The 56,211-nt window shown below is 35.9% G+C and overlaps 4 protein-coding genes across 4 annotated transcripts in view; 3 read left to right on the forward strand and 1 right to left on the reverse strand.

The window, feature by feature from the left end:
• Nucleotides 1-8,009: 8,009 nt before the first annotated feature.
• Nucleotides 8,010-27,203, forward strand: LOC125239247 (zinc finger protein 624-like). The gene is made up of 12 exons (XM_048146780.1): nt 8,010-8,246; nt 8,909-9,025; nt 10,278-10,689; nt 11,354-11,721; nt 13,506-13,591; nt 15,635-15,760; nt 17,320-17,421; nt 21,968-22,070; nt 23,592-23,701; nt 24,163-24,274; nt 24,891-24,995; nt 26,328-27,203. The coding sequence occupies exons 1-12, from the start codon at nt 8,133-8,135 to the stop codon at nt 26,643-26,645; spliced, it is 2,073 nt and encodes a 690-aa protein (XP_048002737.1). The 5' UTR covers nt 8,010-8,132; the 3' UTR covers nt 26,646-27,203.
• Nucleotides 27,204-36,407: 9,204 nt separating this feature from the next.
• On the forward strand, nt 36,408-43,424 carry LOC125239318. Its single transcript, XM_048146862.1, has 4 exons — nt 36,408-36,521; nt 40,593-40,626; nt 41,589-41,627; nt 43,041-43,424. The coding sequence occupies exons 1-4, from the start codon at nt 36,480-36,482 to the stop codon at nt 43,289-43,291; spliced, it is 366 nt and encodes a 121-aa protein (XP_048002819.1). The 5' UTR covers nt 36,408-36,479; the 3' UTR covers nt 43,292-43,424.
• An 849-nt stretch (nt 43,425-44,273) lies between these two features.
• Nucleotides 44,274-50,407, forward strand: LOC125239317. Its single transcript, XM_048146861.1, has 8 exons — nt 44,274-44,409; nt 44,926-44,985; nt 46,080-46,128; nt 48,415-48,462; nt 49,003-49,098; nt 49,616-49,663; nt 49,914-50,009; nt 50,361-50,407. Exons 2-8 carry the CDS (start codon nt 44,944-44,946, stop codon nt 50,405-50,407), a joined length of 426 nt encoding a protein of 141 aa, XP_048002818.1. The 5' UTR covers nt 44,274-44,409; nt 44,926-44,943.
• A 5,157-nt stretch (nt 50,408-55,564) lies between these two features.
• The window catches only part of LOC125239511 (proline-rich protein 36-like), a gene marked incomplete at its 5' end in the record, with an annotated part of 4,820 nt that continues 4,173 nt past the window's right edge, over nt 55,565-56,211 (reverse strand). Inside the window, one exon of the mRNA XM_048147125.1 lies at nt 55,565-55,708. Coding sequence (XP_048003082.1) covers nt 55,565-55,708 — 144 coding nt within the window. The remainder of the gene's footprint in view (nt 55,709-56,211) is intronic.

The following is a 56,211-nucleotide window of genomic DNA, read 5'->3' on the forward strand; positions in this document are numbered from 1 at the left end:
GTGATATTATGATATTTAATATAATAAAAAAAATGTCATTTGTTCTTATAATAAATTAAAAACACTCAAAAATATTTGGGGAAAATATGATTTTTGCCGCTTCCACGCTGCGAAACAGCGCCGTCTAGTTGTATCCATAAATAACCCATACGTTTCAGGGGCACACTTTTTTGTATGATATTGTCAGTCCCGGTATGTGTTGTCCTTGGTAGTATCATTCGCAGACGTCACTGCATGATAAATAAGTTTCCAAAATGAGCTTATAAACTCAAATAAAATGTTAAAGCGCTCTGTGTTGATAGATGTTGAACTGATATTATTTGTGACATGTTCCTTCGCTACAACTCTTTAGGTCAAAGCAAAGGCCGATACCCTTAACCCTTAAACGCATGGTATCGTATAGGTTTCCTACTTACAAGGTTAAATTTATTATTCTCCATTACCTAGGTTGTCTGGAAGAGATCGCTCTTTAGCGATAAGACCGCCTCTTGTTTTACCTCTTAAGTTGTTGTGTATACTTACTACATTGTTTCCTGTATTGAGGTGTGCAATAAAGAGTATTTGTATTGTATTGTTTCACTTGCAAAATGACTTAAGAACAATTGAAATTGACGTCAATTTTACACTTTGATACAGTACTACAATGAGGAGGCACACTGATATTTTATCCCGCCGGGCGGCGCCTGTGCAACTAGGCTCTTGCAGTACTGATAATTTACACTAGTTGACTCGTGGTTGTCGCTAGATGTCACTACAAATAACTCGCATTTACTGATGTATGGAGTTACAACTCTTCCCTTACTTATTCCTCTATAGTGCAATGGACTAATAACGTGGCGCCATCTGTCATAACCTTTGTGTGTCTCCTCATTGTCGCCAATCTGGCAGGCAATTATGGTCGCCCGATAAATGATAAAATATCTGGCCGTCCCTATCGCACTTACTAATAATGCGATAGGGACGGCCCGATATTTTATCGTCTATCGCGCGACCATGCTACCCGTGCTGATGTTCAATTGTGTCGTTTCGACAGTATCGGTTTTGATACCATGTGCATCTAAGGGTTAGAACTGTTTTGTAAGATAATATGACACCTGGCATATAATGCCATATATTTAAAAAGTCTTCTGGTATAGATTGGCCTTTCGTCTTCTTGTATGTTGTTAGCTAAATACTTAGGTAACTATAAGTAATGTTAATTCATGTTTATGTTATATACCGGGTGGGCCCCGGAACAAAACCAAAAAATAAACTGTAGACTGTACTCCTCAGACTGACTAACATTTGTTCGGAGACTGAAAAATAACTTGATTTTGATTTTTATCACCCTTGAAAGTTTTTCCTAAGAGGCAAAGACATATGTAACTCCGTATAGACGGATAATGTCTAAGAAAAAACGTACCTCAAAGCCCGAGAGGAAAAGGTACGGTGGCCTAGATGGTTACACCTTTGGGGAACGCTCGGCTAGATGGCGTTTATATTAATATTTTACGTTTTAAGCTATATGGCCAAATTGTTAAAACTGAGGTTCAAAAGTTTAAAACCTGTGTCGAGAGATGGCAGTCTATGCACTGTGATTACAGATTTTACTTTGACAGTAAGTCTATAATACTCGATCCTCTTTGCTAAGAGGTAACGTAATGAGAATTCTGATAAGTCTAAAGTGTGACAGACAACGTTTTTTTTATTTTGTATAAAAGTTTAAGATTTAATAATTTTTAAAATCGCTGAATAAATGTTGGTCAGTTTAAGGAGTATAGCCTACAGTTTATTTTTTTGATTTGTTACAGGCCCCACCCTGTATAAGGGTGCAGTGAAAATAATATGTGAATATGACTGCTGTCAAAGACGTAACAGTAGCTTCAGACTAAGCTAACTATGCACGGTTTTGTATTGTCAATGTGGAAATGTCATTAATGCCAGATTTCTATGAAATATGACTTTAAAGACACCCCTTCACTTTTTTCTGCGCAAATCGGTGGAAAGTTAGCTAGTTATATTTTTGTCTTATGTTACCATAGTGACATAAATATCCATACACTATATTATATGTAAAACTAAAAATCTAAAAATTGTATGAATAAATAATAGAAATAGTCGTATATATCCATGTTTTCAAATAATCATTTTCTAGATAGTAAAAAAGTATAGTACATAAATATCTTTGATTAGTTATAGATTTATACTTATTCTTTAAAATTCTCAGCCAAAAATCTATGTATATTTTCTTAACTTTAGAATTATAGGTTTTGAACTATTTTATGTGTCATAGTACAATAATGTACATAATTCAAATTGCCATCTTTTTTTATAGCAATTGGTGTACTTGGCGAAAATTTTTCGCATTTATTGAATTTTTTTTGTAACCGACATATATTTTTTTTGCCAAAAATATATAATTTGCAAAACATGATACTTATTTAAGCAATTTGTTGTTTCGATAAAGTAAAACACTATTGAAAGTGATAATTTGCGATATATTTTCGTCGATCCTTAAGAAAATCGTAAAAATTAGAAAGAGATAGTGTGTACACAACCTCTTCTAATTGAATGCTTAGCTTTTTCCTTAAGTCTGATCCTACCAAAGCTTCTTTTTAATAAACCACAAGACTGTTGCATACATACTGCCTTGAACAGTTTTTTATGTAAATACGATTTTTAATCTAAATTATAGTATAGACAATACTTTGATGTTATATATAAATAGGTGTAATCGATACTATAACACAGTATAAGGACGACCCAGTAGTGAATCTCCCGCGGTCGGTGTTTGGGTCTCTCGCACGCGCCGCGACCTTGGCCGTACCGTTCCCAAATGTGCTCTCTGCACCTCGCGAGCGCAGAGCGCTGCTCAAGGACAATCCGCGCGACGCTAAATTTTGTTGGAAGAGTTACTACTGGTTTCATACTGTGACTATAATCTCATATACTCAGCATTTTTATTTTATGGACATACCATATTAAAATAAAACAAAGTTAAAAAAACATGACAAATATATTTTTAAAGTTCAAGCTTTCTTCTTTTCAGCTTTTGTAGGATATTTAAATTAATGATTATACACACCAAATGCACAAATTCATGACATTTTAGCGTAGTTATTATTTTTTAAATACTACTTATACATATGCTTTTTCTTAATTCAAAGTTACGATAAAATGTATTTCGTAATCTTGTTTGACTTTGTTAGCGCAAAGGCTCTTAAGCCAAATTAACTATGAAGACTGTTACATTTTAGGTTTACATAATCTCAGGTCTCTTGTTAGAGGCATTGGTCCCACCGCGAGCTAGTAAGCTATGAGCTATCGGCTATAAAAACGAACAAAAGATAAGCACTCCCGTGCAAATAAAAGAGACACGGCGATATTGATAGCTCACCGCTTGGCGAGTCACTATAAACATCGCCGTGTCTCTTTTATTTACGCGGGAGTGATTATTTTTTGTTCGTTTTTATAGCCGATAGCTCTTAGCTTACTAGCTCGCGGTGGAGCCAGTGCCAGAGTCGGTCCAAGTTGACTCTACAACAAATTTGATAACACAGCAAATCCATACTAATATTATAAATGAGAAAGTGTGTGTGTCTGTTTGTTTGTACTTCTTTCACGGCAAAACGAAGCGACGATTTGACGTGATTTTTTAATTGGAGATAGTTGAAGGGATGGAAAGTGACATAGGATACTTTTTGTCTCTTTCTATCGCGAGCGAAGCCGCGGGCAAAAGCTAATAAGTGATAAAAGTCAGAAATTTGTGAAATTATGATGTTAAAAATAAGTCTCTCGTTGAGCTGACTCATGTATTCCAAAGTTTCATATGATTTGTGCTGTTACAAACAAATGTTTTGTCCGGTCAAAAACTAAAAATTTGTAAAAACCTTTTCGAACAAATGTAAATGTTGTTTGACGACCGGTCTGGCCTATCGGGTAGTGACTCTGCCTGCTAAGCCGCGGTCCTAGGTTCGAATCTCGGTACGGGCATTTATTTGTGTGATGAGCACAGATATTTGTTCCTGAGTCCTGGATGTCTTCTATGTATATAAGTATTTATATATTATACATATATCGTTGTCTGGGTACCCACATCACAAGCCTTCTTGAGCTTACCGTGGGAGTCAGTCAATCTGTTTAAGAAGTCCTATAATATTTATTTATTTAAATGTCATTATTGTTCTTCATCATATGTGCACAAATTAAACTGTTCCGCCTGAGTGACGCCATACAAAATTTAGTTGATCTATGTTAGTTTAAGTTAGCGAGCTTTTTCTGTTAGTTTCGAAAACGGAATTTTCTTCACACAATTTCGAAACTTGAATAAAAATCCTACTATTTTCTGCCGAAACCTTTGAAGTTTTCGATCACTATATTTTTTATTAAATATATTTTTTTAAGTACCAATTTTTTGTAATTACCATGTTTTTGGTAGCTAAATAAGCTGAGTTAAGCCAAATTAAACACGTATTCTTATTAATATTAGGTTTGTATGTCTCAAGTTAAGAAGTCTAATGTTAATTATCAAATCATATCCAAATGTTTTATTGGATACACTGTATCATATTCAAGGCTTGCAAGGAATCGGTTTATTTTTTACCGGTTAAAACCGGTTTATTTCGATTTTACTCCGAACTTTTTAAAGAACGCGAACGTTATGAGAACTATTATACCGATATAAACCGGTTTATTCGACGAGCGGCGACCTAATTATACCTGCGTTCACGCAGCGAGTTTTTTGTTTGGTTAGAACAGTATTCCCTACCATGCTGCGAAATAAACCGGTTTATTTTGTTCTAAACCGGTTAATCGAACGAAACCTTTATGAAAGAGTTCTCCTAAAAACCGGTTTAAAAATAGCGGTTTTTCGAGCGAAAACGAAATTTAAAGGTTTGTCCGCAAGTACGTGATAACGATTTGAAAATTTAACCGGTATCCGAGCCCAGGCAGGCAATTATGGTCGCGCGATAAGTGATAAAATAGCAGGCCGTCCCTATCGCACTATTTGTAAGTGCGATAGGGACGGCCTGATATTTTATCGTCTATCGCGCGACCATGCTTCCCGTGCTAATCATATTATACATTTTATTTTACGTGATATTTTACTGCCCTGTCCGTATTTTTTTACAATTAATATATTCCCAAAACTTGTTTTTGAATCTTTGCTCCTTAAGGTGACAGGCTTATTCTCCTACCAATTCTAATAGTTTTATTACTTTATAAGAATTTATTTTTCTCCTCACTAGCTCGGAAACACGTGTTTTGTCCTTTAATACCAGCGGGTAGAAACGCATTTTATCCACTAGTGGGTAAAGTAATTTGACCTTGAATAAAGTCAAATTAACTGCTTTAAAATTGATAAAAGTAGTGAATCTAGTAATAAAGATGATTTACCACCTGTGGAACTACTGAAAGCGGTGATAAACGCATTTTTTGCGTTGTAGTTTCCTCGCTATAGTGAGGAGAAAAGTTTTGTGTTACACTCGGGTGCAAATGTATTTTACTTCTCGTGTGTTACAAAACTCGCAAGCTCAGGATTCTATTCTCGAACCACTCGCTTCGCTCGTGGACTGAACTTTAGAATCCTTTCACTTGCTCGTTTTTCATTTCCACACTCGGCGTTAAAATACAACTTTGCCCCCTTGTATAACAAATAACTATTAAATACTAACTAGAACAACTAATATACATATTGGCAATAGGTTCCAATCTCAGCGTGTACAAAGCCGAGGGCCTACCTATTTATCCTGGGTTGATAATTACCCCATGGACATACATGGGCTAAGGCTAACTGTATCCTTGTCGGTCGGAATTTGAAGTTTATTGTTAAGTGTATAAGGGTCGTAATGGCGGATTTAGTATGTCATTTATGATTTAAATAAGTCAGTTTTGAATCTCCGTATGATACTGTGTATCCAATAATTGTATTCAATAGCAATGCATGTGTAGATAGTGTACCAAAGTATATTACTAGCGTAATTATGTATTAGTAAGGTATATGAACCAGAAATAAATTATTTTAAAGTGTATTATTTGTGTTTATTTTCATTATGACGTCATATTATGCTAACATAGCCGGGTCATTACTATCTTGGCACGTTACCATGGTAACGAATAACAATGACCATAAACAATCTGTTCTATCACATGCTTTTTTAGGATTCCGTAGTCAACGAGGAACCCTTATAGTTTCGCCATGTCTGTCCGTCCGTCCGTCCGCGGATAATCTCTAGAAAGCTGAAATTTGGTACCAATATGTTTATCGATCACGCTAACAAAGTGGTAAAATATGTGGTGATTTTGACGTGATAACGTCTAATAACTCGTTACTACGGGCAGCATGCACGAAAAAGATGACGTCATTGTCCCGTTTCCCAATATAGCTTAAGCGCCATCTATTGGCGCGCGTTGGAACTAAGCGGCTGATCGATGCGCTCGGTATGGTTGTAGCGTGTGGCCTGAGTAAAGCACCACAGCTGCGACAGATGGCGCGCCCGTGTTTATTATTTTTGAGTGTTTGTAATTTAAAAACATGAAAGATTGCATTAAAATAAGCATCTTTTATAGAATGAAGTTGTTTGAAAAACCTACTTATTTAGGAGTTAGAGCAGTACGAAGTTGCGAATTTTCCCATAGTATTTTTACTAAGGCGCCAGAGACTTAATAAATTTACGATGATTTTTTTTACCAATATAACCTATGTTAATATTGATAAATCATATAGAACACGTTTAAATAAGGATGTTTTGTTATATAAACTTTTTCTTCTCCATTAATATTTACTGAGATATTAGGGTTCTAAGATTAGTAAATGGCACTAGCACTTTAATAAAATTAACGCGTGTCTCGCAAACGGTCTAGGATACAAAATGACGACTTTTATATAGGTATAGGTTAGGTTCGTTAGGTATCTTCAAACGGCCGAAGGCTCCTATTCTGTGCAGTTTCTGTAATAAGCGGGGCTCCGTCGATATCGCTTTCTGTCTCTGGCGCCTTAGTAATGCTACGGGAAAATTTTGCAAACTCCTAAATTAGTAGGTTTTAAAAAAAAACTTTAATTTATAAAAGATGCTTATTTTAATGCATTCTTTCTAATAAGAACAAAACACTATGCTAGAAAGAGTGCAGAGGAAGTTCTGTAGGCACATTTACAAACGACTGTACGGATATTACCCATATATGTATCCATCTCTATTCGTAACAGGAATGGTTGGTCTTCAAACTCTAGAAACCAGACGGAAACTGCTGCATATTATGCATTACCGCCAACTGTTTCACCATAGAGTAGATGACGCATCCGTGCTTGAGAGAATGGGGCTGCAAGTGCCAAGAGCGAATGTGGTGGTTGGCATGCCGGGCGCGGTGCCGGCGCGGCGGCGGCGGCGCCTGTTCGTGGCGGCCGGCGCACCGCTCGAGCCCGAGCTGCTCTTAACCGCATCATGTTGGAGACAGACGATATTGACATATTTGCTGATAGTGTTGGTGTGTTTTACAGAAAACTCTTAAGGTTCATAGACTCTACACTCCTTAGGTGATTAATGTAATAACCATAGTTTAACTTTTAAGTGTGTTTGCTTTTATTTATGTCAATTTAACATGTACATAATTATATTACCACATAAGTGCTTTGGTGAAATACTGTTATTTGACGTTATCACGTTAAACTACCGTCCGTAAACCGACTTTACAGACAACCAATTATTTTTTTCATTTTAACCGTAACGTGTGATATATTGTTGGATAGGTATTTAAAAATTAATAGGGGTATACGAAAATTATTTTTTGATATTGTTAATATTTTTGGTATGGTTGGCAAAGGTTTGATGGCAAAATGAAAGTTTTCAGACAGTATAACAGATAGCGTTATTTTACGAATAAAGGGCTTTATATATACCACTACCCCGTCTCGGGCGGGATCACAGGACGGTCGTCTGTTACAACTTTCACTACTCTTCTATAGCATTTTTGAACGAATCTGTCAAAACTGTAACTGTCAATTTCATTTTATTTACTGAGAGTCGGAAAATAGCCGGAAATATCGGAATCGGAATGTAGATTTTTATGAAGCAAAAGACCATCTGAAGACTCATTTAAGGCCCTCGATCCTCGATATTTATAAATGTTCTGGTATTTGTGATTATCATCCAAACATGAATACTCAGAGAGTCCTCTATTGCATGACTTGTCTAAGCCAGGGCAGACAAATGTTTACATTGCCGCTACAACACATCAAATTCGTTACTATGTTTTATAAAGAATTGAAGGTGAGTATCTTACTATTATAATTCGTATTTACTTCTGACCATAAACAATCTGTGTCATTTTAGATATTGGCGCAATTCGATTCTTTCCATATAATATTTGTACAAATTAAAATTGGAATTAGTCCGGATTCCGCGCGATGTTTTCCTTCGCCGAAAGTCGACCGGCAAATTTATATCAAATGAAATTTCGCACATGTTCTGAAAAGCTCATTGGTACGAGCCGGGGTTCGAACTCACAACCTCCGGATTGAAAGTAGCATGCTCTGACTGCTAGGACACCAGTGCTTCAGAACATTATTACCAAGGGTTATTTATATAGGATTTACATACTTCCTACTAAGAATCGTACCTCTATTTTTAGCGCCACCTATTAAATACTATCATAACTACACTGACAATGCCAACAATTTTTTTTTCAAAATGTGTATTGATGTGATATCATGATTTAAAAAAAAATATGTCATTTGTCCTTATAAAACATAAAAGCATGCAAAAATATTTGTGGAAAAACTTCACTTCCAGGTTGTGAACAGTGCCATCTAGTTTTTAAGCCTAAACGGTCCATACATTTCAGGGGTACATTTTTTTTATGTGCTTTTGTCAGTCCAGTATTAAATAATTCTTGTTATTACTAATATAAAACTCACAATTTTATATTTCAGCTGAAGAGAAGTGAGGAGATATGCTGGGAGTGCAGAAATTTTATTATAAAAATGGCTCAATTCAGAGAAAGAGCTATAAAAGCACGAAGTATTCTTGTAGCTGATTTTGATAACCAAGTAAGCCAATCAAACTCAGACAACTCAAACATTTGACGACCAGTCAGTTGGTAGTGACCCTGCCTGCTAAGCCGCGGTCCTGGGTTTGAATCCCGGTAAGGGCATTTATTTGTGTGATGAGCACTGATATTTGTTCCTGAGTCATGGATTTTTTCTTTGTATGTATTTATCTATTTAAGTATGTATATTGTTGCTTAGCACCCATAGTACAAGCTTTGCTTAGTTTGTGGCAAAGTTGATCTGTGTAAGATGTCCACAATATTTATTTATTTAATATTATTAAATTAGTAAAATCATGGAAAGGATAGAAAAGAACTTGTTTTATTAAAAAATATAATTATAACTCATTAACAGTGAACTTTGAGTGAGTTAGAATAACTCATTAAGACAGTAGTTTGGTATACTCTTGGGTCGTCTCGTTCGTTTTTCGTCACGTTTCTAAATTTGTCCGATTCTGCTTTCGTCAGCCATTCTTCATTCGTCAACTTAGTCTGCAGTCATTATCGTCGTTGACCATAATGAGTTGTTGGCCATTTTCTTATTTCGACTCAATCGTTTTTCGTCATTTCGTATTTGGTCATATTCTAAGTTGGTACCGACCTAAAACTACGAAAAAACAAGAAAAACATAGATTTAACAGCGAACATGCCGAAAGAAGATTATGACGAGTGCAGAACGAGACGAATTAAGATAAAGATGAACAACGAAAACGACTGTAGTTGAGAAAGACCGTCAACGATCGTGACGAATAAAGAATGGCTGACGAAAGCAGAATGGGACAAATTTAGGAACGTGACGAAAAACGAACGCGTCGACCCAAGAGTATACCAGTAGTTTCAATTGACCTAAATAACTTTGTTGTATATTTATATGATATTTGTTTATGTTAACCACCAGTCATATCATATCGTAAAAGAAGATATATTTAGGTTTAAAACATTTAAAGTAACTAAAACCCCACATTCACGGCACGATTAATCGCTTCGATCGGTCGAATAGATATCGTGAACGATCGCATCAAAAGCGCCAGCTACACTCGAGGCGATCGATCGTTTACGATATCATTTGGACGGATCGTACAGATATATCGTACCGTGAATGGGGGGCTTAAAGGTCATTTCACATTTTTCGGGTTAGCCAACTGAAACATTATATTTAGCCCAAACTGGTAACTCTGAGCAGATCTGACTCAAAAAGTTCAGCAAATTCACATTGTCAAATAATCCACTGTCTATAACATTTCTTTTTTCAGACTTTATCTTTTCAGTCAACCACATTCCAAACCTTATCCAACCTTAAAATATCCAAGGGTACTGAATTAACTATCCCACAAAGATCAACTACAAAATACTTAGATCCCCCCGTGATTGTTGAAACAGAACCTGAATTCGATTATGGTTCTAGCTATATGGAACTTAATCCGATGAAAAGAAAATATGATGACGGAGCTACATTTGAAGTGTTTCAACATAAAGTAAGCGAAACGTTTGAAACTGCGGTTGAGCTGGAACCGCTAGAGAGGGTATATCCGGGAGTTTGGAACGCTAGTGTGGTCCAGGGTCCTGCTCAAAGACAGACAGAGGGAAAAACAAAGACAAACGAGACTAGAGTTTGGAGCGGGGATAGTGCGGGTGCAACACAAACGCCTCTGTTATATCTTAGATGTAAGTGTTTCATACATTTCAAATACAATGGCACTAGAGCTTACTTTTGTCGCCAAAAAATTTAACTAAAACCATAGAGGAATGAGTAAGGGAAGAGTTGTAACTCCATACATCAAATGCAAGTTATTTGTAGTGACATCTAGCGACAATCACGCGTCAAGTAGCGTAAATTATCAGTACCACTACTCGATATTAGGTGCCAACAGTGTTGCGTCTGCCAAAAATGTAATATTAAAACAGTTTACAAGTTATATTAGGTACAAGCAGAAAAAAATTAAAACAGAGTACTCATTACACTATTGTAATATTAGCTAAAAATTGTTGAGCATTAGAATTTTTGTGCGTCGCGATATCTATTGACAAGTAGCAGTACTGATAATTTACGCTAGCAGACGCGTGATTGACGCGTGTATGACGCTAGATGTCACTACAAATACTAATGTATGGAGTTACAACAGATTACTCTTTCTTTACTTATTCCTCTAAGCTCTTATGGCCCCTGTACACACATGGCCAACGGTTCCACCAACCCCCTTGGCCAAGCGTGTAGAGGGCTACTTGGCCGTAAGTTGGCAGTTGGCGCTTGCGCTTGCCGGCCAACCGATTGGTGTCGGTTTTTTGTCCACATTAGGCACAGACTCATGGGTATAAATATTGTTTTCAGTAACTTCAAATCAGCCATCAATAAGCGCAGTACCCCTACAAAAACCACCAACGATAGCTCCTCTGTTACCGATAAAGTTAAAAAACCCTACGCCTGAGATTCTATTACCGAAAACTTCAACAAACCCTACGCCTGAGATAAATGTAGAAAAGTACTCAATAGATAAGACTTTGTTACCAGTACCTATACCATCAGGGCCTTATTTCACCGAAGAGAGATTGACAGAAGAGGAGTTAAAGAAATGGTGGGAGAGTAAAAGAGAGGATAAGCACTATGCAGACAGTATGGAAATGTTTAAATGCGAGAAGTGTGTAGAGCCCTTTACATTGTCGTGGACGTATAAGGCGCACGAGAAAATGCATACTGAGGTGAGCATTTAAAAAAAAACTGGTGGGTTACTCTAAATCTTGGGATTAGTTGTAAAGGCGGACTCAAGGCTCCCATTAGCTTAAATGCCGGGATAACGCGAGCAGACGTGGCAGAACCACATCGTCTTTCGTAAACATAATTAAATCATAAAATATCTATAAGATCCATTTGGAAAAATTCTATATGCCTAGTTTTGTGTAAATCTAACTTCCAAGTGTTTCTGCGACAGAGCTTCCTCTCATCAGAACCACCAATTCTCCTAACTACACATGTTATTTACAATACCATATCAAATAATTTCTATATTCATTATATAAAGCATAGTTAACATAGTATTGGCACGCGTTTAGCGACGAATAAAAAAAATATATTAAAAAATTAAAAAAAATGATAATCACATCTTAATTTTAATACGTTGATAACTCTACATTTGAAGTTTGGTTGATCTAACTTTTTGCGTTTGTAAGTTATTGATGATGGACGTTGACCGGCGAAAATGCACTGTGAACAAATACGTGAAAAATCCCCTTGGTCTGGGTCAATGATTGCTAAATTGTTGAATTTCCAGAAAACTACTAGGCAATAATTATTGCCCAAATCATTATTTCATTAAAGGACAATTAAATAATAGTGGCAAAATAATTCAAAATATCCACTCCTTGCGGTCCACACGGAATCAACAGACAAAAAAGATGGATGACAATCTTGTTCAGAGGATGATGAATACTATTTTCAAAAAAGTCCGTAATTTTGTGCATAAACATACTGAATGATTGAAATATATGTGACACGCTATAAATTAATAAACGATCTTTTATATTCTGCAATAAAAAATATTGTTTACTTTTTTCTTTTCATTTAAAAATTAAATTCCTCCCATCGCGTACCAATTCTAAATTAACTATGCTTTATTTATCTAGTTTACTAAATCACTCTGTTTATTCTGAATACACGAATTTACGACATGTCAAACTAAATAGACTGGACAACGCCTTGATGTGAAGCTTTGCAAAGATGTAGTATTTATTATTTGCTACTATGATTTGTGCAGGCGCCTGATACACAGTAGTTTGACATGTTATTTTGTGTATTTATATCTTATAGATATTTTCTGATATGTTTGTTTCCGAAAGACAATGTGGTTCTGCCGGGGAGCATGACGTGAAAAGTGGGCCCTGGAGGGAATGTGGGTAAATAATTCATTTGGCATAAAGTGGTTTGAGACGTTTTAGCCTATTAGGTTACTTAAAGGAAACATTCTTTTATTTCACTTAATTCTTATTGACTTAATTCGCTTACGAATTAATCACTCAAAATATTCCCTGAACCCTGGAACTCTGGAAGTCAAATTTTACTTGCAAGATAACAGATTACAACTTTGAGTCGTCGGCAACCCGAACCCTCCTTAGAACTTGTACACTCCTTTTTATGGTTCCGTTGTTAACTAGGAACCCTTATAGTTTCGCCATGTCTGTCTGTCCGTCCGTCCGTCCGCGGATAATCTTTGTGACCGTTAGCACTAGAAAGCTAAAATTTGGTACCAATATGTATATCAATCACGCCGACAAAGTGGTAAAATAAAAAGTGGAAAAAATGTTTTACTAGGGTACCCTAAAACACGTAAGGTGTTTTTTTTTATTCATCATTTCAACCCTAACGTGTGATATATTGCTGGATAGGTATGAATAGACAGACAGACACGTCAAACTTATAACACCCCGTCGTTTTTGCGTCGGAGGTTAAATAAAAGATTCTACTAAAGCAATTTTTATTTTATACACAGTTGTATGGCAAGCTTTCCTGCGATATTTGCGAGTTGAGGTTCCATACTGACAAAGATCTGGCCGCTCATAAGGAGTCACATTACAGGTAAGAGAATCACAATATGACATTTATGGCATACTAGCTTTTGCCCGCGGCTTCGCTCGCGTTAGAAAGAGACAAAAAGTAGCCTATGTCACTCTCCGTCCCTTCAACTATCTCCACTTAAAAAGTCACGTCAATTCGTCGCTCCGTTTTGCCGTGAAAGACGGACAAACAAACAGACACACTTTCCCATTTATAATATTAGTATGGATTTTGCTTCTCGTCAACTGTAATGGTTTTAAGGCTGCTTTCAAAAAAAACGTCAAAAGAATGTAAATTTGATAGTTTTAGTCGGTGAAATACTACACTTTCCGTTATCCAATAGATTTATTTAATTCAAGTTCCAGTTAGAGCATCTTATTATCTTGATTTTTATAAGACTAGATTTTTGAAAACTAACTCACTAAAATAATTATGAATTTTTCTCTAATGCACGTTTAGAAAAACGCACGTATAGAGCTGAATCAGTCGATCTCATTTGTAAAATTTGAACAATTTTGAATATTAAAACGGGTAAATTTATAATTCGTATATCCTGTACTACAATCTTTTCAGACTAGATCTTTATTTTAAGGTTTTGAAAAAGAGTAAACGAGCCTAAGGCGAATTCAACTTTTTTCAGAAATTACCTAAAATTAAGTGACAATTTCTTTGAAATTCTACATCATATCGAAGTAAGTTTTGTACTAAATTAATCTGCAACGTTTACTTCAATTGCTGTTATGCCTTAGTGATTATAAATTGCTATTATTGATTTTTGCCAATTTTTTGAAAACGAGCCTTCACCGGTACAATTATTACCACTTTTGGACATTTTCTCATATTTTGTTAGAACAAGTAGAAAAAGTCCTGTAATGTCATATATATTTATAAACTACTCGCAAAGCCCTTTAATTTGATACCACACACGGTATGATCAAGCGCTTGGTTGCGATTTCACTATTTTTAACACGAAAGCCCTCTTAACACATTCTCCACCAGACAAAAAATCGCGTAGGTACTATGTCAGAAACCGGTTATAAATAGGCTACTTGCCTTCTAGTCAAATCAGCTTCTTTTTAAAAACGAATTTCAACGTCTTGCTAATATGGAATTAATATGAAATCGAATTGAGTGACGTCACGGTCAACTCAGTTACTTTATATATTTCTACCTGACTTATTAAATAGAAATTGGATTCAAAAATAACTTCTGTCCGTGTTTTTCTTATATTTATCTGATGTTTTATTTTGTATGTATGTATGTATAAGCTTTATTGTACATAAAGGAAACAAAAGAGACACAGTTACAGAGTCAGTAATATACAATGTAGGCGGACTTATCCCTTAATGGGATCTCTTCCAGTCAACCTTTGAGGAAATGAGTAGAAGCGAATTAACGATGAGTGATCAATTCAAAAATGTACAACCACTAAAAGAATTAAATGCAAATTTTGTATACACATGGTAACAAATATATACATATACAATTACATTAATACACCAATATATACATATATAATAATATAATATATATTTATATATATATTTTGTGCATGGTATAAAATATTTTATTTTAACTACAGTCATGTTCCCTATTTAAAACGGCCGACTTGTATAGCGAGAACTCTCAGACGAATTATTCTATAGACTTGACAGCCAAATAACAATACCACTACCGACGAGATGGTCACATGCAAGTTATAATAAGAGTGACAGTGAGCAAAATGTTGTTTTTTGTCTTTGTCATAGTTTCACTTTTCCGCCGCTGCCACTATCGAGTTTGTGGCAAACAAATAAGTACGTGACATGTCAAGCTTATTATCCGCCCAAATTGCGTAGGTTGTTTATGGTAAACTGTCAGCCATTTTTAAAGTACTTCTTAATTGCGCTCCATTATTTTATTTCTATATTTGTCCCTTACGGGTGTATGCTTACGTCAAGTCTATAGGATCATTCGTCGAAGCGAGAACTTAAACAGGCGAAATGTGAAGGCCAGACACACTTACCCTTATGATACACTTACCCGTATTGACCTTATTTGAATATATTTCGTTTCACCCCACAGGCTATTAAAGTGTACCCGCTGCGACCACACGTGGGATTCTCTCAACTCCATGCGTCTTCACTGCGAGATCGAACATCGGATCCCCGTTACTGTGTGGACTTGCGAAGTATGCTACAGAGAACTTAGGTACGTACCTACCTTACCCATAGCACACAATAAATATATAGGCTACTTGACCCTTTTTAGGGTTCCGTAGTCAACTAGGAACCCTTATAGTTTCGCCATGTCGTCCGTCCGTCCGTCCGCGGATAATCTCAGTAACCGTTAGCACTAGAAAGCTCAAATTTGGTACCAATATGTATATCAATCACGCCAACAAAGTGCAAAAATAAAAAATGGAAAAATATGTTTTATTAGGGTACCCCCCCCTACATGTAAAGTGAGGGCTGATATTTTTTTTCGTTCCAACCCCAAGGTGTGATATATTGTTGGATAGGTATTTAAAAATGAATAAGGGTTTACTAAGATCGTTTTTTGATAATATTAATATTATTATAATCGCTCCTAAAGGAAAAAAAGTGCGTCCCCCCCCCCCTCTAACTTTTGAACCATATGTTTAAAAAATATGAAAAAAATCACAAAAGTAGAACTTTATAAGGACTTTCTAGGAAAATTGTTTTGAACTTGATAGGTTCAGTAGTTAATATTGTCTTCGGTTACCGCGATAGTTACTCATGAAATAAAACTATGGAAACTAATCCGGAATTTAATCCGTTTCCATAGTTTTATTTCATGAGGTTCAGTAGTTTTTGAGAAAAATACGGAAAACTACGGAACCCTACACTGAGCGTGGTCCAACACGCTCTTGGCTGGTTTTTTTTGTCTGTCTTATATGATTAAGTACCTACTGTCCTTAACCGAAGTAAAATATTACCATATTTTATTATGACTTAAAAACAGCAAAAGATATTTTAAAGTATACTTTTACATAATCAGGCGAAAACAACACAATCATGTTATTGTATAGATTATCTGCGCATTCTACTCTAAAACAACATTTTCTGACTTTTTAAGTATGAACTATGAAGTCTTAAAGTTCAATATGTCAGTGATTGTAGGTTCGAATTCGATGATGTCACTGCATCGCTGACAGCGTTTTCGGTGGCCAAAATAAACAAAAAATTACACACATTTTAAATCGAAAATACGTAGTCATCATACACTTTTAATACCTAAAGTCTATAAATATTGTTTTTCTTTACGTCAAATACTACAGAAGACAATCATTTATAGTGCCAATTTCGATATGAGTCTAGTAGCCTATTACTCACGTACAGGAGGCGTCCTGCAAAACGAAGTTTGACTGCAGTGACACCTCGGACACTGGCGATCAAATATATGAAAGAGGCGCGTTCCTACGCACACATTCTAAGCTCGTGTAGGTGAACGCGTACCATGCTTGTATGAGTGAGATAAGCGGGGAGCGGGACTGGCCATACTGTACGGTAATAAATTTGACGTGTCTGTCTGTCTGTCTCTCTGTGTGTGTATGTCTGTCTGTAGCATAGTAGCTCCCGAACGGATGAACCGATTAGATTTCGTTTTTTTGTTTGAAAGCTGAATTAGTCAGGAGTGTTCTTAGCCATGGTTGATGGAAATCGGTCTACTATGTCGGCAGTTTTGTTGGTTAACTGGTAAAAGTTTCTAAGCAGAATTTACCTTAAATATTAGTTTATTTGTTGCAGTAAATACAATAAATATTTGAGTCACCTGCGCGTCCACGAGCGTGAGGACTGTCCCGTGTGCGGGAAAGGGATCTTCCTCAAGGCAATGAAGGCGCACATGAAGTAAGTAAGGGCCGCTCCGAAAGGTTTCGGCACCGACATTATTATTTACTGATAAAACACGTTTCCATGACATTACAGTATAACCAAGGCCTAACGAAACTTGGACGAAAAAAACCGGCCAAGAGCGTGTCGGGCCACGCTCAGTGTAGGGTTCCGTAGTTTTTCGTATTTTTCTCAAAAACTACTGAACCTATCAAGTTCAAAACAATTTTCCTAGAAAGTCTTTATAAAGTTCTACTTTTGTGATTTTTTTCAAATTTTTTAAACATATGGTTCAAAAGTTAGAGGGGGGGGACGCACTTTTTTTTCCTTTATCAGCGATTATTTCCGAAAATATTAATATTATCAAAAAACGATATTAGTAAACCCTTATTAATTTTTAAATACCTATCCAACAATATATCACACGTTGGGGTTGGAATGAAAAAAAATATCAGCCCCCACTTTACATGTAGGGGGGGTACCCTAATAAAACATTTTTTTCCATTTTTTATTTTTGCACTTTGTTGGCGTGATTGATATACATATTGGTACCAAATTTCAGCTTTCTAGTGCTTACGGTTACTGAGATTATCCGCGGACGGACGGACGGACGGACGGACGGACGGACGGACGGACAGACAGACATGGCGAAACTATAAGGGTTCCTAGTTGACTACGGAACCCTAAAAAAAAGAGACAGAACAATATTACAATTAAACAATTGATGCTTTATGGGATACAGGCGTGATTGTATGTACAGGTGTGGTGCGAAAAGGGTTTCCTTATTATTCCGTATTTTTCCGTATTTTTCCGGAAACGTTCGTATTTGTCATGCTAGTTCAGTCAATGTCAGTACATCTTGTACTGACACTGACTGAAATAGCATGACACGTTCGTACGTTTCCGTAACAATACGAAGGCAAATCTTTTCGCATTACATGTGTGTTTTTTTTGTATTTTCTCAAAAGGTGACCTACCTAACCTACTCTATACTTTAACCACCCCATATAACTAACAACCGAAAAACCCATTAAGCTAATACCCGTAAAATCAAACCAAAATTTATTCGATTGTTTTTGTTCTGCATTTAAAATGTTTTACTGTCACAATTTGGTGCCGTGACCAGGATAATTGTTTGCTACATTAGAGTGTTGTTAGCTTCATTTGTTTACATTTGTTGTGATGCGGACTGCAAAGGAATGGAATGCGCCCCCACCATCTGTGTTCCCGATAAATACGACCTCGGTCTCTTTAAAGCAAGATTGAATAGGCTATTACTGAATTGGCGAGATCCATCTTAGACTCAGTCTTCACTTTCCATAGTATAGTATTTTTGGAATGGCATCACAAATTTATAATATTTTACCCAATAGTATCTTAAACGTAGACAACATCAAACTCTTTAAGAAACGACTATTTACGTTCTTATCAAACAAAGCATACTATTCAATCGAAGAATATAAAAGAGACAACACGAGTATTTGAGTATTATTATTAATTACAATTCTTAATTATATAATGTTGAACTAGAACAAACTACACTGGCACTGAAACTTAGTAGGTCATGTGCTCTGCCTACCCCTTTATGGGATACAGGCGTGATTATATGTATGTATGTATGAACTAGAATAATAGAAAATATTTGCATGTTACTTATATTTATTAAGTATTTAATGTACTTCACAACCACCAATGAATTTGTATACCTAATGTTGGTAAAACATAGTGATACCAAGGACGATTATAAAGGACCAGCAGAGTCCATACTAAATGCCGTACCCCGTTGGCAGCCGTAAATCTATGTCACTAGATGTCACTAAGAGTGTCATTTAAATAAAAATGTCGTTTTTTTTAAAAATACGCACGCGGTAGTTCAACGGCATTACAAGTGATACAGTGAAAAGTATATAGATGACGCTAGGGGCCCGTGTCATGTTTCAGTCCCTGTTTACAACGCAAGCCATCGTTCTTATTTTGAATTATGATTTCATGCAATCATGCAAAAGAGTACCATACTGTCAAATTTTCTATCTCTTTCATTTTGAGCGTGACGTCAATGATTAGTAATATTACTTTCAATATATTTAAAATTTAGATTTTAATGAGGCCATTTCGAACGGTGTTTATGATAGATATCATGTTGACAATCAATCTCCTGACCGTCTCGCTCATACCAATCCTATCCTATATTTGAACGAGTGCGACCGAAACAGTTGAGTATTATTGAAGATTTTTGAATGTCTAAAATCTTATTGGTAGTTGTCGAAAACCCGCTTTTTCCATAAAGTGTTGGCGCGACGTCAAGTGGGTGATAGGCGTACGAGCAAGTACGCGTTGGATGGTCGACTACTATGCGCAGCGGTTTTTACGCGTACTTACGGTGACACACAATCGAAAAAGGTCGTCGAGCCATAAGTACGCATACCTGGCCCCGTAGCCGAATGGCATTTCTCCGACGCCAAACGAAAGCGATACGCCGCTGGCTCTGTCGCGCCAATACGCAAGCGCGATAGAGATAGATATCTACTAGCGCTTCGTTTCGTGAGCGTTTCGTGAGCGATTGTGCCATTCGGCTAGCCACCCTGCTCGTATCGTACGTTTATCACCCACTTCAGACTGCGTTTCGATCGGCGTTTAGCGACAATGATTATCAGCTCGGCTTCATGGCTTTACGAATCTTAGCTCGGACCATGAATATGAAACTTATAAACTTCTTTATACACAAGGGTATAAAGAAGTTTATAACCAGGTGCTCCATGACACCATTGCACCAATCTGTCGCCAGCACTACTACACTTCAACGGCCAAGTCACACAACATCCATACTAATATTATAAATGGGAAAGTGTGTGTGTCTGTTTGTTTGTCCATCTTTCACGGCAAAACGGAGCGACGTATTGACGTGATTTTTTAAGTGGAGATAGTTGAAGGGATGGAAAGTGACATAGGCTACTTTTTGTCTCTTTTTATATCCCCCACTTCCTTAGAATGGAGGATGGAAGTTTGTGGTGAGATTTTCGAATTTAACGCGAGCGAAGCCGCGGGCAAAAGCTAGTTTAGTTAGTTAGTGTTTTTGGTGGGATATACATAGCCTGTACATAGGTATATATCACTAACAAGGTATCTATTGTCTTAGTCCGTTTTCACATTATCCGATCCGATATCGGATGTCGGAAGGATTTAAATGGAAAAAATCCAAGATAGCGCCTGTAATGTATGGGTATCAGTCCTACATCCGATATCGGATCGGATAATGTGAAAATGCATTTAGTCTCATTAATTATTACTTATGTCAGAGTTTCATTAATTATTTCCTTTTATTCATTTATTATCTCAGTTTAGGTTTATACGAGTACCAAACGAGTAGTATACGAGTAGAAAATATATTACCAAAACAATACAAACTATCATTAATTTATTATAAAAACGTAATCCAAAGTGCCACACCTGGCGGCCTAACTATCCGCGTTGTGTCCAAGACGAAGCCTGACCGACGAAGCTAGCAAGTCTCTCTACGTGTTAGCTGAAATACTGTCAAACCATTCACTGTGATTACTCAGATTATTATAAGCAAAATGATCTTCGAATGAACTTTCTGGACAATGGAGATGCATGGGCGCAGTCGAAACCAGCTCGCCCCTTCAGCCGTGTCCCGTTGAAAATCGGAAAGATTCTTTTCCTTAGCACATTTAATGTTTACAAATTGGATTCGCCTTCTGTTACCTAAACTGGTAATTTTATGTATGAAGTCATTGGTCATACAATTATTAATTTATACACTTATTAATTCTGTATCTCTACTCGCATTGCTGCTGCGATTCTAAAATATTTAATATCCATATTATGAATATTCAATAAATCATACAATGACATTTGTGATGTGACATGGATGTCAGATGTCACATCTGTTGGCACAATGATTGCGTTTTGTTGAACGTATTTGAGCTCAACATATAGGTTTATTATCACTAAGTATATTATATTAATGAACAACGAAACGGAGGTGACATTTTCCTAGTCCACCAACGTCATCTAGTCATTTTATTTGGCAATAATTAGACAACATGCGAGCAAACTTAGCCAGCGAAGCGATCACAACTACGTCGAGGCCGACCAAAAAATATAATTTGTAAAAATTGTGTTTTGAGCCAATATTTTGATATTAAAATAAAGTTTTTTGATAGTTATTCATAGTATAATATAAAAACAAGTAAAAATATGAGTGAAAATATGTTTTTTTCCACTCCCGGGTTACGAAACAACGCCATCTAGTTTTAAAGCAAAAACTAAGCTTTTTTCAGGGGTACGCTTTTTTGTATGGGCTATATCAGTCTAGTATTAAATGGTCCTTGGTGATACTAAGAAATTATTTTGTAACACCTATGTACTGTACCTATGTTTAACAAATAAAATGATTGATTGATTGATTGATTGATCCATCAGGTGTGACTAGGGTCAATCGCCGATCAGTCAACATAAGTCTTTGTCTTACTTAAAGGGTTTGTTAGTTATTATGTTGTGTTTGCTTTGTTCTGCAAGTGACATGTTTTGTCACAATCCACAGGGGGCATAAGGACGTCGAGAGACCATTCAAGTGCCCGAAGTGCGAGAAAACTTTTAGACTCAAAAAACACTTCGAATTACACGTCACCCGAGTTCATCCCTCCGTAAGTACAATTTACTACAAACCATAGAGGAATCAATAAATATTGGGGACACCTTACACAGATCAACTTAGCCCCAAACTTAGCAAAGCTTGTACTATGGATGCTAAGACTGCTAAGTAACGATATGGGTACGTATCACAATGTCTAAAGTTAAAAAACCTAACGTTAAATGACCTACGTTCAAAATACCTAAAATCAAAATACATAATGGTGTTTCGACCGAAATTCAAAATACCTAAAGTTTAAAAAGGTGCATATTATAATGTCTAAAATAAAAAAAAACTAACTGCGGCCTCCGGCCCGTCGTTTCGCTTCTCTAAGACACTTTTACTATTGGGTCGTGTTTAAGCTCCAACTTCCCGGTCCGCCAGAGAGCCGATCAGGGACGCTCCGGGCCTTCGGCCCTACGTGGAGCTCGGCCTTCGGCCTTCGAACGATATACATACTTAAATAGATAAATACATAGTTATATACAATACACAAACAAATATTATAGGACATTCTTACACAGATTGACTGAGGCCCACGGTAAGCTCAAGGCGTGTGTTGTGGGTACTCATACAACGATATATATAATATATAAACGCTTATATACATAGAAAACATCCATGACTCAGAAACAAATACCTGTGCTCATGACACAAATAAATGCCCTTACCGGGATTCGAACCCAGGACCGCGGCTTAGCAGGCAGGGTCACTACTGACTGAGCTAAACCGGTCATGCTTTGAGCAAAGAGGATCAAATATTATAGAGAGTTACTGTCAAAGTAAAATGTGTAATCACAGTGCATAGACTGCCATCTCTCGACACAGGCTTAAAACTTTTGAACCTCAGTTTTGACAATTTGATCTATATTCTTAGCTTGATATGTGTTAAAATGTGAAATATTAATATTAGCGCCATCTAGCCGAGCGTCGCCCAAAGGTATCATCTAGATCACCGTACCTTTTTATAATAGAATATACTTTATTTAACATCAAATTGGACAAATACAAGATAGAGGTACATACATCACAAACTATTAGATGCTAAATGGGATCCCACTCAGCACTAAACTAAGCTAAGAACTAAACTAACTATAACTAGAATGAGTTTTTCTGCATGGTTTTAAGGTACGTTTTTTTCTTAGACTTTAGCTGTCTATACGGAGTTTCATGTGTCTTTGCTTTGAGTTAAGTTTTTTTTATATTAAAAGAGCATTTCTTTTATGAAATGTGATATTTTTGAAAAAAAAAATGCTATTTCTACTCAGAATCTGTAGCTTTTTCAATCCTAGTAGTTAAAAAAATTGTTCCATACATTTTTTTTCTTATTTTGTTACCATTTTCCGTACGTATGTTGTATGGGGTAACAAAAGAGGAAAGTAACAAAAATGCATGGAAATTCTGGGACACTTTTTGTCTCCCAGTGAGATTGAAAGTACTCGTGATTCTGAGTACAATTGACCTAAAATTCCCTAAAAAAATTGGCAAAAAAAAGAAATGCTCAAAAAAGCTATGTATTTGTATTTGGTTACAGGCAGATAAAATGATTTATTGCGTGCAGTGTGACAAGCTTTTCAAACACATTCACACCTACAACCATCACATGAAAACTACGAGAGTACATATTTCCAAGGAACAGATCAAGTGAGTTTTGTATTCTTCCATAACACTTTCATTTCATTTATTGTAATAACTGTGTACATTGAGATCGCATGCATACATAAATAATTACAACAGTTTGCCCATTTCGGGCGTACAATATTATAATAACCAAAAGAGGATCGAGTATTAAAGAGCGTTACTGTCATAGTAAAATGTGTAATAACAGTGCATAGACTGCCATCTCTCGACACAGGCTTAAAACTTTTGAACCTCAGTTTTGACAATTTGGACCATATTCTTAACTTGGTATGTTTTAAAATGTCAAATATTAATATTAGCGCCATCTAGCCGAGCGTACCCCAAAGGTGTATCGCCATCTAGCTCACCGTACCTTTTTCTGTATGGTTTTTTTTCTTAGACTTTATCGGTCTATACGAAGTTATATAGGTCTTTGGTATAGGTAATAAAATAATAGTTAATTTCGGTCATTTTTTTGTACACAGGCATAAGTGTTCAGAGTGCAATAAAATGTTCTCGAACGTGAAATTTCTGGAGGCACACGTCGAGAGAGTCCACAACGACAGACCCCAGTACGAGTGCCCAGTGTGCCACGAGGTAACTATCATCATTTCAGCCATTAATCGCCCACTGCTGAGCATAGGCCTCCCTTCGTGTACGCCACTTATCCCGGTCCTGGGCCAATCTCATCCAGAAGTGCCCCGCAGTTTTTCGAATGTCGTCCACCCAACGAGCCAACGGATGCCAGGCGCTTCTTACATCCGATAGCGGCCACCATAGGTAAACATGAGCTTTTGATTAGACATATTGACCTGGATATAGACCGTGATTACCTTTTTGATTTTTGTCGAGCTCCCGATATTTCGACGATATTTGAACAAACGTAGTGACACTGTGAGTGTAGTTTACATCTCCGGTGACACTTTGCTGGGACGTTAATTAATCGCGTTCGACCTGTGTGTGATTTTAAATATACATAAATAATACTACTAAATATATATAATATATATAAACTTTATCTGAGTATTCATTCGTTTTAATCCACAGGCAACCCTATCGTCCGACGCTGCGCACGTGCGGCTCTTTTCCTTGTTAGAATTTTGTAGGTATTTAAAAAGGCGGCATTTCGTGAACATCAAAGGAGTGGGCCTTCTGTACTTGTACTATTATATATTCTGTGCTATATGTTATGTTTAAGTTGATGCTTGTCCAGATGTTCAAGACTTCGCAGCAGCGAGGGCGCCACCGGCGGCTGGTACACGAAAACTTCGTCAAGCCCAAAGACAAGATCTGCGACCACTGCGGGATGGCCTTCACGGTAACAACTATAGAGGAATAAGTAGGGAAGAGTTGTAACTCCATACATTAGTAAATGCGAGTTATTTGTAGTGACATCTAGCGTCAATCACGCGTCAAATAGCGTGAATTACCAGTATCACTACTCGTCACTAGGTGTCAACAGTGTCGTCTGCCAAAAAAATAATATTGAAACAGTTTACAACTTATATTACAAGCAGAAGTAATTGAAAACAGAATACTGATTAACACAATGGGTATTAATCAGTATTATCTGACTCAAAGGTTAACTGGATGAAATCCCTCAGAGGGATAAGTTCGCCTTTGTACAGTCGATTACAAAGAGATGTATCTACTTTTTCACCTTATTACAATGCAATAAGGTGAAAAAGTGGATACGTATCTTTGTAGTCGACTGTACTGACCTTTACTGTAATTACTGTGTTTTTTTTTATTAATTGTACTTTAAACTTGGGTAAACCCATTCTGCTTTAAGGTTGAATATATAAAAAATATAATATTGATCTGAAAGACAATCAACCTTATAAGAGAATAGATTTACCCAAGTTTGAAGTTCAGTGATACAATTGTTGAGCAGTATACTTTTTGTTCGTCGATAAGTAGCAGTACTGATAATTTACGCTTTTAACGCGTGATTGACGCTAGATGTCACTACAAATAACTTGCATTTGCTGATGTATGGAGTTACAACCATAGATTTATATATTATTAAGCTAGATTGAGTTGTTAGGCCAAAAAGTGTGTTCACATGAGAGGGTAAAGTTGGGGCTGGTGTCCCTCTCGCACTTATTGCCACTGTCAAAATTATTTGAATGACGTCATCACTGTCATTCTTTCGGGATACCAGTCAATATTCAAAGTTACTACCAAATCTACTAATACCGAATTAAAAGTTTTTTTTTTATTGCGCAAATCTTTGGTTTCATGGCTTCAGAATAATGACTTTCCAATTCGTTACAAGGTATTAATATCCTTGCCTCGATACAATACAAAAATAATTTAAGAAGTTTATAAACTTAGTTATCATACAGGTAAAAATACTACTACTATAGTAATCTCTTTAACACTGGTCACACGTGCGAGAGGGACACCAGCCCCAACTTTGACCCTCTCATGTGGACACATTTTTACTAGTCTGATAAGAACGCCTTTCTGCACCCGTGATAAAGTTCAATTTAGTATGGCAAAAAAATTGTGAGCTCAGTCCCTATTGAAAGTCCATAGTTACAACTCTTTCCTTACTTATTCCTCTATGCTAGTACTTACAAACTCACCTGTATGTATCGTTTTCCGATCTGTAACCTGTGTAACAATGTCCTAATTTTTTTCGCAGCACAAAGCAATCCTGTCATCACACATCAACACACACACAGGCGCGCGGCCGTTTGTGTGCAAGCTGTGCGGCGCGGACTTCGGGCACAAGAGCGCCCTCTACCTCCACGGCCGGTACAAACATAAGATACCGAGGAAAAATAGTACCACTAGTGTACCGAAGAAAAATAATAGTGCCGGTAGTAAATCGAAGAAAAATAATAGTACCAATAGTAAACCGAAGAAAAATAGACGCAGTAAAAAGAAAGCTGAAGAGACGGAAGTTGATGGTGCAAGTAAATTGGACCAGGATAACTCTGCAGTGATCGATAAAAACTAGTGTTAGTATGGTGTCATAGCTTGAACTTGTCTTTATTTCTATGAGATTTGACTTAGGCCGATAGTCCCACTATCATATGTTTATCATAGAAATATGACCATAGGTCTGTATGCCTCTCTTTTTCTCCAACGTGAAGAAAAATTAAATAAAATTGTTAATGAATATTTCCTTGTAGAACAGGCAATGAACCGCGAAGCGACAATTTGTCACTGTGGTGAAACAGGCTACAGGAACAAAACAAAAGTTTGACACAATTCTTGGAAAGCTACATGTTATTCATAAAAGTTACTTAAGTTAATAAGCCGCTAATAATCGTAAACGTTACTGAATAAGGGATCTCACGGAAACTGTGACGTGATAATCGGACTGCAATATATATGAGAACTGCACGGTGACTGCAACATTTTTATACAATTTGCAGTCCGTCTTTATGGTGTCTTACAATTTTATTATCGGTATCGCTAATTTCAAATGTTTTATGTTCAAAATTGTCGACGTAAAAATATCTTTTTAATAATCTATTTTATAGAAAAAATGGAAATAATATTAAAAATATTAATACAATGAGTAATATTTTTCTGTTCCTTAGTGCGTTTTCACATTATCCGATCCGATATCGGATGTAGGACAGATATCCCATACATTACAGGCGCCATCTTGGATTTTTTCCATTGAAATCTTTCCGACATCCGATATCGGATCGGATAATGTGAAAACGGACTTATATCAACCCTTTAAAAGCTAAGGACGCCTAAGCCGTTAGCCTGTGTTTTCACATTATCCGATCCGATATCGGATATAGGACCGATATCCCATACATTTAAGCCGCCATCATTGATTTTTGCCTTTGAAATCCTTCCTACATCCGATATCGGATCGGATAATGTCAAAACGCACTAAATGTCAAGGAATCATCATCAGCAGTTTCACTTAATCTAATACCAATATTTTAAATGTAATTTCTTGGTTTTCTGATAAAAACACAAGTGCCGTTCAGATTTGAGGAGTTCCCTTGATTTGTCATGGATTGCATTATCAGAACTCGAGCTTGAACAAAATGTGACATAAAAATACAAATTTCTTAAAAAACTTAACGAAGCCATGCATCGTTGAAAAGTTCGGTTCTGCCGGCGTATCATGCATACCTAGAGTATATTGAATAGTATATCGGATTTACTATTCCTTTGACTGAAAACACAGTGGTATCATGCTTCCAATTTTATCACTTATCTAATGTCACACCTCGGACACTGGCGATCAAATATATGAAAGAGGCGCGTTCCTAGCACACAGTCTAAGCTCGTGTAGGTGAACGCGTACTATGCTTGTATGAGTGAGATATGACAGGTCGACTGTTCGCGTTTTTAACAGGCGGTAACTGTGAGGTAACCGCGAGGGGTGGGCAGCACTTTCAGCGGGAAGCGGGAGTGGCCATACTGTACGATAGTACTCTTTATTATACTGTGCTAATGTGGATAAGGTATCCGTCACGCTTTGGCAAGTAGTTCAGTGTGAGAGTGACAGATGAGAGAGATGTCTTATCTACAAGATATCTTATAAGATGTCTTATAAGCAGAGATCGGATTTTTGTGCGTCATCTCATACTAAAAGTCATTAAAATGACGTAAGTCACTAAGAATGTCTCAAATCCGTCCGATCTCTGCTTATAAGTGATAAAATTGGAAGCAAGCGTATTACGCCGGCAGGGGACCTATTTTTGAATTTCGCACGCACGAATTCGCCATTCGAAAGTGTGTGGAAAAACGACGAAACGACGAAATGCTATTTTTGAGAAAGGACTGCTAGTTATTTTAAATCTAGTGGTTTTTGATTCTGTTAGTAAAATTTAAACCGTTAGTAGTGGAGATAGTCATCATCCTCCTGGAGCCTGGGGTCCGCTTTGACAACTGATCCCAAGATTTGGCGTAGGCACTAGTTTTACGAAAGCGACTGCCATCTGACCTTCCAACCCAGTATTTAGTAGTGGAGATAGAACGAAATTCACGAAATTGAATGGTCGTCATTCAAAAATCAGCTGATCATCATAAAAAAAAATCAAAAATCTAAATCATTTATTCATTTGCAAGAATGTAGTACACAAAACAAGTTCTTACAGTATACATTATGTCCCATAGTACATTCGGCTTATCAAAGCATGCAAAGAAGGTGTGCTTAATCAACTCAATAGTTCCACTTCGCCAAATGTCACTGTTTTGAATATAATTGTCCAGGTTGCGTATAGCCGAATGCACAAACGCTTCACGAAACGTGAGCGAAACGTGAGCGAAACGTGAGCGAAACGTGAGCGAATCGTGAGCGAAACGTGAGCGAATCGTGAGCGAAACGTGAGCGAATCGTGTGAAACGTGAGCGAATCGTGAGCGAAACGTGAGCGAATCGTGAGCGAAACGTGAGCGAAATGTGAGCGAATCGTGAGCGAAACGTGAGCGAATCGTGAGCGAAACGTGAGCGAATCGTGAGCGAAACGTGAGCGAATCGTGAAGCGTTTGGACATTCGGCTACGCACACTGGTTTTGGTCGGGTTAAGAACAAAAATACACCGTTTGCATAATGATTTCTGTAAATTCATATTTTAACTTGAAATACATTCAAGGCAATAAACTCGCGTCATATTTTGTTTGAGCATAGACAAAAGAGTGACGCTGCTGTAAAATAGCTGGACAAATATTTGTCGAGGCCACTTCACTTGTGTAACTTCCAGTAGGTTAATCAATTTACAATATATATTGCAATTTACATTTGTTGCTCTATGATTTTTAACTGGTGGATTGTGTTTTTAGATCCCGTTGGTTCCGTACCAAAAAGGTACAGAGTCGCGTAATTATGGTACGACTCTGTCCGTCCGTCTGTCGTGTGCGTGTGGATTGAGTGAGCACTTTCCGAAAATAAAATAAAAATATGCTGGTCATTTAGTAAAAGTTCTAAAACAATTGTAAAACGAATCTCTGAATTTGTAAAAAGATAAATCAAAAGATACAGTCATTAACATGTGCTCACTCAGTTCTCACAAACTACCAACGAAAACAGTGAATGTATTCATTTAACATATAATATTTATATACTAACATTTAGTAAAAAATATGCCAACTTACCTCTATAAATTTTAGATCACCTAGTGACGTATTTAATTTTTTACAAATAGTTTCTTATGCTCACTCAATCCTCACACTTTTGAAAAGCCGAATTTTGATGAAAAACATAAGATTTAGACCGCTATTATATGTGTATAGTTTAGTAAAAGTGAAATGGGAATTTGTAAAATACAGAACGAACCACTAACGTGTCAGGTTTTTTTATAATAAATTTTTGTAAGTGCTTACTCAGTCCACACGTTTTGAGACAGTTAAAAATGTAAATATCTTAAGATTTGTAGCACCACAGACACTCGAAAGTACTTCAACATTTAGTAAAAATTTTTACTAAATATCCACCATCTAATATTTTATATTCGTTGTCTGGTTTTAAAGATATTCAGACATAACTTTTTTCATACAAATGTATCATGTAGGGTGACCACACTATGTCGGCTCCTGATTTCTGGTTTCTTACTAGTGAAGTATTATATTCTTTGTTTCTTAACAATTATCATTCATGTCCTTTTTAATGCATGAATGTCGATATGGTTATTATCCTGACGTCGATAAAAATTACACAATACACATCATCACTAGGCCAAGAACATAACCTAAAAACAGTTTGCAGATGGAGAATTAATATGGTATTAGTTTAATATAAACTATTATCAAAATTGAACGAAACTCCCCAATCTCAATATGACAATGGGAAGGCGGGGAAAATCAGGAGCCGACATAGTGTGGTCACCCTACATGATACATTTGTATGAGAAAAGTTATGTCTGAATATCTTTAAAACCAGACAACGAATATAAAATATTAGATGGTGGATATTTAGTAAAAATTTTTACTAAATGTTGAAGTACTTTCGAGTGTCTGTGGTGCTACAAATCTTAAGATATTTACATTTTTAACTTTCTCAAAACGTGTGGACTGAGTGAGCACTTACAAAAATTTATTATAAAAAAACCTGACACGTTAGTGGTTCGTTTTGTATTTTACAAATTCCCATTTCACTTTTACTAAACTATACACATTAATAGCCGTCTAAATCTTATGTTTTTCATCAAAATTCGGCTTTTCAAAAGTGTGAGGATTGAGTGAGCATAAGAAACTATGTAAAAAATTAAATACGTCACTAGGTGATCTAAAATTTATAGAGGTAAGTTGGCATATTTTTTACTAAATTGTAGAGTTCATATCGGCGGTTAATGTGTGCATATTTTCTAGTTCGGCCCATCGGCCAATTTTTTGCTATCAAGTGATGAAGGTGAAAAAAAAAAGTGCTTACTTTCCTTAAATTCTCAAGGCTGATTTTTATATATGTGTTAGAGCACGTTGTTAGAAATTGGTTATCATCAATGCCAGACCGTTTCCGCCGGCCATAACTTTTACCAGACGCGACAAAGTTGGCAAAAAACGACTCTAACTTACCTCATTTTCTCAAGCCTGATTTTGATATATGATACGCAGGGACCTGTAACTAGACCGTTTGTAAGCAGCCAGACCAATCGGATGGACCCAACCATCCGTCAGACCGACTTAAAGTTTCGATATGAGCATTAGTAGAATTGAAATATTCCGGGTCTATAAAAGCTAAAAACTTGAATTTTCTACATTAAGCTACGTGTATATTCAAGTATATTTGTATACTTGACGTAATAAGCGACTTTCAAAAATTTTACTTCTATGGAAATAAAAAAATGAAAGTTTATATGTGGTGCAAGATTAATTTTAAGCTTCCAAAATTCAAAAAGTGGAATCTTGAGCGTTGCGAGGGTATCAAGGCACGAAGGTTAAACAAACTTTGCCACCGAGTGAAACACAAAATTTTTCACCACACCAACACGAACAAAATACTGACTATAAAACATCAAAATAAATGAAATCCATCAATTTATTCAATATTTATGATTCAAAATCATCATTTATAGGTAAAATCTAGCAGCCAGATTAAGACATCGGGTTAAAATTTGTATGAAATTACTTTGCCCCCTTGTGGATAAAATGAAATTTTGCTATCTGTTTTCAAATAGCAAAGAAAGCCTTTACCAGTTGGTGTGGTGAAAAATAAATACCTATTAACATCAATGTACGCAATATTGTCATTGACGTTGTCTTTCACTCTTTAGTGCGTTTTCACATTATCCGATCCGATACCGGATGTAGGACCGATATATCCTATACATTTATGCCACCATCTTTGATTTTTGCCTTTGAAATCCTTCCTACGTCCGATATCAGATCGGATAATGTGAAAACACACTTAGACTTAACAGAATTCGAAATACATTTACCTCTTCAAAAAACTTTCAAAAGTGATAAAAGTGATAAGAATGATGAATTTACAGAAGGGCTAATTACATTTAAATTTTATGCTTTAGTTTCAGGGCCCACCCGGTAGGTATATTGTATATCTATTCTATTCTATATTAAAGACTTCATATTTGACATTTATAGGTCTAAATAAAATAGGTATTAACCTCTGACATCCTTCCTACATCCGATATCGGATCGGATAATGTGAAAATTCTCTAAAGCTAAAGTAAATGAGATGCCACCTTACACAGAAACATGGCTGTGACGTCATTGTGACGTTTTTAATATTTCATGTATACTATGAAAAGTCTGCAGTTTATTACCGGTACAAAATTAACATAAAATAATTTCAATAATGTTGTTTGGACGACCGGTCTGGCTCAGTCGGTAGTGACCCTGCCTGCTGAGCCGCGGTCCTGGGTTCGAATCCCGATAAGGGCATTTATTTGTGTGATGAGCACAGATATTTGTTCCTGAGTCATGGATGTTTTCTATGTATATAAGTATGTATTTATCTATTTAAGTATGTATATCGTCGCTTAGCACCCATAGTACAAGCTTTGCTTAGTTTGGGGCTAAGTTGATCTGTTAAGGTGTCCCCAATATTTATGTATTTATTTATGTATGGAATGGAAAATACAACGAATCTACACTATACACTGTAGTCTCTACTATAATGGTTCGTGTGCTGTAAAATTAGTGAACTGGGGGGCAATTGTAACTAATCAATTTTTCCCTTATTACACTATGATGTTGAGTTCTACATGTATCCACTGAACACGCCTACCATATACATATAGCCGGTAGACACTCTATTTAAATGCAAACATTGTAAAACATGGAAAAAATGGACCAGTTACATTTGCCCCCAGTCGGGGTTTGCCCCGCTGTACCTTTAGCCATTTTGAATTTTCCAAAAAATGAATCGAAAAAAAAACTGTGCACTTATACCTTTTCTGACCTCGCAAACTAATCTATATATATATATATATATATATATATAATGCTAACGCATATGTCCGGGGTTTTCTCTATCACCATCAATTCCAATCAACCCCCGTTGGGGTGGTAAATACCCCTTGGTCTCTAGATGAAAGTAATGGAGTTTGGTCGCGGTGGGTGGAAGTGGGTGGCTGTGGGTGGCGATAATGTTAAAAAAACATATATCTGTCCTTCTTCTGTACTGCACATCTGTACTTCTGTATCACGCAATATAATTTTAAATGTGTCACGCAATATAAAAAATGTGGGTAAGTGCATCTGTACTTATACATCTGTACTTCTGGAAAGTTCTAAAAATTTCTGGAATGATCTAGAAAAGTCCAGAATTTGTGTAAATGTTTCAATCGATCTGGAATGTTCTAGAAAGTTCTAGAAACTTCTGGAAAGTTCTAATATTTTCTAGAATAATCTAGAACGTTCTAAAATATGCAAAACTGAATGTAGTTGATATAGAATGTTCTGGAAAGTTCTGATATTTTCTAGAATGATCTAAAACATTCCAAAATGTGTAAAACTGAATGTTTTTTATATATAATGTTCTAGAACGTTCCAAAATGTGTAAAACTGAATGTAGTTGATATAGAATATTCCGGAAAGTTCTAATATTTTCTAGAATGATCTAGAACGTTCCAAAATGTGCAAAACTGAATGTAATTGATATAGAATGTTCTGGAAAGTTCTGATATTTTCTAGAATGATCTAGAACGTTTCAAAATGTGCAAAACTGAATGTAGTTGATATATAATGTTCTGGAAAGTTCTGATATTTTCTAGAATGATCTAGAACGTTCCAAAATGTGTAAAACTGAATGTAGTTGATTTTGAATGTTCTAGAACGTTCCAAAATGTGTTAAACTTAATGTAGTTGATATAGAATGTTCTGGAAAGTTCTAATATTTTCTAGAATGTTCTAGAACGTTCCAAAATATGTTAAACTTAATAAGTTTTACATATTACAGAAATTTCTACATTATTCCAGAAGTTTTCAGAGCTTTCTAGAACATTCCATATCGATTAAAACATTTACACACATCCTGGACTTTTCTAGATCATTTCAGAAATTTTTTAGAACATTCTAGAACATTCTAATTAACAACATTAAGTTTTACACGTTTTGGGACGTTCTAGAACATTCTAGAAAATATAAGAACTTTCCCGAACATTCTAAATCTAAATATATAAAGGAAGAAACTGACTGACTGACTGACTGACATATCAACGCACAGCCGAAACCGCTGGTCCTAGAGATTTCAAATTTGGCACGTAGGTTCCTTATATAATGTAGAGGAGCACTAAGAAAGGATTTTTCAAAATTCACCTCCTAAGGGGTGAAATGGGGGTTTAAAGTTTGTATGGGGAAACAAGATTAGTTTGACTGTTTTATTCAGAACTTCACAGGAGGATTCCTAAAGACATATGACTAAATACATGTTTCAGGTTTTTTGAAAATTTTACCCCTAAAAAGGGTGAAAAGGGGGCGATAAAGTCAAAAAACCAATATGGGTAGGTATCGTTTTTATGGTTTTTTGGGTTGCTGATCACGATAATCACAACGCTTTTAAAATCTAACCAGGCGGAAGTGAAATACCTTTTCCTTTGTTGTGGTGCAATGGGGTTTAAATATCAAAAATAGCCATATGGATTTCTTTTTTATGTTTACTTCTGGTTCAAGAGATTTCAAATTAGAAGAGCACTAAGAAATATTTTTTTTTTAAATTCACTGCCTAACATTTGACAGGGACAGGGACGGGGTGGGGCGGGGCGGGACGGGACGAGACGGGACGGGCCGGGACAGGATAAGGGTAGGGATAGGGATAGGGACCGGGACAGGTACAGGGACATGGACATGGACAGGGACAGAGACAGGGACAGCGACAGGGACAGGGACAGGGACAGGGATAGGGATAATATGGGTATCGTTAGAGGGATATGGATAATAGGTCGGCAATCGGTATCTAGGCAGTGTAAAAAGCAGGCGGCTCAGTGGGAAGGGATCGTTGTTGTAAGGGATAATTCAAGAAAGTACTTTTTACCCACCGACCATTAGTGTCGAAATACGGGCTATGTGGGTTGTTTATAAAGGTTTCCCCCAGCGTATATAGAATACATACCTACTCATACCTACTACCTACGCTGTGGTCGATGTGTAACATTTGTACAAGCATTGCAAGCATTTTAAAAACAATAGTATTATGTGTAATCGAAATAATCGCAGACAAATGTACCTACAGAGAAGCCTACGGATCCAAATGAAAATCTTAATTTTTATATACGTTTGAATAAGAATACTTTTAGTACACGGGCGAAGCCGCGGGTAAAAGCTAGTATAACTTATAAAAAGCTCCTGGGGACCGATTTTTAAATTTCGAACGGACACGATATCACCGTTCGAGAGTCTATGGAAAACAACGTAATTGTTATTTTTGAAAAAGAACGGCTACTAATTTTAAATTTAGTGGTCATTACCCGATTCTGTTACTGGTTCTGTTTTCGAATTTGTTAGTAGAATTTAAATAGCTAGTAGTGGAGATATTATTGAACGAAATTCACGAAATCGAGTGGTCGACATTAAAAAATCGGCCCTCTGTTACAGGATCTCCTGCCCTGAGGTGTCTCTGTCCCTCAACACGGACTGTTGTCCTCTAGCGTACTTAATTTCAGTCAAAAATATTTCACGCTTTCGCTGGCTTGGTTGTAGTCTTGGTGGCTCAGTTGGCAGGGCGGTGGAGTATCGATCCAGAGGCAGTGAGTTCAAGTCTCATAATACATACAATCACGCCTGTATCCCAGAAAGGGATAGGCAGAGCACATGAATCTACTTACGTTTCTGTTCCACTTTTGGTAGAGGGATTGAAAGAAAACGAAATTCTGACATTGCAGTGAAGGTTGCCAGCCTCTCGCCTACTTACGCCCCAATTTAATCAACATCCCACGACCGTCTTACTTTCTTTTTTAATTATTATAAATGGGCTTACTCTTGGCTACAGACTAGCCAAAGGCAAAGACGTGGCCCACGATGGAGTGAGCTCGCCCAGAAGATACCTGTACTACGACACCCACAGGAAGAAAAGAGGTGGTGAAATTCTTAACCCGTCACCACACGGACTAAGTAAGTAAGAAAAAAACAATTAATTTTACATAGTTAATTAGCATCGTCAACATTATCACAGAAGCAGAAATATCGAGCAGTTTCGGGGTAAATTTTTCAGAAATGATTTAACCCCCCACCCCGCTTCGATTAACCAATCGTAACGCTCATATTCATTGCGTATTTATTCAATAGAGTTTAATTTAAACAATCATTATTTACACAGTTGCCTTATTATTTTCGAAGTAAGCTAATATAAACGGTGGCAGTCTAGTGCTGTTATTTAGTGGGTATCAGAGGTAGAAATCTGACCACTATAGCGACGCAACGATATGAAGATAGTTTTGGGGCTGGCGCTCGTAGCGCTTTTTGACGTGAGTGTTTTTTTGCATATGAAATTAGTTTAATAATAGTTTTCTTCCATATATACATCATAGTGCTTGTGCTTGTGCTTACCTTAAAGGGTATTCTAGAAAAAGGTTACGTTAATACTTGAGAAATATGACGTTGAATTGAACAACAAACACCGTAATAGATCAAGAGCCCAGGCCCGCCAGGCCTTCCTCAAATTCTCAAGGATGAACTTTGGGACAATGTAGAGTTCACATCGGCGTTTAATGTGTGCATATTTTCTAGTTCGGCCCATCGGCCAATTTTTTGCTACCAAGTGATGAAGGTGAAAAAAAAAAAGTGCTTACTTTTCCTTAAATTCTCAAGGCTGATTTTTATATATGTGTTAGAGCACGTTGTTAGAAATTGGTTATCATCAATGCCAGACCGTTTCCGCCGGCCATAACTTTTACCAGACGCGACAAAGTTGGCAAAAAACGACTCTAACTTACCTCATTTTCTAAAGCCTGATTTTGATATATGATACGCAGGGACCTATAACTAGACCGTTTGTAAGCAGCCAGACCAATCGGATGGACCCAACCATCCGCCAGACCGACTTAAAGTTTCGATATGAGCATTAGTAGAATTGAAATATTCCGGGTCTATAAAAGCTAAAAACTTGAATTTTCTACATTAAGCTACGTGTATATTGTATACTTGACGTAATAAGCGACTTTCAAAAATTTTACTTCTAAGGAAATAAAAAAATGAAAGTTTATATGTGGTGCAAGATTAATTTTAAGCTATGAATTTTATTTACACTGCGTAAGTACATATGTAGTTTATTATAAATATAACTTTTACCAGACGCGACAAAGTTGGCAAAAAACGACTCTAACTTACCTCATTTTCTCAAGCCTGATTTTGGTGTATGATACGCAGGGACCTGTAACCAGACCGTTTGTAAGCAGCCAGACCAATCGGATGGACCCAACCATCCGCCAGACCGACTTAAAGTTTCGATATGAGCATTAGTAGAATTGAAATATTCCGGGTCTATAAAAGCTAAAAACTTGAATTTTCTACATTAAGCTACGTGTATATTGTATACTTGACGTAATAAGCGACTTTCAAAAATTTTACTTCTAAGGAAATAAAAAAATGAAAGTTTATATGTGGTGCAAGATTAATTTTAAGCTTATGAATAATTTCATATTTTCATTTTATATTATAAATAACGTAAACAAGGAAAAACAAATTGGTACAGTGCATTATAAATTAAATATTCAATTCAAAGAAGTAAACAATCAATGTTACAACGGTATATAACTAAACGAATTTCCTTTCTCCTACAAAACATGGTAACATATCTAAGTGACGAACTTTAGAATTACAAGTTTAGGAAGTTTAAACATTTGTACTCAATACGAACATCATCAACCCCGTTATAACCCATGTCGGAGATGCTGAATTTTCAGACACGAATACATTTTTGGCATTCTTCAAATACATGTATGCCGTTATAAAAAGTTTAGAATACTTTACGTGTGTACACAACATATACACTTATACTTTCCACCTCATTTTAACTGAACTTATATAAATGCTTAAATAACTTTTGTAGTATGCGAGGGATTTGACATTATATGCAACATACACATAGTGCCTTTATACATAGTGTGAGGTCCCTCGCCCACAAATTAAAAAGGATCGATCTTAAAACTAATTTTAAACCACCTTGTTCGACGACCGAAAAAAGTTTAATTTACTTTTCTTCTTTAAATTTATAATAAAATACACATGTACTTACGCAGTGTAAATAAAATTCATAGCTTAAAATTAATCTTGCACCACATATAAACTTTCATTTTTTTTATTTCCTTAGAAGTAAAATTTTTGAAAGTCGCTTATTACGTCAAGTATACAATATACACGTAGCTTAATGTAGAAAATTCAAGTTTTTAGCTTTTATAGACCCGGAATATTTCAATTCTACTAATGCTCATATCGAAACTTTAAGTCGGTCTGGCGGATGGTTGGGTCCATCCGATTGGTCTGGCTGCTTACAAACGGTCTAGTTACAGGTCCCTGCGTATCATATATCAAAATCAGGCTTGAGAAAATGAGGTAAGTTAGAGTCGTTTTTTGCCAACTTTGTCGCGTCTGGTAAAAGTTATGGCCGGCTTGGAAACGGTCTGGCATTGATGATAACCAATTTCTAACAACGTGCTCTAACACATATATAAAAATCAGCCTTGAGAATTTAAGGAAAGTAAGCACTTTTTTTTTTCACCTTCATCACTTGATAGCAAAAACTAGAAAATATGCACACATTAACCGCCTCTTGTTTTACCTCTTAAGTTGTTGTTTATACTTGCTATGTTGTTTCGTGTATTGAATTGAGGTGTGCAATAAAGAGTATTTGTATTGTATTGTATTGTATTAATAGTTATTTGTTATACAAGAGTGCAAAGTTGTATTTTAACGCCGAGTGTGGAATTGAAAAACGAGCAAGCGGAAGGACTCTATAGTTGAACCACGAGCGAAGCGAGTGGTTCGAGAATAGAATCCTGAGCTTGCGAGTTTTTCAACACACGAGAAGTAAAATACATTTGCACTCGAGTGTAACACAAAACTTTTTCCCTCACTATAGCGAGGAAAGTACAACGCAAAAACGCGTTTATCACTGCTTCCAGTGGTTCCACAGGTGGTAAAACATCTTCATCACTAGATTAACCCACTTTTATCAATTTTAAAGCAGAAAATTTGCCTCTATTCAAGGTCAAATTACTTTATCCACTAGTGGATAAAATGCGTTTTTACCCGCTGGTATTAAAGGACAAAACACGTGTTTCCGAGCTAGTGAGGGGAAAAGAAATGTCACGTCACTCCGTTTTGTCCTGAAAGACGAACAAACAAACAGACACACGCACTTTCCCATTTATAATATTAGTAAGTAAGTAAGTATAAGTACGGATATCAGACTAAAAAGTTACTGATGAAGGCGGTTTAAAGGTTAAAGATGACGTGTACATACTAAGATAGTGAACGAGTATTTATTAGTTCTATTTTCACGCAAAATTGCTTAATAAAACTTAACACTCTATTTAAAAACCGGCCAAGAGCGTGTCGGGCCACGCTCAGTGTAGGTTCCGTAGTTTTCCGTATTTTTCTCAAAAACTACTGAACCTATCAAGTTCAAAACAATTTTCCTAGAAAGTCTTTATAAAGTTCTACTTTTGTGATTTTCATATTTTTTAAACTTATGGTTCAAAAGTTAGAGGGGGGGACGCACTTTTTTCCTTTAGGAGAGATTATTTCCGAAAATATTAATATTATCAAAAAAACGATCTTAGTAAACCCTTATTCATTTTTAAATACCTATCCAACAATATATCACACGTTGGGGTTCGAATGAAAAAAAAAATCAGCCCCCACTTTACGTGTATGGGGGGTACCCTAATAAAACATTTTTTCCCATTTTTTTATTTTTGCACTTTGTCGGCGTGATTGATATACATATTGGTACCAAATTTCAGCTTTCTAGTGCTAACGGTTACTGAGATTATCCGCGGACGGACGGACGGACGGACGGACGGACGGACAGACAGACATGGCGAAACTATAAGGGTTCCTAGTTGACTACGGAACCCTAAAAACACGTTGACATTGATAAAGATCAGCGGAATTCATAAAGCTTTTAATTATAATTTTGCTCTTGTTTCTGATCTCATCGGATGTAGGAAAATGTACCTAAAAGTCAATGTAAACAATGGCGCTTTTAATTAAACAGGATCGGTCCTACAGCCTATATCGGATCGGATGATGTGAAAATGCTGTATGGATGGATAAAAGGATTGCCAAATCATCGTCATAGAATTCATCATCAATTAGGTAGTTAGAGGATAAGCTATTCTCAAAGGAAAGTCTTAAGCCCGCTCCAGACTATGCGCGCGAATCACGGCGCGACGCCGCGAATGCGAATTCATGTGGATTCGATACGCAGAAAGTTCCACACTCGCGTTCTCGGCGTCGCGCCGTGATTCGCGCGCATAGTCGGGAGAGGGCTTTAAATGAGTTAATTTCTTTTCTAAACTCTATTTTGCTTATAGGTCTACCTAACGGCAGCGTCACCAGAGCCTCATCGTAAGTACCTTTCACCTATTATCTTTGTATGGGTCTAATAGTACATAATGATACAAGTGCGAAAAGGGGAAAGTTCGAAACGAGTGGCGATAAATTAAAACACCACCGAAGGGAGTGTTTTAAATCGACACGAGTTATTACGACGTTTTTCAGTACTTATGGCACTCGAGGTTTTGACCTGATAAGGCTCGCCGGGCGGTCGAGGTGGTGTAACGGTTTAGCACGTCAGCCGCGACAGCTGGAGACCCGGGTTTGATTCCCGTCTTCGCCACCAGTGGGCTTGATCGCTTTTTCTTTAGTTTATAATTTATTTTATACATAGTAGTTTTTTTTTTTTTTTTTTATATACTACATCGGTGGCAAACAAGTATACGGCCCGCCTGATGTAAAGCGGTCACCATGTAACCTATGGACGCCTGCAACTCAAACAGTGTCACATGCGCGTTGCCACCCCATTAGAAACTTGTACATTCCCTTTTGCTGTGTTAAGTACACAGTAAAAAGGAGTAGTCCTAATACTTAAAAAACAAATCAAAAAATAATTAATAAAATAATTTGATTTTGTCACATACTTCGATTATCTTATCTTATATCCGTTACTATGATGTTATTACTTTTTTTATGATTGAGTTGCTGTAATTTTAGAACAAAATGGGACTTAATCGCGTAAACACTTACATTTATATTAAAATTATGAGTGCAAATCGTGTTAGTCTAAATCAATATATGAGTTGCTGTAGTTTTTTTTAGCGTGTAAGTTTTTTTTGAAATGTTTATAGTTTAAGTTAGTTTTAGTTTATTATTTATTATGTTTTAGTGTACTTATTACTCAGATTAAATCGTTAGTCATGATGTAATTGTATAGATGGTCGGATTTATATACGCTCATGGCGTACCGCCGGTACATACTATTATTACTTTGTTCTTTTTGAAAGTTTTTAGTTAAAATATTATATTTTCAGGGGTTCCACACGGACTGCATGTCGTTCGACAGTTCAATGGTAAGTAAAAAAACCGGCCAAGAGTGTGTCGGGCCACGCTCAGTGTAGGGTTCCGTAGTTTTCCGTATCTTTCTCAAAAACTACTGAACCTATCAAGTTCAAAACAATTTTCCTAGAAAGTCTTTATAAAGTTCTACTTTTGTGATTTTTTTCATATTTTTAAACATATGGTTCAAAAAGTTAGAGGGGGGACGCACTTTTTTCCTTTAGGAGCGATTATTTCCGAAAATATTAATATTATCAAAAAACGATCTTAGTAAACCCTTATTCATTTTTAAATACCTCTCCAACAATATATCACACGTAGGGGTAGGAATGAAAAAAAATATCAGCCCCACTTTACATGTAGGGGGGGTGCCCTAAAAAACATTTTTTTCCATTTTTTATTTTTGCACTTTGTTGGCGTGATTGATATACATATTGGTACCAAATTTCAGCTTTCTAGTACTAACGGTTACTGAGATTATCCGCGGACGGACGGACGGACGGACGGACGGACGGACGGACGGACAGACAGACATGGCGAAACTATAAGGGTTCTAGTTGACTACGGAACCCTAAAAACCAAAAATCTTACCAAAAGCTTACTGAAATCACCAAAGTCTTACCAATTGCAAAAGGTGACAGTGAACTAGTAAAACCAAAATCCCTAGTCCTTTTAAATACTCTCCAGCTATGCACTGTGGCTTTGTATATTACATTCCACTGATCTAACTTCAGAAAACATAATTGTAGTCTTTTTATTTAATACGTCGTAATAACTTACTGCAAGATTAAAAATAAGGAGTCACTGGGTTTGGTTACAAAATACACATATGTATACACATTCGGCCATATTCTATTTGTACGAGAAGCTATCCAAGTATCCATATTCAATTCACGCGGTAGTCGACGGTCTACGATTCAGTTTTGAACTCCTAATTGATACTCATCGGCAGCTTCCCGAGGCAGCTTACGCTACGCAGCCACCAGATGTTGGAATAACTTCCCTCCGTCCTGCAACACAATTACTTACTGTTTTAAATCACGTTATGCGTTAGCTAATCCAGACAAGCACCAGAGTCTGCACCAATTCGCTTGTTTATGTCATACTATGTTAATTTTGTCATAAGTCATAAACATGTATTGCATAATTTGCATACATATTAAGTCTTAATTAGGTACATAATATGGACCCTGCAAAGGCGTAGCAATCTTAACCTAGGTACCAGCAGCGGCTGGTCTATACAAACCGATTCCACCGGCTTGCCTAAAATTGATTACTAGTAAAGTACCTAATGTTAAGGTACGTTTCTTTTTACTTTGGTGTTGCCTAACAGAAATTTTCACCAGCTGCCTCTGCTAGGTACTTAACTAGTACTAGGTACAATAGTTTTAATATTCACAGGTTATACATAGTTAAAATATTTACAGGCGGCCGCCGCAGGAAGAGACACCGCCATGTTCGTCACAAAGAAGTCGAGCAAGAAGAGACCGAAGAAGTGGAAGTAAAGAGAACGAAACACGAACGAAACACAAGGAACAAAGAGATCGAGATAGACTCAGAGAGCTCCAGGAAATCGGAGAAGCACTCTAGCTTCGAGAGAGACCAGGAAGAGAGCTCCAGGAAATCGCAGAAGCACTCTAGCTTCGAGAGAGACCAGGAAGAGATCCAGGAAATCTGAGAAACACTCTAGCTTCGAGAGAGACCAGGGAAGAGAGATCCAGGAAATCTGAAAAGCACTCTAGCTTCGAGAGAGACCAGGAAGAGAGCTCCAGGAAATCGCAGAAGCTCTCTAGCTTCAAAAGAGACCAGAAAGAGAGCTCCAGGAAATTGGAGAAACACTCTAGCTTCGAGAGAGACCAGGAAGAGAGCTCCAGGAAATCGCAGAAGCACTCTAGCTTTGAGAGAGATCAGAAAGAGAGCTCGAAGAGGGAGTTTAGAGAGAGTGAGAGGGAGAATAGATTTGGAGAGCACAGGAAAGGTGAGAGTTCTTTTTGAATTGCGTTGTGATTTTGTCAGAACTACCTATAGGTAAGCTTATAAGCTTATAAGCTTGAGGTTTTATCTTTTCTTGTTAGGCGTTTATCGTTGATGTACAAGAAGGGCAAACAGTTTTTTTATATAAAATAATAATATTATTTTCCCCTTCAAAGCATCGAAGTAATAAATTGTGTTATTTGTAAACTGAACATGAACTAATGGCGGCTTAAAACCTTAATAAGGCTTTTTCTAATGATGCTAGTATTTTTTATTGATACGATAAGGAAGCCATTAAAAGTACTTTCTGAAAATTAACATTACTTATTGAAAGTAATCTCGACAGGTCCAGGACTCAACCCACCTGGCCCAAGGCGCCCAGTCGCCCCAGTGCCTCCAGTTAGCATCAGAGCACTCCCAGACTTAAACCTACCAGAAGTAGACGTTTCCATCCCAGGAGTAGCGAACGTAGACCTGTTCGCCAAGTCACAGCGACCACAACAACCCCAGCGACCAATCGGACCTCAGTGGCCAGCAGGCCCTGAGCAACCAGTCAACCCACAGTGGCCAGCACCACCAGTCAACCCACAGTGGCCACAACCACCAGTGAACCCACAACGGCCACTTGGCCCAGAACCAGTTAACCCCCAATGGCCGCTAGGTCCAGTACCACCGGTTAAGCCAGTGGGACCAAAGCCGCCACATCGGTCTGAGAGACCGCATTGGCCGCCGGACCGCACCCGCCTGTTGGACCTCTAAGACCGCATTTACCGCACCTTCCGGAGCCGCAGCTACCGAGAATCCCACTAAGACCTCTACCGAGTAAGTATGGTATAAATTTTGATTTATTTTAAATTTCGCCAAAGTTACATAATTTTAATCAGAAGCATGAGTCATCCTATGGTCACAGTTATTTAATCAGTGTAATAAATTTTAAAATTAAGACTTCAAAAAATTCATTATTTTTGTGGCATGCTAATTAAGGTACCTATACATATAAAATAAAATAAAATCACTACAAATAAAGAATAAGCATGGAATACATTTTTCATCACACCCACACTTTAAATGTGCTATTGCACGCAGGCGGAGCGTGAGTTATAGAAAAATCGTTCTCCCAAGGGAATAATGAAATTTCTTGTACCGTACTTAACTTTTTTTACATCAATTTACATATTTTTTACATTGCGAGTGTGATGAAAAACATTGTGTGTAACTTCACTCCCCTTGTTGCACAATGTACTATTACATTAGAATACTTATAACATAGGAATGTGTTACATAATGAGTACATTGAGTACCTACATATCCTTAAGCTGAGCCATTTCTAATTTGCAGTTGTTGAGGGAATCAAGGATGCCGCCGAGGATCTTATCAGCAGACTCTTTGGATTTAAAGGTAATCTACATATTTACTAACACATCTATGCAGATCAAACACACAGTCAGCTGCAGAGTAAAGGATACCCCCTTGCATACAAATTTCTATGTAGGGAGTATACTTTTCTCTGCAATGACTGCATCTATCAGCTGCAAAAGTCATCATCATCCTCTTTGCGTTATCCCGGCATTTGCCGCGGCTCATGGGAGCCAGGGGTCCGCTGTGAAAACTAATCCCAAGATTTGGCGTAGGCAGTGTTTTATTTACGAAAGCGACTGCCATCTGACCTTCCAACCCAAAGGGTAACTAGGCCTCATTGGAATTAGTCCGGTTTCTTCACAATTTTTCCTTCACCGAAAAGCGACTGGCAAATATCAAATGACATTTCGCACATAAGTTCCGAAAAACTCATTGGCACGAGCCGGGGGTTCGAACCCGCGACCTCTGGATTAAAGGTCGCACGCTTTTACCGCTAGGCCACCAGCGCTTTCAGCTGCAAAAGTGCATGGCGTACCTACATGATCGCTTTACGTTATTAACAAAGATGTCACCTGACCGCCAAACTCACGAGCCCAAGCGACCAAAAGTAAAACCTTCTTGAAATGAAACCATCGAAACCATCAATTACTTTGGTCTCTATAATACCTACAGGTGTCCCTAGCGCGGTAGTCACAGCATCTTTAGGCAGGCCCGGACCTAGAGGGGAAGCGGGAACCTATGTCCCGGGCACCAAATTTAGAAGGGGCGCCACATTTGACATTCTTTGGTTTTTGCACCTCAAAAAAGCTAGATCCGGTGCTACCTTTAGTCACACCTCGGACACTGGCGATCAAATATATTGAAAGAGGCGCATTCCTAGCACACAGTCTTAGCTCGTGTAGGTGAACGCGTACTATGCTTGTATGAGTGAAATATGACAGGTCGACTGTTCATGTTTTTGACAGGCGATAACTGTGAGGTAACCGAGAGGGGTGGGCGGCACTTTCAGCGGGGAGCGGGAGTGGCCATACTGTACGATAGTACTCTTTTATTATACTGTGCTTTAGTTGTTCTTGGCGTGCAAAAGATTAAATATGAAACTATTGATCAAAATGACCTTCTTTCTATTTCAGATGTCAAGCAGGGCAGCGATATTCTTTTTCGAGCTGACCGGAGAAAGAGGTATGTACAGACGTTGTGTTGTCCATCAACTAATTCACATCAAAGTTAGAGTTGAAGAGTTTTTGGACTCCCTGGAAGAAGTTAGCTCTTAATTTGTTCGGTCATAATTTGGGAGGACCCCCTCAACCTCTCTCTGTTGCTGTGTTGTAGATAATAAATAAATGACCCCTTATACATTTTCAATTTCCTTGTGCCTTGTGCACATAAATTCTGTTCATATATAACCTCATTAATTTATGATTAGGTACAAATAATATTTACACATCATTAGTAGTAGGTGCGTATTCAGAATAACAGATTGTTTTTTATGAGTCACTACAGAAATAGATACATGTTATTAGTCATATTATACATCGACATGATTGCATAATTAGCCATTGTCTATAATCTCATTGCTACTTCATGCCACACTGATACCAGCTGAATGAAGGAGGTTAATAAGGCTATCTACTCTCTATGTCCTGGCAACTGATAATCTTGATTAATTTAATAAGAAAACATTTATTGACACACAAATAAAAAATTTAGCTTTAATTTAAAAAAAATCTTAAGCTTTTAAAATATTCCCCCCCCCCCCCCCCACATCTAGCTGTTTGTTTCAATTGTAAACACTGTTTACGTTTTATGTCCGCCACAGGACAGGCTGTGTGGGGACCAGAATAACATGTAACACTTTGTTATTTTAATAAACGTTAATTTTATTCTTTTGATACAACATAATAAAACTAAACTATTAAATCTAAAATTAAACTAAAAATAAAATTAAATTAAACTAAATAAATCTAAAATTAAACGTTTCAATGTTAATGTTAATAATTAATAAACTTAGATTCGCCCCGTAGTAATAAAAGATTCGGTTTACCAGTGCTTAAGGCCAAACATTTTAATTAAGAAAAGATTTTATGATTTAAAAAATCTAAATCTATTTTTTCATCATGTGTATGCAAGTTCGGAACATGTTAAATATTTTTTACAATCTCTTATTTCTATTTATTTTGGACATATAATATAAATTTATGTAAATTTTGTACGTATCATAAACTGTTATAACTCGACAACATTTTTGCCAAAAGGCCTTTTACTCACAAACCGAGCAAGTGCGCAATGCGCATTTTTCCATCACATAATTAAACACATAATGACGTTAATTAAAGCAAATTCGCCATTTTCCAATAACAATTATATTTGAACAGGCGTTTCGCTCTACGCCCGTCCTTGCGCGCGCGCAGCTGGACAAATAGCGATTAAACGATAAATTGAGGTAATAAATGTCCAGAAAATTATTGTTAAAAGATGATAAAGTAGCTGGTTCCACATTGTCTTGTTGTTTGTGCGCAATATATAATTTACCTCAATGTTTGTCGAGAATTCACGTGAAGTCTGTTGAAGAGAAATACGTTTTTAAGACAAAATTTTGGGTCTATGTCCTAGCGGCCAGGCAATAAAGAAAAATGGCGGTCAAATATAGATTTATTGTTATTAGAATATAATATTTTTTGTTCCGTTTAAAAAAAATGTCTTCGTCATACGAGAATATGATATACAAGACGTTAATTAAATTATTTAGAGAAAGAATTACTAATACACTAATACATAAATTTGAAATAGATATCATACACGAAAGGAAAAAATTACAAGGCCCACTGGTGGCCGAGTCGGGAATCGAACCCGGGTCTTCAGCTTACGCGGCTAACGTCATTACCATGTCATTACCACTAGACACAACCCATTTAGATTACAACATATTTAGAAAATATGTAAACTATATATTTATTTAGACCCTAAAAACCTATAATAAATAAATATTTGAATGTGAATAAAACTTTATTACAAAGAAAAAATTGTTCTAGATGGGTAATCAATTACACTAAAATTGATTACTCAATATACTATAGTTTTACTCTAGCGCCCTTAAAGAAGGCAAGTGTATTTTTCTGTAGGTGCCTCGTCATGACAGAGATATACTATTTGTTTAATCTTTATTGAACAAAATACATGGTACAACAGGCGATATATTATTTGTTTATTTATTTAATCTTTATTGCACAAAAGAAATACACCGTACAATAGGCGAACTTACTGCCGATTCAATTGTTGTTGAAACAAATAAGATAATACATGGATAAATGTAAAATATAGGAAGTTGTAGACCATAACATTCTCATTTTATTTATACCTACATTTAATTAAATTAAAAATATATGAATTACGTATAATAAATATCAAAATAGATGAATAAAAATCTGTTGCAGCGCCGTGACTGAATTTACACATTTTACTTTTCAGATATTGAACGGGCTATGAAATATTGCGAAAGGGTCCGCAAGATTACAGGTATGTATATAATTTACTAATAAATATGCATATGCAATGATTTGTTATTTTGTTACTTTAAGCTTCGACAATTTATGTTAGGCCAATTATATTAATAGTTCAAATATATCAAAATATCGGATGTTTCCAAAAAAATATAAGTATACTATACGTAATTACTTACTTAATTTTTAATCTGTTCCCGGAATTATCCGATAATTTCAAGTAAGTATTCTCATTTCCCAAAAGACCCTACTACTATATAGTAGTATTTATATAGTAGTAGGGTCTAGTATAGTTCCAATATTGGAACGTAGAAAAATCGCAGTTTTACAAACCTGAAAACTAAATAGTCAATACAATAAAACATCTTTTTTTAATGAGAAACGGGTAAATCATTTGACCACAACCTCACCTGAAGTCTACGATGAAGCATACACCAAAAATGTCATTTCACTTCTTGATTTGAAGAGATCGAAGTCGTAGTGGGCTGGATATAGACATGCTGTAAGTCCGTTATTATTAATACTTTAAACGAACTGTGTATTAAATTGATTCCAGATCGCAGAAAGTTGATAGAATTCATCAAAGGATGCCGCGGCTCCCGAGACTGGAAGTACGTCATTTCCTTCATGAAACAGCTGGAAGGATCTGCTTGTAAGTATTATACTTCCTGTTTATATATTAACCTTTTATAGTGAAATTCTAAAGGAGAGAATAATTGCTATTAAGATAAAAAAAAAAGAATAAGTACAAAAACGAAACAAAAAACAAAAAATAATATTCAAAAAGAAATATAAATGTCTGTCCTCATTGCTCAGTTAGCCGCAAAATGAGTCCTGAATATTACAAGTCCTGATATTATTAATAGTCCTGAGAATTAGGACGCTAATTCTCAGTGAGGCCTGAAATTCAAAATTTAAACTAGTAATAAAACTAAATATTTATTTTATTTTTGAATTTTATTAGTGAAATAAGTAACACACTAATAAGGAAACAAAATTATTTTTTATATATATATTAAAGTAAATATTCATAAAATAATTTTATTTGTTCCTTATTTCATGCATGTACTTTAAAAAAAAAAAAGCTATTAGATGTATTTATATGATTTGTATGTATGTATTTTTATTCCTTATTAAATCTTATTAAAAACAGAATTTATATTTTCCAGTGATCGAGATATTTGTAGAAATCCTGCAATTGCTGACAAACGAAAAAGGTAAGATTTCTTTCTTTTGAATACCGCAGTAACCATTCATTCTCTTTATATCTATTTCTATATTATTCTTTATCGCTCTACGAATTCTATAATAAGTAAATCTAACCATCTAAATTAGGATGTGGCAGTCCATGTACGGCCAAAATATAAAAAGTATAGGTTTATACAGAGTTACAGACGTTACTCATAAATGTCCTTAAGTATATCTCCGTTATTAATGATGATATTTAATTATTTATTGTTTCTGCAGATGTATTCAAGGCGTACGCGATTTTGGAGGTCCTCACGGGCCATGTTGACTTTGATGCCATCTACGAGATTCTTGAGAAGATCTCCAGTGGCAAGAGGTATTCTTATTAAATTACAATTATTTCAAAATACAATATTCATTATAAAACCTTTATTAAATAAAAAAACTTTATTGTTTACAAATAAACTACATTGCACTAATAAACCTTTATTAAATATGTTTTGATTTGTAACCAAGTCACTGAAAAACAATGTACTTGCCTCTTATTCTTTCGTTTATGATTCTATGCCAGTTATTTTCTTAATTTAAATCAAGAACTTGAAACTTGAATTATTAATCAAGATCATTTGTTATTAATGTTAATGTACAATAATTTTTTATAACAATAAATAACTACTTTAGAACGCATATTTTTTTAATAATCATACCCTAATTTAACTTTTTCAGATGCCCATGAAATAGCCGATTTCTTTGAGAGACGTTGCTCACACTAACGGTAAGTTTGAGTTTTCAAAGAAGTGTTTTTTTTTTTGCAACTTTTATGAAGTTGATATTTTTGAAAAAAAAAAAAAAAAATGCTATTTCTACTCAAGAATTACTAGCCTTTTTCAATCCCTAGTAGTTAAAAGACGCAATCCCATACGATTTTTTTCTTATTTATTACCGTTTTTTCGCAGTACATGCGTTGTATGGGGTAACAAAGGAGGAAAGTAACAAAAATGTATGGAAATTCTTGGACACTTTTTGTCTCCCAGTGAGATTGAAAGTTCTCGTGATTCTGAGTACAATTGACCTAAAATTTTCTAAAACAATAAAAAAAATATTGGCAAAAAAGAAATGCTCTAATAACAAAATTGAAATCAGCCCAAATATAAATTTTGACTCTTATCGATGTTTTGTATCTCTACCGATAAACAGCATGCTTGAAGTCTAATAGATCCGGTAATGACCTTCAATGTGTGCCTATTCAATATTATTGTGTACAAAACGTGGAATTTTATACCCAAACTTCACATATTTTAGTTTAATTTTTAGATTTATTTAGTTAAATTTTAATTTTTTTAATTTTATTTTAATCTTAATTTTTAGAATAATTTCAGATTTAATAGTTTAGTTTTTATTTTAATATAATATTATGTTCTTTTTAGAGTTAATATGCCATAATATTACATAAAAAAACTTGACAAATTGAGACATTGAGCTTTATTTATTCCATGTTTATCCATCTTTATAATTAAATATTTTTTTTATTTTAGGTGTGGACGGTATACGTATTCAGGTGGACAAACTGGACAGGGAGGAGAAGGTCGGCACTTGAATTCCTAAGGTCTTCGGAGTGCTGATGCTCTGAAAATTGGTAAATATCCAGAAATAATCACATTATTATTTAGGCACAGGACTATTCAATATGGAAATTTTTGCATCAGAATATTCAGTATGTCGATTTTTTTCTTATTATTTAAAAATGAAGTGAGAAGTAGAGATTTAAAAAAATACTCTAAAATTATTCAAAACAGAGGGGACGTGTGATTGGGTGTACAATAAATTTTGTCAAAATAAGTTTTCAATAATGTTAAATCCAGTGAATGAAATTCGTACTCGCAGTATCTATATGAGGCGCTTAAATTAGACAGCTGCTCATAAAGGCAACGTTTCTAGTCCAAACGCCGCACATAACTAACTGAAACATTTAATTAACTAATATAATCAATATTTAATGTGTAAACGATCAATATTTTAATGTGCTACGCTTATTTTTTTTAAACACATGGGTTAAATTTAATAAGACTATATACTATCCTGCTTTAATTTTCAGATCTGAAGGGCTGCCTCAAACCTCCTTATCTCGGTGACTAGAACCAGTGGTAAGTAATCATTTAGATTTTGAAAATAAACTTCTGAGGTTTATTTTTCGTTGAAGGGAGTAAATAGGTAATCAATGTAGTATTTAGTTGGTTTAAATCATGTAAAAGTGGTTGTAATTTTTAGACTGCATGGATATATTTTTAGAAATACTTAAATTTATCACAAAAAGATCTGCGAATCTAATAATTTGATGCAAAATCATTGTATAAAGAAAAACTTATTTTAACTCATCACTATTTCTTTGTTTTGTATGTTACGTAAGGATAAAGTTTTTTAGGTGCACAAGAAAAAAAATAGGTAAAATGGTAGGTACACATGAGCTAAAACTAAGTTCGTTGGTCTTTTTATAATTTAGTGCACAAAACGTTTCTCAGACTTGGGAGAGGGCATCGTCGAATTCAACCGGATTATGGGTGAGAAGAAGTTCTCCCAAGAACATCGCCATCATCATCAAGAAGAAGATCACTGGACACAAAGACGTAAATTACCGTGCAATGGGGAGACAAACTGACATATTTCTAAAGCGGATTTTTTAAAATCTCTTGCTATTTTTCATTTTTCTTCTAGTATTAAGTTTACTTAATATGGTATTTTACTAAACTAACAAATAAATGTAATCTAAATAATAACCATTTTTGAAACATAACTATTCAACCCACGCACACTCCTTATCGTGCACTGTTATAAATGCATTTTTTTTTTCAGAATTCAAATACGCATTGGAAGAACTGACCCCACGATATGTAACAAACTCAGTAAGTTTTTCTTATTATTTATTACAATACTCCAAATAAAATTCAAATATTTGTGAAAACATTATCAAGTAGAACTTAAGATTTATTGCAGCCAAGGTTGTTTTTTCCGCGTCTTATAATTTATCTAGTTCTGACATCGATTTTAGTATCAGAGTTTATTGTTATTATTGTTCATTTTAAAAAAAATGTAAATAAAAAATATCTCAAATACAGGAATATTTTTGTAACAAAATTGTCATGTTTTGGAGTCTCAAAGTGGTAGATTGAGACGCTGTACAAGATCACAGGTCGCCGCAATATTTCCAGAAATTCAAACCATCTTCTACGAAGTTTTCTTTCGAGATCTGACAGTAAGTATCCACAGATTAAATCAAAAGTTTAAAAAATTTTGTATTTTATAAAATTCTGGCAGAAAAATATTTATTTCACTTTAAAAAATACATATTAAAATAACAACAAATAAAACTATGCTATGAACTAATTAATTAAACTACAACTAAACCCCAAATCTACCTATAAAATAAAACCTCGCTATTAAAACGTAGAACATAAGTCCAGACCAGCCAGTTGGTAGGGTGCCCAGAAGGCTGGCGGCATTGCATTCGGGCAATAATATCTACTGGCCAACAATTTACTGTAGTAGACGTTTAAATTGTTTCAATCAACAACTCGTTCTACAAGGCGAATCCCAATCGAAGCGAATTTCGTAACTTCCAAGGTCATTAAAATTCCCAACAAACTATCCACTGCGGTTTGGCACTGAAGTGTGAATGGTAGAAAATAGTATCTATTCCCAGATTTTATTTTTATTTTCATTAGGTACACATTTTTTTTGCAAATCCACTGAGAAAGGGATAACTCCTAACTAAAACACTTATTCCAGACATCGTGACCCTCTATAAAGAGGATAAACAAGATATCCAAGAGGATCGACGCGCTTACCTTCATGGAGTCTCTGCTGGAGATCACAGAGACCAAGACCACATGTACAGGATGCCAACGTGCAGCTCAAAAGAAATTGACCAAGAGGAAATGTGAGTAGCGACACAACGATTGTTTAATTTATGAGATTAAAATAAAAATTCAAAACCCCAAGCAAAATTTGATTAATTTTATCATAGATAAAGCGTAATTCAGCATCGTAATACAGTTAGCATGAATACATTTAAAAAAAAATAGTTATTTGTTATACAAGGGAGCAAAGTTGTATTTTAACGCCGAGTGTGGAATTGAAAAACGAGCAAGTGAAAGGATTCTATAGTTGAACCACGAGCGAAGCGAGTGGTTCGAGAATAGAATCCTGAACTTGCGAGTTTTTTGAACACACGAGAAGTAAAATACATTTGCACCCGAGTGTAACACAAACTTCCTTTCCCCTCACTATAGCGAGGAAACTACAACGCAAAAAGTGCGTTTATCACTGCTTCCAGTAGTTCCACAGGTGGTAAATCATCTTTATTACTAGATTCAACTACTTTTATCAATTTTAAAGCAGTTAATTTGACTTTATTCAAGGTCAAATTACTTTACCCACTAAATGTGGATAAAATGCGTTTTTACCCATCGCTGGTATTAAAGGACAAAATACGTGTTTCCGAGGTAGTGAGGGAAAAACATTTTCCATGCTTTCACATTTTTCCACATTATTTCAGTGTCGACAATGGTGCTTCTGAAGAAAGTCCGACGAAGTCGGGACATGACGATATCGCATCGGAATTTCTTTAGAACCTTCTCATCGAATACAACCTCTACCAAATGTAAAGTCATATATTAATTATTTCTTAAATTGTATTCTTGCACAGCCTTAGAGCCATGTCAAGCATGGGAGTTCACGTAACTTTATTAAAATTAAAATCTTCCAACTTTACTTTCTTCTATTCCGTATAAAATAAGGAACTTAGTTTTTTTTTGTAGAATAAGAAAATTATATTTTTTGTTTAATATAAAAAACTTTTTTACAGCAATAGGAGGCATACGGAGACCATAAATTACTTACATCACCGTGACTGGTAAGAAGTCACTTTTTTATTTTAGTTATCAACTTTCACGATTGTAAAGCCTCTACCTGTGAAAGCCGGATTTGCTCCTACTTTACGAATTAAGTGACACGTTTATTTTATAAGACCCACGTCAATTGTTTCCTGATTTCATTTATTTTGAAACTTTCTTTGTATGTACGCCGGGAGCTATCAGGTTATAATTAAGAGGGCTTTCGTAAAGTTAAAAATAGTGAAATCGCAACCGAGCGCTCGATCATACCGTGTGTGGTATCAAATTAAAGGGCTTTGCGAGTAGTTTATAAATATATATATCACATTATAGGACTTTTTCTACTTGGTCTAACAAAATATGAGAAAATGCCCAAAAGTGGTAATAATTGTACCGGTGAAGGCTCGTTTTCAAAAATTGGCAAAAATCAATAATAGTAATTTATAATCACTAAGGCATAACAGCAATTTAAGTAAACGTTGTAGATTAATTTAGTACAAAACTTATCTTGATTTGATGTAGATTTTCAAAGAAATTGTCACTTAATTTTAGGTAATTTCTGAAAAATTGAATTCGCCTTAGGCTAGTTTACTCTTTTTCAAAAACTTAAAATAAAAATCTAGCCTCGAAATGATTGTGGTACAGATATACGAATTATAAATTTACCCGTTTTAATATTCAAAATTGTCCAAATTTTACAAATAAGTAATCGACTGATTCAGCTCTATACGTGCGTTTTTCTAAACGTGCATTAGAGAAAAATTCATAATTAATTTAGTGAGTTAGTTTTCAAAAAATCCAGTCTTATAAAAATCAAGATAATAAGATGCTCTAACTGGAACTTGAATTAAATAAATCTATTGGATAACGGAAAGTTGTAGTATTTCACCGACTAAAACTATCAATTTTACATTCTTTTGACGTTTTTTTGAAAGCAGTTCTTAAATGATTCTTTATAATAATTCTAGATATCTTCGAGTTCTTCGAGAAGATCTACTCGTCCCCTCTCGTATCCAGGCGATCACCTTCTTGTGGAAACCATCATGAAGCTGTTACCAACTCGAGTAACTTCACGCTCGCCATCTCCAAACTGAACAGGCTGACTGGCGAAAAGTGCTTAACGTTAACCATTGGAACTTCTTGTGTTGTACTGTGGCTCTCGTGCCTGATCTTTCGCGTGATATGCTGAGAAAACGAAAAAGTGAAACTCTTTAACATCAAAGTGCTACTTTTCGAAGATCTTAAGAACCACAATTTAGCACGAAGGAAGTTTGATAAAATTCAAAAATGTGATGATCAGAGGGCGGAATTGCTCATGGCAAGAAATCAAACGTCAATAGAGTTGGAACGTTAAATTTTATCGACATTTTCAGCTATCGATAAAAACAGTCACCTTTGTAAATTTCTGCCTTTTATTTGACCTCTGATTAGCCATTCGACCGAGAAGATTCGAGAAGATTTTGACCTCTTTGACTAGATTAAAAGTAAATTGTATAACATTTGATTACCATTTTTTGTCACTAGTCCTCTTGCAAAAACATTTGAAAAAAAATGGTTAATCTAAAACGAAAAACAGTCAACAAATGGATAAAGAAGTATCCTCGTCTTACTTACGACGAAAACAACTCAATCGGATTCTTTTCAATCAATCACTCAATAATTTCAGTTCAATCGATAGTCGATAAAAT

The sequence above is a fragment of the Leguminivora glycinivorella genome, chromosome 25 (genome assembly GCF_023078275.1).
Source record: "Leguminivora glycinivorella isolate SPB_JAAS2020 chromosome 25, LegGlyc_1.1, whole genome shotgun sequence".
NCBI classification, from domain to species: Eukaryota; Metazoa; Arthropoda; class Insecta; order Lepidoptera; family Tortricidae; genus Leguminivora; species Leguminivora glycinivorella.

Coding starts and splice junctions, on each gene's coding strand:
- LOC125239317 (XM_048146861.1), top strand. CDS start 44,944: ATGCCGCCGAGGATCTTATCAGCAGACTCTTTGGATTTAAAG. Junction 46,129..48,414: donor CGAGCTGACCGGAGAAAGAG/GTATGTACAGAC, acceptor TTTACTTTTCAG/ATATTGAACGGGCTATGAAA. Junction 49,664..49,913: donor ATTGCTGACAAACGAAAAAG/GTAAGATTTCTT, acceptor TTGTTTCTGCAG/ATGTATTCAAGGCGTACGCG.
- LOC125239318 (XM_048146862.1), top strand. CDS start 36,480: ATGAAGATAGTTTTGGGGCTGGCGCTCGTAGCGCTTTTTGAC. Junction 36,522..40,592: donor CGCTCGTAGCGCTTTTTGAC/GTGAGTGTTTTT, acceptor TTTTGCTTATAG/GTCTACCTAACGGCAGCGTC. Junction 41,628..43,040: donor TGTCGTTCGACAGTTCAATG/GTAAGTAAAAAA, acceptor AAATATTTACAG/GCGGCCGCCGCAGGAAGAGA.
- LOC125239247 (XM_048146780.1), top strand. CDS start 8,133: ATGAATACTCAGAGAGTCCTCTATTGCATGACTTGTCTAAGCCAGGGC. Junction 22,071..23,591: donor TCACCCGAGTTCATCCCTCC/GTAAGTACAATT, acceptor ATTTGGTTACAG/GCAGATAAAATGATTTATTG. Junction 24,996..26,327: donor ACTGCGGGATGGCCTTCACG/GTAACAACTATA, acceptor TTTTTTTCGCAG/CACAAAGCAATCCTGTCATC.